Source organism: Ursus americanus, chromosome 9 (genome assembly GCF_024610735.1).
Source record: "Ursus americanus isolate L20-20 chromosome 9, mUrsAme1.1.p, whole genome shotgun sequence".
Classification (NCBI taxonomy): domain Eukaryota; kingdom Metazoa; phylum Chordata; class Mammalia; order Carnivora; family Ursidae; genus Ursus; species Ursus americanus.
This window is the reverse complement of record NC_142135.1, coordinates 41,913,567-41,985,655: the sequence shown is the minus strand read 5'-3', so window position 1 is coordinate 41,985,655 and position 72,089 is coordinate 41,913,567. Positions and strand designations below refer to the sequence as shown.

Below are 72,089 nucleotides of genomic sequence, written 5' to 3'. Positions count from 1 at the left end.
TGTAGCTTCAATTCCTGTCATCCTAAGTGGTAATATAAATTATTTTTTCTTACCTTTTATCTGGTTAATAATGCTGGATACCAGAAAAGAAAACTATAGCTGGATATCATGATTTGCTGTAGTCGTACGTTCTACAAAGTCCCTGCAAACACAGAACTAGCAAATGCTGGACCACTGCTGATAGGGCAAGATTCCTGCAATCCTCTGGTCACATTTTCATCAACCAATTAATACATAACCTTGTTTGATGTGTGTTTCTTTTAAAGACTGTACTTAATATATATTGTTGATTCATTAACTCATGCTTAAACCAAGCTTACCTAAGACACATATTTTCTTTGTAAGGCAAAACACAATCTTCTTGTGCTTAACAACGATAGAAAACACTTCAGCACTATGCTTGGGGGCTATTTTAAACAGCAACTTGTATACACTATGATGGTTGAAACAGGAAGGTAAAATGTTGCCTTGTTCCATCTTGGCTGGGGTTGTGTACAATGGGCGACTGAAAGTTTTCACTGCTCTGCACCTATCTCTGAATGACCTCAAAAGTACCATGAGTATTGACTTGGGAGTTACAAATAAATTTTAGCAAGTGGACCAGTTTGCAAATATGGAATCTGCCAATAATAATGATTGACTCTATGTTGTAAGGAGTGCACATCAATCTGAGGTTGGACTAAATTAGCCAATCGTTGGTCCATTCTCCCTTGTATGAGTCTTCTGTTTGGTAAGAGTATCTGATACTTTTGAAGCAGAGCTGTAAAGCCACTAATCACTGCTTATGCTTTCATGTCTTTTTCCCTTTAACACTTCCATTTTGATTTAAAAAAAAAAAGCAATTCTGCAAATGTGTTTGTTTACAAATTCTTTGTGTAGAATGGCTTAAATGATTATTTGGGGGCATATGTTAGAACATGTGGGAGTCAATTTATGTAAACAAGTACCTTTTGATCCCCCTCCCTTACTCCCAATTCTCCACAGCAATAGTGCCTTATCACTTATAGTTCAAAAAACTGGAGCCTTTTAGTCAAATGGTACTAACCTGAGAAATGTTTGCCTTACCAGTTCAGCCACTGCCATGACCTTTTGGAATAAAGATGAATCTGACCCGCTCTGGCTTTCATCCTGGTAAACCACTGTCATTACAATGGAAAAGTTCATTTTTTTTTTATCCTGTAGGTTATATTTCTTTTATTTTTCTACCATCTTCACTGAGAAAAATTCTGGGTTCAGTACTTACCCAAAGATGAAGGCCAAGCTACAATTACCCCTGCAGGGCCCCAGCCACTTCATCTACTTCAACTCCAACAGCTGGGTCAGTGAGAAAAGAGGACTAAATAAATGCAGAAAGGGAACAGAACCTTCCTGAAGCCCATGACAGATCCCATTTGTTAAAAAGTCCATTAGAACCATTACCTTTTAAGCCTGTTCTTAGGCTTGCTCTTTAGTGTTTTATGAAATGATCTTTCAAGCGCCAGAAATATTCCACAGCATGATTATTCTCGGGACTCTAGCAGATATTATATATATATAATATATACACACACACACACACACACACACACTTAATCATATAGAATAAATATATATTTAAATATATAAAATCAGGACCCTGAAATTTAAATCGGGCCTCTGTATGAACTTTTGGGGTTGGGCAAGTCAATCTCCTGAGCTTTATTTTCCTCGTCTGTTAAATACAGACATTTAAGAGTCACTTCAAAGGGTAAACACGAGGGTCAAATGAGATAATAAATGTAAAAGTGTTTTGTAAACAGTCAAAGGCTATAGGAAAAGGAACTTGCCTATATCATAAAGCCAATGTAAATGTAGTAACTACACAGTAATATCATTATTTCTAAAATAAGCTCTTTAAACACCGTAAAACCAGCGGCTTCTTCTGAGCTATAACTAATGATTTTGCTATTTTTCTTCTGTATCAGAAAAGAAATGTTACATACGGATGGGTTCCAGAAAGCAATAGTAGAACCCTTGCGTGTGAGATTTTGTTGAAAGTCCCACCTCTGTCTTAGAGGAACAAATCACCCCATGCATAGCCTTCTATTTCCCAGGGCCAACAAACCTTATAAATTTGCTTCAAGGTACTCAAAGCAGAAAGACTCGGGCATCACACAGTTTGTGTGAGGTTCGGGGGGTCATGACTCGGTTGAACCGAAACCCCCCCCCAGAAGTGTGAGTGCAAGTATACGCTTATGTCAATTACACAGCATGTAAACGATCAAGACAGAAAGAAAGTGCTGCCTTGGTTTACTTCCAGATTGACTCAGGTGATTAATGCTGATCAAAGTGACCAGATCATTACCAATCCTGCCCAAGTTTTAAGCTAGTTTTCTATTTTAATTGAGAAATCTGCTCCAGATTAAGGTTTGAGGGCACTTGTTTTGGATTTCTGTTTTTCTAGATGGATTGTTTCACCTTTTTCTGCAAAGTCCACTGACATCCAACACTGAAGACTTTTCATCAAGCCACACTTCAACACGTGAAATTCTTCTCAGAACAGCCAAATCAAATGAACACACTCACTTCCCACAAATTCCTTTTTAGCAATTGTTTCCCCCTATGGTATTCACTCAAGTCCATCATCCACAAACTAATTTTAAAATTTGATCAATATACACTTGCTTAGGATCTGTGTTTTTTTATGACTAATGCTTAAGCCAATTTAGCTTGTAAGCTTGGAGTGGACTCTGTCTATATTATGTTTGATACATTGTGGCTTATTCAATAAACACTTAACAGCAACCAAAGAATTGGACCAATTGACACATCAGCTTTATGGATTTAATGGATGGCTTGTACTTTAAAAAATCCTTTAAAGGTAGAGTAAATAAAGCATGAAGCATTTGAATTAACTGTCCTGACTATCCTAGGACTTCACATGTTACTATAACCAACATTCAGTGAAAGAATCAGGCCATCCATCTACATAAAGACAGACAGACTTCTGAGGCTTGGTGATTCAGAGCGTTTTCCGCACTAACCCTTACTTTAGTTACTGTTGAGGGAGCTCTCTGGGTGAGAAATGGCTTATTTTAGCACTCAGTTTGAACGAAGTTAGTGTTGCTTTTGTGTTATTTTGCCTAGAGAGCTACCTTAAAATCCTATCAATTTTACCACCTTTGAGCTTCATGTCCCAATGGGTAGACACAGCCCAGACCCATAAATGTCACCATCATTGTTTGATGAGTAGGCTCTTCATGCTCCACTGGTCATCTACAAGGAGATTAATCCCTTCCGGGGAGAAAATCAGGCTTCTTCTATAGAAGGAAGGTTTCATGCATGCAGTAGGTTTCACAAAACTCTTTAATATTCAGGGAAGAGACCTGGTTGATTCCAAAAATCATCTTTGTCCCTCCTTAATTTGGTGGCATGCTTCAATTATAATTTGTAAAATAGAAAGAGATTGTGGAAGGTCCCTTGGCAATAGCAACGTGCCTGTGCATATCTGTCCCAAAGTTCACTAAAATAGACCTGTTTCCAATTCACTGCAAAGGCCCTATGGCTTTTATAAATGTTCTGGCTACCCACCCAATGACTATGACAAGCAGTTGGCTTAACAGGACATGAGTGAGGTCACTGTGGGATTTGTGGCTTTTGTTCTTTTCTTTGGCAAACTGCGGGAAAAAAAAGCAGGGGAAAAAATCAGTATTAACACTCTAACTATTAAAACATGAACTGCCACCCTACTTTATGAATCAGGCTTATTTTCCCTTTATAATCCAGAGAATGCATCAACAAAAAATTAAGAAAGTTGATTTAGTGAGGGAAGTGATATGTGTTTTCCAAGAAAGTTAGCAACATTTTGGAAATCCAGACGTCCTATTCATCAAACCTAAGACTTGAAGCTTAAGTTGGAACTTTGACTTATTAAAAATAGTAAATAACATCACTTCAATAGTAAAAATAACATATCAAATAACCATCCGCAAATATTCCTGAGTACAGACTCCGTGCACAGTGCTATACTGAAGGCCTTCGAAGATACAGAGACGCTGAAGACATGCTCTCAATGAGTTGATGATATAATGAGGGCAATAACGTCTGCACAGAAGAAAAAATTAGGTGACTATTCAAGAAAGAAACAGCAGCACACAGGATGATGAAAATATTTGTTTTGGAAAATAAGGCCAGAGAATTTAAAATTTTCAAGTAAGACTCTCGTACTAGCAACTGCATGAGGGAGCAAGAGATCAATGCAGGAGATAAATTCAAGATGAATTCCCAGCTCTTTACAATTTCAACATTATAGGCTTTATTTTATTTCCAGATCCAGCCTGAAATCTGTTTTGAAGAATTGTTTTGTGGTCAGTGTTAAGAATGGGGTGTTTAGAGGAGGATATTTCTGACTCTTGGGGAGGCAAAAGGAGCTTTTGATATTCATGGAGCTATTTGTGGAGGACTGATAGTACATTACTCAAAGTGTCCACAGAATTTACTCTTGTCCTAAAAGGTTTATCAGGCTTCCACTAGAAAAGGGTAATCATTAACATAAACATATTTAGTTTCTAACTCTGAGGATATTCTTATTGTCATTTCTCAAGAAAAAAAAAGTTATGGATTTATGTCAAAAATCTATCGAGATTTAGGGGCGCCTGGGGGGCTCAGTCATTAAGCGTCTGCCTTCGGCTCAGGTCATGATCCCAGGGTCCTGGGATCGAGCCCCGCATTGGGCTCCCTGCTCAGCGGGAAGCCTGCTTCTCCCTCTCCCACTCCCCCTGCTGGTGTTCCCTCTCTCGTTGTGTCTCTCTGTCAAATAAATAAAAAATTTAAAAAAAAAATCGAGATTTAAATGCGGTCCTTGCCCTCCGGCTCATCCTCTTCTGTTTATTCCTTAGACATTTAAAACTCAACGAGTGCAAACTTATTTCAAAACATTCCCTTTGTGCTCTTGCTTGTCCCAAAGCTGGAAGGGGGCCACTAAAAACCCAGCCCTTTCCTTCACCACACACAAGCTGTTGGCAATATCTTCAGGCCTCCATCTGGAGTGTCTCCTGTAGAGACCACCATCTTTCTCTCACACTCATGGCTTATAGGCTGTCCTGATTTTCTGACTATTCTCCCCGCTGCCATTAGAGTTTCATTTCTAAAATGCAACATGAACACGTCACTCCTCTCCTTAAAGTCCTCTAATAACCATGCAATGTCTAAAAGATGAAGTCCAATGTGTTTAGCACGATGGTAAAAAGTCACTTGCTGTCTGGCACTCTCTTTCTCCCTCATTGTCTTCATCCACCTTGATTCTGGTCTCTGAACTACTCCAGTTCTCCAAACCTGCCGATGTACCCCTGTGTCTCTGTCTATAATGCTATTTCTACTCATCCTTTAGGACACAGCTCAAACTGTCACCTCCTCCTGACCACTGTTCTACCCAGGGGAAGTCAGCTGTTTTCTCTTCTGTCCTTTATCGTAAAATTTAGACCATGTTACCGGAATTTATCGTGCTCTCTAGATTGCGTGCTCTTCAGGAGCAGAGGCCATGAAGACCATTCATCTTTGACTATCCATCATCTAGTAGTGCTCAATAAATTTTGAGTAGATGACGAATGAATTTCTTGACTATTTTTCTTACATTGAATATGAGTTGCTCAGTCATAAATTATAATCTTATCCATCTTTGAGTTCAGGGTACAGCTTCTAAGAGAGGCCAACATTTGCTAAATGTTGAATGTTGAAAGAATAAATTAAAAATTGTTTGTCTATCTGAAGATTGACTAAGTTTATAGGGTAATAACTGGTCATAATGTTACCCCCTGGGGCAGTAAGATTTTTAATTATTTTAATATATTTTGTTTTCTAGTATAACTGTGTAATTTATTTGCAAAGATGCTAATAAATTATTCTAAATACTTTGTGCTTACAGGCTAAAGTTTCTAGATTTGTTCCTCAAATATAGTAATTTAAATCACTTTTATCATGGAAGATAAATGTAGTGAGCTAGATTAACATCAGCAAGATGGCAATATAGGAATTTCTAGTGTTGATCCTCTCTCAGAAACACCAATTGAAGCAACTATCTGTACACAAAAATACTTTCACAAGAAGTAAGCATCTCACGCGAGGGGCTACAGCACCTCGGTGGGGCACAGAAAGGAGCAAAGATGCACTGAAGGGGTAGGAAAACAGATTCACATTACCCCCATCCTTCCTCTTTCAAGCACAGGCAGTCCAGTCGAGGGAGAGACACCCTCCCCACATGAGAAGGAGAGTAAAGTGAACTCCCAACTCCACCAGGGACCCCACGACCAGGTCCATACCATCACCAGATGGCTCCTGTGAACCCAGGCTCCCACTCACCCCAGCACCAGGCCAGCTCCCAAGGACACAGATACCAGGTCAGTGCCAGTAATCTGCACTCAGCGGGGAGTCTGCTTGGGGATTCTCTCTCTCCCTTTGCCCCTCCCCCACGCTCATGCCTTTGCTTGCGTGCTTTCTCTTTCTCTCAAATAAATAAACCTTCTAAAAAAAGTACTTCACTTCTAAGCTGACTCATGTTGGCAGACCTTTGCTACATGAGCCTATCCATATGGCTGCCTCACAAGATGGCTCCTGTTTTCCCTGAAACCAGACAACCAAAGAGAAAGCAAAGAAGGGGGAGAGAGAGACCAAGTGCCTAAGAAAGAGTTGCCAAGGTAGAAGCCATAGTCTTTTTATTTGGAAAGTAACATCTGAATTTACTAAAAGAAGAAGAAGAGAAAGAAAAAGAGGAAGAAAAGAGAAAAATAAAGAAAGAAAGGAAGAAAGAAAAAGAAAGAATGGAAGGAAGGAAGGAAGGAAGGCAGGCAGGAAGGAAGGAAGGAAGGAAGGAAGGAAGGAAGGAAGGAAGGAAGGAAAACTGACTTTAAAATTGCTCTTACGTTCAAGCAATTTTGCTAAACTCATCTATTATTCCCATAATTTATCTGTAGATTCTTTGGATTTTTGACATATGTATCATTATAGTATCTATTGATAGTAATAGCCTTCTTTCTTTCTAAACCTTATACTTTTTATTTTTTAGTCATATTTAATCAGCAGGATCTCCTGTTCAGTATTGATTATCCTATTTACATTCACGCAATTACTAATATATTCTGGTCTAAATCAATTATCTATTTGCTTTTTATTTGTCAGGCCTGCTCTATGTACCTTTTCTTCCCCCGCCCTAAGGCCACCTGCTCCCCCCCACCACCACTGCTTTCTTCTGGAATTATTTGCTATTTTTAACAATTATTCCAGTTCTACCTCTATTATTTTATTTCATTTTATTTTATTATTTTATTGCGGTAAGAACAGTTAACATGAGATCTACCCCTTAACTAATTGTTAGGTGCACAACACATTCTAGCTGACTCCGGGTATAACGCAGCACGGCAGGTTTGTGCTTCGATTAGTAACTGCCGATGTTCCCCTCCCCCCAGGCCCTGGGGATCACAATGCCGTTCTTTGATTCTGCGAATTGACTAATTTCGTTGCAAATGCAAAAGGGTGTAGATGTCTCCCATAGTGTCTACGCTATTCAGCCTTAAAAAGAAGGAAATTTGACAATATGCAGTGACAAAGGTGAGGTTTGATATCGTTAGCTAAGTGACATAAGTCACAGAAAGACAAGCACTGCATTGTATGAGGTGTTCCCTTCTGTAAGCTTCTCTTGCTCTTTTACTGTTCATCCTAGAGACGACCACGTGAGCCCTAGGTTTATTCAAGCTGTCGTACAGATTACGGATTTTACCTCTGCCAACGTAATGACAATAGGACACTTGAACGCCATTGACCATTGTTTCTGTGTATCTAAATTCTCTGCGTATTTTAAACGCCATGAGACATCATTGGTATCATTTATTGAAATGAGCATTATTTTAGATTTGCCTGCATATTTACTCTGTGTTGTTGTGGATGGTGTTTGCTGCTTAACTTCTCCTAAATCTATACCTTTTCATCTGGGATTGCTTTCCTTCTGCCCGAAAAACACTTGTATTTTCCTTCAGGTCTGGTAGTGACGAGTTTGTACAGGTTTTAATATTTTTTTTTAAATTTTAGCCTTTATTTTACCTTTATGCTGGAAGAAGTTTTCACCGGCTCTAGAATGCTAAGTTGGTAGTTGTTTGTTTGCTTTTCTTTAAAGATGTTCGTGTATTTTCACCTGATTTCCACCATTACTTTTCGGAAGATAGCTGTCAGTCTAAAGCTTTCTTTCTGCTTTTGCCCTATCTTGTTTTTCCTGTTGAAGTTTAGCAGTTTTACTGAGATGCATCTGGGTGTGATTTTATTTTTTTTAATCTTTCTTGGGGTTCATGATTCTTCTTGAATATGGGGTTTGATGTTTTCTTCAGTTTGGGAAAATAATCAGCTATTATCATTTGATCACTGATCACTAATGCCCTGTTTTCTCTCATCTTTTCTAGTTCTCGAATTTTTTGTCCATTATACCTTTTCATACTGCCCTCCATGTTTCTTTCCCTCTCTTTTAAATTTCAGATTCTCTTTGCTCACCGTTGTTCATTTTGGATATTTTCTTCTGATCTAGCTTTTGATTGACTTATTGATACTTCAATTGTGTCTAATATGCTGTTGCTTTGATTGAGTTCTTGATTTCTATGTAGTTTAAAAAAAATTATTTCTGGATTTCCGGCTAACTTCTCCATAATATGTTATCTCTTAAGATACATCAAACGTAGCTATTCTGAAGTCTTTATCTGTAGTTCAGAGTGTTTCTATGGTCCATTTTCCCTTCATGTTGTCTTGTCTCTTCACGTGCCTGATTATTTTTTGATTGCTCACCGAATATTATACATGAAAAATTATGGAGATAAAGTTAACACTATGTCGATGGTAACTTTCCCTAGAGATGACTTATGAGGACTTTTTTGCAGACAGTTATGCACACTAGCAAAACAGGCACATCTTAATCTATTTTTAAGAATTCTGATCATTTAACTCGGAACTTCAATCCCTTCCAGAAACTCTGTGCTTCTGGTTCACCCTGACTCTTAAAGTCTGTACTCTAGACATCTTTGGGATTTTAACCCAAAATATGGGTGTTTTACCAGAACCAGCAGCAGCGCCTGTATTCTAGCTTTTGTCCCCTAACTCCATAGAACTTTCTGTGAGCATCAGAGGCTTCTTGGCTACTGAGCCCCACATTCTGGAACTGACAGAGGAAAAGTTGCCCCGAATGCAGCATTCTTCTCTTTGAATGTCTGTCTTCTTCAAAATCTTTTTTTTTTTAAGATTTTTAAAAAATTTATTTATTTGACAGAGAGAGACAGTGAGAGAGGGAACATAAGCAGGGGGAGTGTGAGAGGGAGAAGTGGGCATCCCGATGAGCAGGGAGCCTGATGTGGGACTCGATCCCAGGACTCTGGGATCATGACCTGAGCCCAAGGCAGACGCTTAACCGACTGAGCCACCCAGGCATCCCAGTCTTCTTTAAAATCTTGACCCTGTAATCCTACCATGCCTTACTAGCTTCCCATCCCTTTGAGCTATATGTATATCTATCATCTATCTATCTATCATCTATCTATCTATCTATCTATCTATCTATCTATCTATCATCTATCTATATCTGTCTATTATCTATCTATCATCTATCTATATCTGTCTATTATCTATCTATCTATCATCTATCTATATCTATCTATCATCTATCTATCATCTATCTATCTATCTATCTATCTATCATCATCTATCTATCTATCATCTATCTATCATCTATCTATCTATCTATCTATCTATCTATCTATCATCTATCATCTATCTATATATGTCTATCTATCTATCTATCTATCTATCTATCTATCTATCTATCATCTATCTATATCTATTATCTATCTATCTATCTATCATCTATCATCTATCTATATCTGTCTATTATCTATCTATCTATCTATCTATCATCTATCTATATCTGTCTATTATCTATCTATCTATCTATCTATCTATCTATCTATCTATCTATCATCTATCTATATCTGTCTATTATCTATCATCTATCTATATCTGTCTATTATCTATCTATCTATCTATCATCTATCTATATCTGTCTATTATCTATCTATCTATCTATCTATCTATCTATCTATCTATCTATCATCTATCATCTATCTATCATCTATCATCTATCTATATCTGTCTATTATCTATCTATCTATCTATCTATCTATCTATCTATCATCTATCTATATCTGTCTATTATCTATCTATCTATCATCTATCTATATCTGTCTATTATCTATCTATCTATCTATCTATCTATCTATCATCTATCTATATCTGTCTATTATCTATCTATCTATCTATCTATCTATCTATCTATCTATCTATCATCTATCTATCTATCATCTATCTATCTATCATCTATCATCTATCTATATCTGTCTATTATCTATCTATCTATCTATCTATCTATCATCTATCTATCATCTATCTATCTATCATCTATCATCTATCTATATCTGTCTATTATCTATCTATCTATCTATCTATCATCTATCTATATCTGTCTATTATCTATCTATCTATCTATCATCTATCTATATCTGTCTATTATCTATCTATCTATCTATCATCTATCTATATCTGTCTATTATCTATCTATCTATCATCTATCTATATCTGTCTATTATCTATCTATCTATCTATCTATCTATCTATCTATCTATCTATCATCTATCTTCTATGTGGTTTGTGCTTTCCTAGTTGTCCTCAGCAGGAGGTTATCCAGATTATCTGATTGTTCATTACCCAAAGTGAATACCAAGAGGTCCTCCTTAAACTCGGTCACATGGGCCTTTTACACAGTTATGCCAGGGTATAAACATCCAAATAAATATTTTCCTGTCATACCACCTTTGAGAGTTAGCCATGTATTCTAGCATTTTACCAGAGTGCAAAGCATTTCCGAAACTCCTTGTAGATCACTGTTTTTAGAGTGACTTTGCAAATTAGTCAAAAGTTAATTTTGGTTGCAAAGTTCCATTTTGTTACTTTGAAAGTGAAATAGCTCCTTTCGCCCCAAATGCAACACTTGGATCACAGACTTAATCATCACACACAGGTTTGTAACTTCCGGCTATTTAGAAAAATATCAAATCCCCAGTTTATACGTGGAGAGTGGCCACTCCTGAGGATGCCAATAAAATATGCACAGTTTCTGAAGGCACTTCTGAGGAAAAGCCCCAAACACTATTCGAAAAACTGGCAATTTTATTGGTGTGTGTGCAGAGTCTCCCCAATTATAACTTTGTAAAGAATGTTCAATGTTTGGATATGTCAGTGTTCTTGTATTTTCAAAGAAAATGAAACCCTTGCTATTATAGGGTCAATTTTAGAAAATTAAAAAAAAAAAAAAACCTCTCTCTTCTTTCACCTTTGATCGAATACCATAGACAGCAATCAGCAACAGTGGCATATGCATTTACTAACACCTTTATTACGAAAATATTTCGATTGTCTTTGAAACACAGCGACTGCCTTTCACCCTTGGGCCCCCGTCAATTTTGTTCCATATTCAACATAGTGCCTTGGGGTCGAGAGAGTTCTTCATCCGTAAGGCTGCAGATTGCAGCAGGCATATGGCAGTGCATAGAAGAGCATCTCTCCCACTCGGAGGAAGAGGCTTTCCTGCCCATTACCAGTAAGGCCCTCGGTGCCCCCACCGCATTAGCACGCATCCCGTTTGGATCTCTTCTCTGATCTGCCTCACATGGGTTGATTAACTTTGATGAAAGCTAAGTCTGGTCAAGTTCTACAGAACGTGGAAAATGTTCGTAGGCCTCCATAGTTTCTTAATCTCCTTAGTAGAGCTTCCTGGAAGGGAGCCCACTTTGTTTCTGGATCATGCACGGTTCCATCTGGAACGAGCCGCGGTTTCAGCAGAGAACGCACACGGGATAATCCCCCAGCGCGGTCTGCATTACTGAACCCTCGGCCTGCACCGGGGTGTGCGGTGAGGCCCGAGGCAGATGTTCCTGCGCGAAAGCATTATCCACGGGGCAGCTGTGCACACTGTATCCTCCGCAGCCCCTTTTGCACTCTAATCCCCACTTTTCCCCATCCCATAGCCCTTGGAAAATTTCAGAGTCCTTTTTAAAAAATTGAATTTAGGGGCCTTGGGATATTCACCAGCGCAGGTGCTTAAAGACAGCCAACTCTACTGTGGCTGCGATAGTTCTAGGGGTGTAGGACAGTGGGGGGGGCGGGGGGGGGGAAGGAGTTCCCCCTTCCTGAGAGAAAGCTTTTTCAGAGGGGAAATGCCTGCTTCCTTCCTGGACCTGGTTGCCCAAGGCTATGTGGGGAAAGAAAAGGTTATTTCAAGTACTTGGACACGTCCACACTTGGACTTCCCAAGAAAATAAAACACTTCTTCAAGAACTTGACAGCCTACAAGCTGGCAGATGTTCCTGTGTGGCCCTAACTGAAAACGCCTTATCTAAGTGAATTTTCATTTTCAGCTTGAATTACCTGGTTTCTCTGGCTATGGTGATCAGATTAACTGAATCCTTGCCAAATCTACACTTGATTTTTTTTTTTCTTTTGCTCCTTGAACATATTAAGCTTACACAAAGAATTAGAAGCATGTCCAATGAATACAACCACAGAGACATCGTTCTTACAAACACATCTTGCGACCCCCAAAAGCCTGTGATGATCCCGAGGTCTTGAGACCAAGTGCATCGTACGCTCAGCATTAAAGAAAATGTTCTTGGGTAGAAGAGAGCAGGAGAAGGACATGAGTGGAATTGCCCCTACGGTACAAGTCAAAATTATCCACGCACGTGTGGTCTGTAAAGGCTACGACAATTTGCAGGCGCATTTTGAAGAGGTCCACGCTGTATCTGCAAAATAAGGCAGGTGGAAGGGGACATGGGCTTCTGTGCCACCACAGCTGTTTCAAAGAGGCAGGGGCAGGGGCAGGGAGGCAGGCAGCCCCTCCAGCTTAGGTCCACCCTCCCCATTCAGCGGGCATTTTAGCTTCTCTGTTGACTGCTGCTTTTCTTTCACGCTGGCCATTTTCACGGGTTTTCATGAGTCTGTGAAGGTCACAGGGGTTAAAGAGCTCTGCAATTGTCAGGTTGGGTTAACTGCTCCAACAGCGCCCCCCGCCCCAAACCTCAATGGCTTTACATAATACAAGCAGATTTCTTGCTCACGTCATGGTCCAGTGGTGGTCAGCAGAACACTCCACTGCGGCTCCTTCTATTCCGAGCCTCCCAGACCCCAACACTGTCCCTGCAGGCAGGAGGCAGGGTGTGGAGGGCTGAGCAGGAGATTTTATTGGCCAGGCCTGGAAACTGTACACATCCCTTCTGCCCACATTGCATTGGCCGAGGTTTAATCCCACAGCTGCTCCTCGCCCCGAGAGCGAGGCTGGGACATGTGGCCTAGTTGTGTGTGCCCAGAAGGAAAAGGCAAACAGTTGGTGACTAACTAGCAGACTCTGCTATAAGCCAAAAAAAAGGGGGGGGGTGCGGGGAGGGGGTGTGGGGGGGACTTCTTCTTGACTGCACAAAACTACTAACAGGAACTTTTCCATACAGACACGCTCCTCAACTCTTTTGCAAAGGTCTCGGGAAGGGCAGCTTGTGCTTCAAAAAGAAGGCTCGGAGATTGCCGAGACCAAAAGCAAGCGGCACGCAACAGGCCCAGCAGCCGGTGTTGTGTCGGGTCCGGTGCAGAAGAAATCACACTGTCTGCGTTTAATCCCTGGCGCTCTACTGGTAGGAGGTGATTCTGTGAGCAGAAAAATAAAGAAAGCTGTGCTTTTTGTAAGAGGAAAGTCTCATTATCCTTGAGGTGAGTCAGGAAAGGAAGCGAAGGGAAAAGCGTCTATTTTTGGGTGTGCACACAGCTGAGGAGCCCGAGCCGCCTGCCAGAGAGACGCAGCTGCAAGCGCGCCGCGCGGCTGTCCACCCACCTGCACGCCGAGCCGCGCCGGGGCTCGCACCGTGCTGCTGGGCCCGCTTTCTGAACATTTCCAGAAGCAGAACCAAATAGGACGGCATTTCCTAAAGTGTTAAGTAGCCCTTCTATGATTCCAATAAATAAAATATTCCAGGCAAGAAAAGCACTCATCGACATAAAAGAAACTTTCATCCAGTTTGCCAAATTTAACTCTTATGTTAAATGCATGTTATGAGAAGCAAAATATCTTAGTCTTGCCTCTAATCCTATTTACCGAGCGGTGGTGGTCCCTTGGTCATTAGAAACCACATCCTATCTAAATGCTTTTGAGGCTTACGAGGAGGACAGTTGCCAGGTACAGTAAACACTGGATTAAAGTGATATTACCAAGCGCTATTTTATGAGCCCATTTAAAATGGTAACCTGGCAACCAGCTTGCTTTTGTCCAAATGGATTACACAGCCATAATTTGCACTCAGAATTTCCAAATAAGTTTCTTAAAAACAAAAGACACTTCCAAGTAAATATTTAAATGGGCACACACTTGGAAAATGTTCAAAGAGAATGTGCCATCCTACAAAGAACTATGTTATTCTAGAAAAACGCTTGCCAGAATGTCTCCAATTAAGCAATTCAAAATGAAACAAGGATTATGATTAATGTAATTTTATGTACTGGGGGGTTCCAAAACTTAAAAAAAAAAGAAAAAAGAAAGAAAGAAAGTAAACTGAGCTATTAGGATAAATTAGGGCATGAACAAACCAACAGGAACCTGCTATTTGGGTTACTTGGGAGAAGAAGAACGTCATACTTCTTCATACAGATCCTTTATGACCATTCATTCACTAGCAGGTAATGAGCACCTCATCTATGTCCGGCACTGGGTGGGCCCCGAAGGCCCAGGACTTGACTTCTCAAACTTAGCTTTCAGGCATTGACGATGGATGACATCTTCCCACTGGGGAATTATAGCATATTCTGGGAGTTTATATCTCCTTAGGCTGCAGCATCAGAAAAGACATTCCAGAAAAAGTGACATTCAAGCTGAATCCTGAAAGGTCAGTCAGAGTGAGATGGGAGAAAGGAGATAAGAGGGGCTGGAGTTGGGAGATAATTCTTCAAGATTCTACAGCTTGCACAGAAAGACCTAAAAGTCAGTGAGGCCATGCGACTTACAGGAATTCAAAATAGTGAGAATGTCTGGAAAAGAGTGGTCAGGGGCCAGAGTAATGAGAGAAGGGGCTGCAGAGATGGGCCGTGGGTAGATCAGAGGAGGAGCGTTGAACACTGGGACAGAAACAAAAAACACGTGCCACAGTGACAACTGTAACAACATAATATTTATTCCCCCACCCTTTTAATGGCCAAAAAAGGTCTGTCCGATTTTAATAAGAAATGCAAGGTAAAACTTTTGGACAGATTCAAAAAGCAAGTGCAACTTAAAACGAGAATCACTTTCCTAGTAAAATCCAGGAAAAGGTTTTTACTGGAGATTAGACCCTTGTCGGAAATTGCGGCTGGTCTGAACAAAACAGCTGGTACTTCCCGAGTATCTACTACATTTCTATCATCTACTGGTTAGGCAACTGGGGATAACAAAAGACATATATTTGTTGAATCAATCAATGAAAGACATTTCAGACAAAAGCATTTCTCCTTAAGGCACTTAGTTGTAGAAATAAATCCAGAAACCATGAAGCAACTGGGGATAATTGAATGTTATGCTGGGCAGTGTGATCTGAATCCAGGAAAAGGAACGATCCAGTGGACAGAACCTTCTCGGAGAAGCTGATGCTAGAATTAGGCCTTGAGGGATGGATGGGCAAGAGAAATGGAAGAGGGGTCAAGGTCATGGAGAGAGTGTGAGCAGAAGCCAGAAACCAGGCAGAGAAACCCAGGTGAATGACCATATAGGCGGAGGACTAGAGCCAATCAAAAGTCAGATGCTTACGAATACCCCGTGTGTCTTGCCAGACCAGGCAATAAGGAAGAATCAAAGCAGGAACTACCAGGTTCCCGTCTTCAAGGAGAAGGTGATCAACCTGACGTACATAAACATGCAAAAATACACAGAGAACCTTCTAAAGCAGACATATGCGAGAAGACTCTAGAGACAGCAGGTGCTTGGCAGAAAAGACTTAAAACTAAAAGTAAATTTTTAATACTACACAGTTTGAGCTTGAAAGATCCTTTGCAGTTGCTTTGGCCACAGAGGGAGAAAGGAGACTTTACAACAACCTATGTGTTTTGAGCATGTTTGAGCATGCATGTGTAATCAAACATGTCTTATACATATAAGTGTACCCATGGTTATAATGTTTTAGGTGCTAGCTTTTGCTCACTTATTTTTTTAAAGAATCCTTTTGCCTCAATCCTCTTCTATTAATTTAAGTCAGGAGTTTTTTTGTGCTAAAAGGATGGTATCTGTTCTCTGCTGCACTTGGACTAAACTCTCGATTTCATGAGATCAGATATAGGTACACTTATGCAAGGTTTTCTCTACAGTCCTAAGATACTGGCGAAAGCAAGCTTTCCTGATATCCCAGGCAATGGGAGTAACCGAGTCAATTACAGGCGATGTGTATAGTTCTTAAGAGCATGGTGCTTTAGGCAAGTCTGTCTCACAGGGCAGAGGGTTAATTAGTGTTTATTAAGTAGTTCAAAGATTTAAAAAAAAAGAAGAAGAAAGAAAGAAAAAAAGGACCGAGTAGCAGCAGGATGGGGAGGCGGAAGTTTTCCCTTTTCTGGTTCCCACTTTCCTTCTGGCATCCAGGCTCTCAGACAACCTTCTACCACCCTGTGGCTTTGGCTACATCTGGAATCCCTTAACTCCTCTGACCCCTTTCCGTCTGTTTCTAGACTTGAGTTCAGCAAAAGAGATGGAGTAGTTGGACTCTACCTTAGTCTCCTTTGAATAATAATAGTTACCTTTTGGACAGTGCCTTCATATTGCCAAGCATGTGCTAGGTACCTTCAGAGACATTATCTCATCAGATGATCAGAGCAACCCTGTGAGCCGGAGGACAGGGTCTTAAATAACTTGTCCAAGGCTACACAGCAAGGAAGTGGCAAAACCATAGTCCAGATTTAATTCTGTTTGGGTCCAATGTCCATGTTCTTTCTCCTCTTTCTGCTTGACTACTTCTAGAGATCAGACTAATAGTAAGGACCTCAGTGCAATTTATAAGCCCTTTCATGTAAGTCAATTTCAATACAATTTCAGTAGGCAAAACTTCTTTCGAAATCACTTCTAGCCAAAAATGGCCGCACAAGATTTAACCAAATAACTCACTGAAAATATTTTTATTGGACAACTTTGAGGGATTATGAACTTTCCCATCTGTCTGGGCCTTATCCAGGTCATGCAAGATCTATATGTTGATGGCTCAGGTGTTCTTCTAATGATCCAACAGGCCAGTAGGCAGAAGGACCCCATGTTTCCGATGCTTTCATTTAAGTCTGAGCTCTTCTTTTGGGTTGGTGAATCTTCCACGATGGGACCAATACCAATTGTTTCAGAGCCTGAGCTTAGTCACATTCAAACATCTATTTTGCTTCCATTCCAGAAATGTTGTAGGAATCAAGGAAGAAAATGAATATGAATGGACTTTGAATATTGCAGATTTGTAGTTTAAAGTCACTGAGCCAGAAAATTTAAGGCACTGACATCTTGAATTTATCTGTTACTAATAATTAAAACTAACTTTAATTGTTCTGCTATACATGGAAGAAAAATAAAAGCTTGAGATGAAACGTGCTCCATAAAGTGTTGAGGTTTGGGGAGTGAATTCTCTGATTTGATACGATATATCGGTATGCATACAACTCCTGGACAGAGAATAAAGATTAACCTACGAATGTCTGCTACCTGCTAACATCAGTTTTTATCTGTAGCAATATAAAATGACCTAATAAGAGTCATATTTTCTCTGTAAAAGAGGTAGTGATGAATTGATACACAAATACACTGTTTTACATGCATTGGTGATAAAGAAAAAATAAGATTGTCCAGCCAGTGACCAATATATCACTCAAGACCAAATTAACTCCCACCAAGCGTCTCTCTGTAGAGCTGGATGGCAACTTTTGTCTCTGGTAAGAAGTCTGCCAAATTTTCTTTCTCCTGATTCTCTACTTGCAGTCATTTAACAAACCTCATAAAAGCTAATATCGCAGTTTAGCAGCTCCCCCCACCTTGTGTTTCACTAAGAAAACAGATCATGCAATAAAATAAACATGAATAAGGTCTTGAGGCAAAGGTATATTCTGTATATGATTTTAATAAAAACATGTTTTCCTTTGTGAAGGAAAAAAACACCTAGTGATAGCCTAAAAATATAACACAGAACAATCTGAAGAAAGATCATCTGACTCAAACCTCAGAATCCTGGCGCTATCTCAGATTGCCACCATTTCTCCCCATCAGTTAAATTCAAGACAAGGTTTATGTCGACAGCACAGGCAGCGCACGTACCACAGGGTGGTGTGGAGGTGTTCAAACGCACTCTCAAAGCCCTATGGGAGAAGTTGTGTGGAACCATAACAGTAGGACGACATTTCTGTTGCTTTCTAGTCCACAGTAGTTACTTCATCAGCTGAGCGGGAAGGAGCTGGGGAGACATCGGTCCAGTCGAGCACAGTTTAGAGAGTCCTGCTTCGCTCAGAAGCTAGCAAGGAGCAATGATGCAGCTCAAGAGGAATTCTGGGGATGGTCCACAGTTCCCAGTCCTCTCCCCGGGCAGAGATGCCGAACTGCTGGGGAGTGATAGTGAGGAACCTCAAACGAATGGGACATTTGATCAACCTCCACTCTCATCCCCTCTTCAGGAGAATGCAGATTGGAAGCTGGTGAGACCTCTGGATTCAGAGGCAAGGTCTGAGGATGAGTTCCCCAGTTTTGCAAAATCAGAGCCATCTTCCTAGTTGAGCAGGGCTTGGAAGAGTAACGTTGGGGGGAGGGGCGCGTGAGCGTGTGTGCACATGTGCATAACGTGCCAACTATTGTACAATTAAAATCTATATAACAGTTACATGACACTAATGAAAAGCAAATCAGGTGACTCTCTCATCAATAGTTCTGTTTCGATGTAAATATTTATATGACTGCTTATAGCAGAGACACAGTAGCATAAGTGAAGACTTTCCTTGTTTCAATATCACCATCTTCAACAGCCTCCATACACGTTCTTGTCCCTTTCTGGCTCCTCATGACCACAAGCACCGCTGCCGCCATCATGCCTGCCTCCTCTAGCTTCTCACTCTACCCAAGTCCTTTATGGCACTGAAGTCAACTGGAATTCTGTACATATTTATATAGTTAATTAATATTTGCTCACTGAAAGCCGACAATAGCAGGAACTGCATGCCTCTTACTTGTTGCTGTGGTTATAACATGACTCTCATAATTCTGGTACATAGTAGGTGCTCAGTAAATATTTATCAAACAAATATGTAAGTTTATGGAAACATACAGCAGGTTTTTTGCTAACTACTATGAGGGATTTACAGATAAATTAGATAGGATTTAGAAGGAGAGATAAGATATGTACCTAGAGAACTCGATCGCAAAGCAGTATGTCATCAATATTATAGTGGAGATATAAGTACTAAGGAAGTATTGTATGCGGAGAGGGTGATTAATTCTGGCCACTAATGAAGACAGAAGGATTCTATTGTATAAACACTCATTAGCTTGAGTACAGAATGGTAGACAGTGTATAATCCACTAACTTATTGATGACTGATGCAGAATACCTGGGGGTTTTTTTGTTTTGTTTTGTTTTGTTTTGTTTTGTTTACATTTGGTATATACATCAGAGAATGGAAAGCCAACCTGAATTTTCACTTTACATTCTAGAGGAAGAAGGCATTATATAAACAACTGTACATAATGGAATAGAAGTACTCATTAGGAAAGCATGACTTCTACATCATTGTCATTTTGCTCTCCAGATCCCATTGAAGTGTAAGCATTAATTAATGAATAATATTAAGCTCCTTTAAAGTTATTTGTTGAATGTCCTTATTCACACTTGAACATTTTAAGTAAATAGAACATTTCTTATTTAAAATGGAATGGAAAGATTTAAGAGAAATTATAGTCAATGGAGATAAAGTTGTAGTAAAAACGTGCTGCAGGTAGGAGAGAAAGTTGATACGTCATTTCTTAGGAAATTAACCTTAATACGTTCATACTCTTGAACCAAAAAATTCTATTTCCATGTTGCATGTATATACGAAATATTTATAGATGAGTTGCTTACAGAAATTTTTGTCTGTAATAGTAAAGCGCTAAGAACAACCATCATTTGAAGAAATAAAGAATTGGTTAAATCGTGGAATTAAGAAGTCATGAAAACCATGATTGAAGACAGCATTTTCTCATTCTTCACCAAATGAAATCGTACGTGAAATCCTAATACGGAAAGAACACGAGAGTTAAGCGTCCCTGATTAAAGTGTCCCAGACAACCCAAAGTCTTCTGCATTCACGGCCTCACCACTGTTCATGGTACACAAACCGCTGCTCAGAGAGCATATGAACTGATGTGGGATTTTTTTTATTAGGCTGCTATAAAGTCCTACAGGGAAGATGAGAAGACAATCTCATCTGAAAATACATAACAAAATACTAACAGTGTTTGTCTCTGACCAATGAGATTACTGTTCATTTGTTTCTTCTGCTCTTTTATAGTTTGCAAGTTTTTAAAAACAAAAACGCATTAACTTTGTAAACATGGGGAAAGTTATTTTAAATAATACACGTAACTCAGTATTTTTATTTTCGAAGTGCAGCACTGCTTAAAATGGGATATTCCCACGCTTTTCCCGATGATCATTCCTGCTAAGTGCTCTTCCAGGAGCAGAGGAAAATCTCTGCGGGGCTCCTGTAGCCCTCATCCTGGGCATTTTCGTCTTCAGCTGAAATAATGTAATCCAGAGAAATGTGTGCCAATACTGGATCCTAATAGACATGATAATGATGATATGGAATTTTATTTTTGAAATTGTGAAAGAGTGCATTATGAAGGAAAATCATCCTCGAAGTGAAGCTCTCACAACAAAATTAACTCATACAAATATTTGGTTAGGCAGATGCTATCTGAGTTAGCAAGTGCCAAATGGGAGGTGTTCTTTCCCAATATCAATTGTGGTGCTTACATGTGTTTTCCTCCAGAATAAATATGTTTTTTTGAACGGGATCTCACCAATAAGCAACCCTACAATCAGTTATGCCTTTTTGGCATGTGTGGGAAGTGTTGGCTTAAGGGGAGTCTGGAAGGCTGTCCGTTGCCATCATCTGTGTATTCTTGGTCCACAATGAGGCAAAACAGAGGAGTGCCTCTTTACACTCACCCTAGAGCTTTTCCTTCGGTAGATCCTGCCAGTACCAGCCAGCTGTTGGGGGCTTGTTTGCAAGTATTATTGTAATTCTGCCTGCCTCTGTGGTCTACTCTTATTTACATAACAATTTTCATTAAATAGATGCATGTGTTTGCCAGAATGCTGTTAAAGGTATTTTTAGATCATGCCGTGCATGGAAAACGATCACGTGCCACATTTAGGTAAAATTAGAATAAAGGCATGTTACCAAATTTTAGTTAGGTGATATTATCTACTATTCCACTGCCCAGAAACGCTGTGGGCATACAGCCTTATCTCTTGGTAGAAAAAAAAGAAAAAAAAAAGCCTGGATAGTGTTATAGGGATGTTAGGGACAGAGTAGTGCCAACTAAAAATTTCCCCTAGACTTACCCAGAAATATTGAAAGAAGATTAAAAGGGACTATTTTTTGATGATGTGAGTCAATACTAGTCAAAACCAATCAAATAGCCTAGGGGCCAGCCAACAACTCCCCTCGTCCTCCCAGTAGTATTTGCCTCCTACTTTGGGAATTACTGTTCTGGAACGATGCTGTGACTACATGTCGTCCCCAGCTCTTGTCTTCTTGCCCATGTCTCTCTCCTCCCATTGTAAAGAGAAACATCCACATCTCAGGGTCTTTGCTTCAGTTCATTCGCTCAGCCCTCAGCTCAGCTCTCACGCTCAGAGGAAAGAACGGGATATGGCTCTCTCATTTTTTCTCGTGTGTCTTCGTGAGCCTTTTAATTCTTAGCTTTTCTTGAGACAAATGCTATAATCAAATTCCACCAGATGCTTTGCTTACCACTGAGCCTGGTATATTTTTGAGGCCCTAAATAAATAATAAATAATGCCAGGTCTTACTTTACTACACTTATGTGCTGACAATTTAGTATCTGCACGGGTACCAGATGATGTCATGGCTGCGTGCTTTAAGACTTTCTTTATTACAGCCATGATAGCATTATTTTTAGCACAGCAGGTGTCAAAAAGGTTTATTTTGAAAGAAAGAAAACATAAAAATGAATTATTTATGTGAGTTAAATCAAAATGTACTTGATATAAATGTTTAATCAGTTTTTCACCAACTTCTTTCCATATGCTCTGCCCTGCTCGGTGGTGCAGTTCTAATGGAATTACTAAATATATCTTAATAGCTCAGCATACAGCATTATGCAATGGTACTTACACAAGAGGAATTTTTCAACTTATATTAAACAGGTCAAATGATAAAAATTCTGTAAGATGCTCACTGTTTTTACAGAAGATTATTATTCGATTGGCTTAGAAAAATTCAGTAAGTTTGACACTTAAAATGTGCTACGTTGACCATATTTAAAGTTTCTCATTCCTTAAAAAAGATGAGAAGATTAGAAAATAACTTTAATTTTGACTGTAATTGCAAATGTTTTTTTTCCCCCTGCTTTCCTAAGTAATCAGCAGATTTGCTGTTACTCCTGGAATATAAATGTTACAGAATTAAAATAAGGATTCCAAGAAAGACTACACCGTGACTAAAAGACAATTTTTATATTATGGAAGAAACTGAAAACCTAGGACTGGACCAATATTTCGTAGTCTCTGGCAGCTTCTCAACTGACCTTCAACTAGGTGCTTCCACAGTTCTCTTCTTTAAATTACATACTTTTTGAGATCTGTAAAGTCCAACTGCTTATTTTTATTATGTGCACTTTTTTAGCAAAATCAATGTCTACAAAACGCCCATTGTTTTTATATGCAGATGCTTCACACATAGAAATCTTCCAATTTTTAAGGTTATAATCTAGGAGAGAGTCACTCAAGTAAAGGGCTCGTGTCCAAGTCAGACACTGATTTCATAAGAGGGTTCTCAAACTTCAACTGAGCTACTCTGATAGTAATGATCAATTATAATGGGTGTCAATGTTCATCGACAGCTGTCCACACGCCAGAAAAGTGTTCAACGTTCCCCACGTGCACTTCAAGATCCTCTCCACATAACCCTCTATGGTAGGTGCCAACCACAACCCTGTTTTCCAAAGAAATAGCTGAACGGTAGGAAGGGGGTAAATTCATATTCGGAAAGAGAAAGCAAGAAGATATATGAGAATTAGCAGTTGGGTGAAAGGACATGAAGATGATTTGGGGTTGAGGGTCAACAGGTAAACCCACGGCATAATTTTGGGCAAATAACTCCAGCAATAGCAGCAACATATGTGCCTGCATATGCTCTGCTCACCACACCTGAATAAAAGAAAGGACCAGCAGCAGAGACAGCCCAGGGGGAATGGCTACAAAGAAAGAGCTAGAGGCTTTCTTAAGGCAATAGACTAAAAAGATTATAGACTTTCAGTGTGGAAGGCTAAACACAAAGCAATAATATTTAAAAGAGGATTAAATGAAAACTGAATTTAATGGTAAAGAATTCTTTACCAAATTCTGGGGGACCGGCAGTAGAAGAAACTCCCCAATGTTTGAAAAAAAAAATACATTTGGGAAAAAAGAGGAAGATTTACAGTGCTAATTCATTCAATAAATAAATGTAAGGTACCGATGATTAGAAAGCACCAAAGGAAAAGCAAACAAGTTCAAAAGGGTTAGGTGGAATAATCTAGCATCCAGCTGAGTACATTTTGCAGAGGATATGGAACTATTTCCCACATTTTCTGCAGCTAACCTCGTGAAGCATCAGCATTTCCTGCCGCATAGCTGTGACAGCATTGCTAAGCCCAAGAACTAGGGAACTGGAGTCCATACAGCAGGGGAGGTTATTAGAGATGGAGACAAACCATCAGAAAGAAAGCGTCTGCTGTGTGGTTGGGTATTGATAATGCCCAACACACAGATGAGGATTCACTCCTGACTTCCTGGCACCGAGGATGTGGTAGGGGCTCCATGGATTTTTGTTGAGAGGACAGGCCACTCATCGCCCCGTGGACCCTGTTAGAGGAATCAGAGGAAGAATCTGCTTACCTGAGACTCTCCGGACAGTTTTGAGAAGGAACACCTGTTCTAAACTTCTGTTTCCCACTCTAATCCCCTCCTTCTTCTTCCTGCAGGGCAAAGTGTAGTAACAACAGTAAGTAGTGGCCAACGGTGGAAATAACTGAGGGTTTATTGCGTGCCAAACACTTTGCTAAAGTCTTTCGTACATTGCTGTGTTTTATCCACTTTATTGCCTCATTTTATTCATGTAAAGAGAACCTTTTTTTTCTAGTGACAGCACCCATAACAGACCCAGTGTTTTCCACTCCTTATGCACATGGCTCCAAGTTCCCCAGAGAGAATGGGACCCAGGCCATTGGTTGGGTGGCATTCCATTCTGGACATCATGACAGGTTCAGGGACAGACAAGTGTTCCCAGTCAATCTCAGGATAATTTGTCAGGGTATTTTCCATGGAATAATTGGAAAAAAAAAATTTTTTTTTCTATTGGGTCACTATGTGTACGGGTGAAATAAGCCTGGAACAACAGAGCTGAGAACGTGGAAGGAAAAGCATAACAATGAGAAGGAGACCAAAAGTGAGAGTGTTCAGAGTGTTCACGCCTGCGCGCCTACACAGGAGACTAGAAATGGGGGCGGGGGGTGAGGCGGCGGGGGTGGAGGCCGAGTCCCAGTTTCAGCCCCTGCATCTAGACAGGCTTGAAGTTTTCTGGGATGCCAGCCACTGAATTTTTGTTTCTGATTTCTTAAGCACTTTTGAGTTGAGTGTCTGTTATTCTCATAATCCTTACTATTAAGAGAAAAAAAACTTTATGAAAAATGTATTACTACCGTTTTACAGATGCAAAAGTGAGCCTCAGAAGGACGCACTCCAGGACTCACTATTCTACCCTGTACTGTCTGACGTCTTTATAAATCTGACTCCTACCTTTCTCAGATTTTGATTTTCAATGTTTGTATTTTTTTTAAAGATTTTATTTATTTATTTGACAGAGATAGAGACAGCCAGCGAGAGAGGGAACACAAGCAGGGGAGTGGGAGAGGAAGAAGCAGGCTCCTAGCGGAAGAGCCTGATGTGGGGCTCGATCCCAGAACGCCGGGATCACGCCCTGAGCCAAAGGCAGACGCTTAACCGCTGTGCCACCCAGGCGCCCCTCAATTTTTGTATTTGAGTCTGTTCATTCATCCTTAGTTGCATCTATAATTTTTTTCTAATTATTCTTTAATAAAGAAGTTTCAGACTATACAAGCAATAGACTGAAGTCACAGTCTCAAAATTATCTCTTAAAGATTTTCATTGTTCATTGTCCTGACTCACCTAGGCAGAAATCCACCTGAAAAATGGTTTGCATTCACAATTTCTTCAGCTCATGGTTTGCAGAACATTTGTAAATGAGATGTGAATATTTATAGACGTTTGTGACATTACTACTGCATTTAGAAGCTTTTATACCAAATTATAGATTCATGTAAAGGTTATAAATTAGAAGCTTTACAGAAAATGTCTAAATATTTATGAATTTAACTACATTTAGGAATAAATTTGCAAATTTTACATTTGCTATTTTTTCACATTTATGAGCAAATATGAGTTTTCTAATAATCTATCAAAATGAGTCGGCACTCAGAAAAGCACAAACCCCAGATGGAAATGTTGTCTTCATTTTCTCTGGGCGTCTCCCTCCCCCTCTTCCTCTGTCTCTGTCTCTTTCCTCTCCTTCTCTCTCCCCGACTCCTTTCTCCACCAGAAATAAAATATGCAAAATCCACCAAGGAGAGTTCAGTGCTTCCGACAATCCCTGGTATTTATGAGTTGTCAATCATATTATCTCTTTATTTTTAACTCTCTAATCAGTCATCCATCAACCATCAGCATCCAGGGAAAAAAAAATTACACTCTGGAACTCTTAAAACATCGTAATCTAACCCTTCAGGTTATGCTGCGTTCCAACTGAACATACTTGGCACGGACTCGGGGGAAGCCCCGGTTCTTGTTGGCCACACCCTTGGGGGAATGGGCATGAACAGAACTCAAGATGTTCTGCTTCCGCGCACTTCACCATTGGGAACTAAGGGAGGGAGAGGACCATCACAACTCCTTGTGTTTCAGGTTAGACCGCGTTTCCACCAGCTTACCACCCTATTGCCCTGCAGTACCGCCCCCCCACCCCCCGGCCCAGGCAGCTCATCAGCCAGCACTCCGGCCACCCACTACGTGACAGCTCACATCCAGGGATCTTCCCTGTTCCCCACTGGGGCCACTGGGCCGGGTCATCACGAATAGCCACATCAACACTGAAATCTCAACTGACATGCACCCTATTCTTTGAGCCCCACCTTCAAGTCCAATTACTCTTGAACATTTCTTTAGCCTCCCTGAGACTTTCCGTTCATAGAAATGACTATCTCATCACCGTCCCCAGTCTGTCATATTACCACTTTCCTCCTTACTCAGCTAAGAGTCCACAGTCCATCTTTATAATCATCTCCTACCAAACACTGCTAACTGCCTTGACTCTCTCTCCCTTTTCCATGAGGCCAAGTTTCAACCTTGGTTAAATGCAAATACCTAAGAGCTGCTGAACCTTACTGGAGCCTAGCATACCACCAGGCTGACTTTAACTTCAGAAATAAAATTGTCAAGGGAGCGCTCAGCCGTGCTGACTCACCCCACCCGCTGCAGAGCTGCCAGCCTGCCTTTGTCGCAGGGGCCAGCTGAGGGAACTCAAGCCAAAGTCACACTGAGTGTGGAAATGGCCTAATAGGACTGGTTCAGAGATGGGCATAAAATCCAATTATAGTGGATTAGACATAAGGAGAAATTTCATGTGATTTCTCACTTATTTCTGAGAGCAACTAGGACTTCACTCTCATGTTCCCCCACTCCATTTTGATGATGTAAGTTACAAGTAGAAAGCCTAGAGTTCTCCAGCCACATTCCCAACATCAAGAGAGTAAGGCTACCTCAGCGTGATGCTAACACCATGGAAGACGGAGCAGGTAAACTGTAAGAACGCAGATCCTTTGTGAGACTCATGAGTTGCTGAATCATTCAGTGCTAGGGCTCACACGGCCTCCACACCTTCCCGTTACATTAGACAATATGCCCTGTATTGTTTAAGCTGGTAGGAACTGAATTTTCTTTTACATGCTATAAATTAAGAACGCAACACTGAAAGACTTTCTTACTATGACTACTTTCTTGCTGTCCAAAACAACAACAACAACAGCAGCAACAACACCTTACTTTTATAGTCTCTTCTTTCATCAAACAGGGACTTGTGGAATCAATGCTTGCTGCACGCTGCTAAATGTCTCCTTAATAGTTCACCCCCAGGCTCCAGGGTGCTGTAGAGAGGCAATAAGGGGAGATATGTGGAAGGAGCATATGCCAAGTGCCCATAGATAGTGATTTTCATGGTGTTGGGCACACATATTTTGAAGGAGCTGCCAGCCTCAAGATTGTTCTTTTCCTACGTGGAATCAAAATGGTCCATAAAACCGTGTCCCCTTCATCTGGAAAGGGGTGATGCCATTCTTTGGTAATGGGAGGCAACTGGATGTGCCAGCAGTGTGGAGCACACCCGAGAACAGAGAGCCACATGGATTGATTGCATCAGTCTAAGGGATGAATACGTTCAGCAGACAGTAAACCCTCATCATAATACTAGCAGCTACCATTCTTTCAGCATCTATTATGTGGTAGGCAATGGCGTCGTGCAACTCCCCCAGGTACTCTGATTCTCACAAGGGTTCTACAACAGGCAATCTCCACTCTATAGATGGTGAAAACTGAGGCTGATCAATGTTAAGTGACTGCCCAAGGCCACACGGCAGCAGTGGGCTGCATGATGGCCCCACAAAGACATGTCCACATCCTAATCTCCAGGATGTATGAATGTGACCTTCTTCTCCAGAACCTATGAACATGAACAAAGACCAAAACATCTTTGCAGTTGGAATTAAGTCAAACATCTGAAGATGAGATCTTCCTGGATATGAGTCTTCGATCTGATGACAAGTGCCCTTGTAAGAGAAAGGCAGAGGAAGATATGAGTCACAGACACAGAGGAGAAGGTAATGGAAAGATGGGGGCAGGGAATGGAGTGAGGTATCTATAAGCCAAAAAATGCCAAGGGTTGTTGGTAGCCACCTGAAGCTGGGAGAGGCGTGGCGTGGATTTTCCCTCAGGGCCTCCAGAAGGAACGAACCCTGTCAATACCTTGACCTTGGGCTTCTGTCCTCCAGAACTGTGAGAGAAGAGATTTCCCTTGTTTGAAGCCGCCTGGTTTGTGGCGAGTTGTCTAGGCAGCCCTGGGGAACAAATAAAAGCTGAAACTCAAACCCACAACTGCCTGCTCTCAAGAGTTCGTGCTTTGACCAAAATACCACACTGAAGAAAAACTACTTAGAAAGTGGAGTTTTGATGACTACAGGTAAGAGAACCGAGGAGTCAGTGAGATTACCGTAGAAGCTCTACGAAGACCCCACCGTCTGAGGCACACAGATCTCTGCTAGAAGGTGCGGGGAGCCCTGCTCGGAGGGCTTTCACTAGTTAGTGAAGAGACGGTGCGACGTAGCACAGGAAAGCCCTCAGCCACATTACGAAACTAAGGAAGTATAAGCAGATACACGTACGCCTTATAACAAACTAGGAGTTTAAGCATCAGCTAACACAATGGCTCTCTTTTCAAAGTTCTGAGTGTAAACACGGACTTCTAGCAAAAGGATTTGACAGGTACTGAGTGACTCCTAGACCCGATTCTTCATCTCAATCTTTGCACCCACAAGCACAGTTCCCTTTTCCAAAAATGAGAAAGCTGGCAGGCATCCCTAGCCCCCACCGGCCCCGAAGCTGAAGCCCCAGGAAGCAAGGTAACGGCGTTCAGGTCTAAACCTTAGTAGATGTGCGTGTGTTACCTGGAATCCACTTAGTAAATGTATGCCAAGCTTTGAACCCACTTTTCTCTGACTCCAAATTCTGTATTTTCTCTACTACGTGATGATGTCTTCAAGTCGTTTCAGGTTTTACTACAAAAAGTTATCTAAACTGATCAGTGGAGGTGACAACTGCAGTTGGTATATTGGGGACAGGCCCAGGGAGGGACCTTTCGGAACAATGTACCAGAAGACAGATTCGTCTTCCCCAGGGGGCAGGACCAGCGCTACCATTTGCAGGGCCTGGTGCAAAATGCCCATGTTGGACCCTTGTTAGAAAATCATCCAGAATTTGAATAGCAGAGTGTTAAACTAAGCCCAGAGTCCTTGTAAAGTGTGGGATCCCACGGGATGGGGAAGGGAGCACACCAGCGAAACTGGACACCTGGCTTGCAGAATAACAACGGAAGGGACGTTGGCAGCGAAGGTCTCCTGCATAGGTCAGCACATGCTCCTGTGCAGCTTCTCACGCTTGTGCAAGTTCTAGCAGTACTAAGAAGAAGTTGGGTCGAGTTCTATTTTGTCAAAGCAGGGAGAATCTTTAATGCCCTGCCCTTGGTTCTTATCCAAGCAAGCTACTGCATGGCCCTGGGTGGATCTCCGTGTTACCTTAAGGTTAAGTTCAGATGCTTCAACAAAAGTATCTATTGCCATGGGCTCTTAGTGAGATAGGTAAGACCCTCTATTGACTTATGCATGTATTTGATCCAAGCTCTTATCCTCAGATAAGAAGGATAGTAGCATGGGAAGGGGGAATATCAAATTCCATTGCCCTAGGGGACAGAGCTTCTGTTTAAATATACCTTTGCATTCTGTATTTCTTTTTCTTTTTTTTATTATTATTTTCAATTACCCAACGTATAATACAGGAAAAATAAACTAAAACACACTTAAAATTAAAATAAATCAACCAACCTACCTTTGGAAGTCCCAGAAATGCTAAGACGCCAGCTACATTTGAATTGCCTTTTAGAGCAGGGTTTTCCAAAGTGTGTGCAACTACAAACTGTTTGGAAAGATGTTAAAAGGGAATTGCATAAAAATAGCTTTACGGTCAAGTCAGTTGGAGCTTTGCGCTCAGCGCTGTTTTGCTACAGGCGGCTTGCCGGGCTCCGGGCCGGAGCGGGCTCTCTCCGCGCTTCCTTCTGGCGGCCCGCGTGCTGGGACACCCACTTTATGAAGCGCTTCTTTCTGTGAAGCTGCATTGCCGGCGGCACGCCAGAGAGGGCATTTTCAAGCTCCATAAGTCCGGCACACTTGTTTAAGAGCTTGCTTACCTAGGAACTTCGGCTTCGGCCGTTCTGAGCTCATTACTTCCCCTCCCTAAGTCCCAGGTGGAGGTCGGTACACCTGTTCTCACAGTGTCCTGGCATTTGGTGCTCAGTTTCCACCCGAGGAGCAGATTATGACTGTGAAGATCGAAAAACATTCTCAGCTAATCTTAGCTGTGGGGTTAATACTGTTGCGGGGATCTTTTTGCAGTCTGTGCAGACGTGCGCGGCTCAAAGACCCATCTAACACTCCAAATGAGGCTCCCCGAGTCCCCGCCCCGGAACCCGCCGTCGCCGCCGGAGCTGGCAGCGTGCCTGGCTGTTCTGTGTGGCCCAAGGCGAGCTGCCGCGTTCACGGAGACAAGTGGCTGCTGTGCTCTTCCTAATTTTAAATACGCCCACAGAGCAGAGAGGGACTCACAGTTTGATAGATAACTATTTAGTTTGCATCAAGAGTAACCGAGTTTTCCATTCCACTACACTTGAAAAACCCACCAGGCTGTAAGAGCAGCAGTCAGTGAGCAGGCGACAACCCAGGGCACGTAAGCCGGGGCTCCGAAGCCGGGCAAGTTTCCGGGGGACCCGCGTGCGCCTAGCGCACATGTCCACGTTCCCAGGAGGCTGGCAACACGGGGCTCACTACTCAGGTATTCTCGGATGGGACTCATCACTTTTGGCACTGTGTGTGTTTGTCAGTAGAAAGGGAAATTGAAATCATAAGTGAGTGCTTATTAATAACTGGGCGATGATAAAGGAGTAATCAGAGAAATTCAACATATGAGCTTCAAACCGACTTTCCTTTCTGGGCCTCAATCAAAAATCATCGTACTCATCGTTTAAATGATTATCTCCAACTCCTTAATCCTTTCAAAGGAAAGCAGCAAAAAAATCAATCTACTTTTATTCAGGAAACATTTTCTTATTGGAAGAACCCATGATTTTTGTTGGTATTGGTTTCTTGAATATTAAGAGCCGCACTTCTGGTGATTCCTGAACAGCAGATATTGACCGCTATAAATGTTAATTAACTTGCTACTATGGCCACTGTTGAAAACACTAGAGGAATTAAATGTTTGGAGTTGAAAGATCTACATTTCTGGTTGTATTATATTATTCATTCATTCATTCATTCATTCATTCATTCAACACATATACGGAGCCTCCATTTTGTGCCAAGAACTCTGACAGACCCATGGGAATAAGGAGGGAACACAATGGATGAGGGCCCCAATCTCATGCTGCTAAATAGTTGTCTCTGGAATCGTTTGCTCCTGGGTATGACTATGGAAGGATTGTGACCAGGCCTCTTACATCTCCTGCCTCAGCGTCCCCTGGTTCTCTGCTCCCCAGATCAACCGAGCACCACGGCTTACATCCCAGTTCACAGCCTCAGACCTTCCCCAATTCCTCAGCAAATTATGACTGAGGCAGGAATATCTCACAGTTCTCAGTATTCTTCCTGCTATGGTAGAATTATTTTAGGATTTTCTGGTGCTTTCAGGGGCTCTGACGCTGGTCTTATGTGGCTGGTTGTTGCCAGTCAAACCAAGAATATAGTCATTTTTATAAATAACCCTTTGGTTCCTGGGCCAGCCCCTCTGGATCACTCTTCCTCTTCTCATGTTGACCCAACTTGCTGTATCTCTTGATCATTCTCTTTAGTTCAGATCTGCTAGGTTCCTCAGGTTAATGACTTTATACATTTTTAGGCATAGACCTTTAACCTGAATCTTCTCTTAATAGTTTGTATTTCCTAAATGCCTATTACTTACTAATGGGCTTCCAGAACTGACCACCAACTGGATTCCCTGGTGATTAGAATTCTCCTGATTCTAAACTACAAGGTGAATTATGACTTAAGTTGCTATAGATTTTATACACTTGACCACTCAAAGTCAGAGTCAAAAGCTGGAACAGAATCCCCAACCCATAGTTTCATACTTGGCTTTCATTCGGATTGTCAGGTCTCTACTCCCACCTCTTCCTTTTTTTTTTTTTTTTGAGATTTTATTTATTTGACAGAGACACAGCGAGAGAGGGAACACAAGCAGAGGGAAAGGGAGAAGCAGGCTTCCCACTGAGCAGGGAGCCTGATGCAGGGCTTGATCCGAGGACCCTGGGATCATGACCTGAGCGGAAGTCAGACGCTTAATGACTGAGCCACCCAGGCGCCCCACTCGTCTTCCTTCTTGATTGGTGCTGCCCTACATTGGCCATAACAACCGCCCCTGTAATACAGACCTGGTGGGAGATGGCGAGGGGGGCAACTCTGGAACTGGGGAGGCTCTCAATGTAGGAAGTTAATTCCAACTACAGAGAATCCATAGAATTTGTATACATCAAGCAGGCCTTAAGTTGTCACGGTATTTCATTCCTCCTAAGAAAAAAGGATGATCAAATAGGCAGAAAAAAGCTGCTTACTTGCATTTCTTTGCTGAAAAATTACAGGAGAAAAAAAAGAATGCATATGGAGGAAGAAGGCAATTCTCTATTACTGCAGGAACAGAAGCAGCTAGAAGATATTCAATAAATGATACTCCGGCTAAAGGCGGAGTAAGAAGAGCAAGGACTGAGAGCAGATGAGTCGGCTGCTACAATGGAATACCAGACTGGGTGGGTTAAAGAAGAGAAATTAATTTTCTCATGGTTCTGTAGACTAGAAAACCAAATTCAAGGTGCTGTCAGGGTTGGTTTCTGATGAGGCCTCTCCTCCTAGCTTGAAGATGGCTGCCTTTTTGCTCTGTGCTTACATGGCGTCTTCTCTGTGTAGGAATGGAGAATAAGTTCTGGTGTCTTTCCCTCTTCTTATAAGGACAACACTGCTATCTGGTTAGGCCTCCAACCCTATGACCTCATTTAACCTTAATTCCCTCCTTAAAGGCTGTCCCTCCAAATAAAATCACATTGGTAGTTAGGGCTTCAACATATGAATTGGGGGGGTGTGTGGACAGAATTCAGTTCATAATAATACCTAGTGAATGAGCAGAACATAGCCACTCTAAGCAATGTGGGGTCATTTGCCCAGTAGTTAAAAAGACAGACTCTTGATTTAAATAGGCATAACTTTGAATTCCAGTTCTCCAACTTTATGCACTTATTTTTTCACTTAATCATTGAATGAATATTTATTAAGCATATGTGTATGAAGGTCCTGTTACATAGTGTAAGCACCCTGAGGTGAATAGAGCATCTCAGCAGACGCCATCTCTGTCTTTAGATGATGACATAGTTCAGTGGGAATATTGGTTAGTCATCAAAAAAACCCCACAAACATGTAATTGCCACTGTGAGATCTCATACAAGTCACTCAAGCATTATAAGCCTCAATTTCGGGGTTCCTGGGTGCTTCTGTGGGTTAGGCATCTGCCTTCAGCTCAGGTCATGATCCCAGGGTCCTGGCATCGAGCCCCGCGTTGGGCTCCCTGCTCAGCGGAGAGTCTGTTTCTCCCTCTCCCTCTGCCACTCTCCCCTGCTTATGGTCTCTCTCATGTGTGTTCTCTCTCTCTCAAACCAATAAACAAAATCTTCACAAAATTATAAACTGAAAAAAAATTATTTAAGAAAATAAGCCTCAATGTCCTCACCTGTAAAATTTGTAGGAGATGAAATGATAAGGTGCGTATTCGACACGACACAGAGCCTGACGTGTAGGTAGTGCAAACAAACCAACAAAAGAAAACAGCAGCACAGCATCTTCTAAATCCTTAGAAGATACCCTCCCATCAAGGGGGAAAAAATGGCTTGTGGATTGGTAGAAACCAAGGAATCACTAGTCACTACAGCATTCTTCATGTGAACACGAATGGAGCATAAAGATACAGGACAATGTTGTCCTTGTCTAACCTCGTCAGGCCACGTACCACGTGTCCACATGTCCGGAGGAGTGCTCCACACTCTCGTGAAGCCACGTGGGAAAGACAGTGCTCCCCAGTTCACCTGCTTCTTCCCGACTTGTAAAGCAAACAGTCTACTCCCAGCAGATTGCTCTGTGAGTAGTTCTCCTCATCTGTAAAAATCAAGGTGCAGGAGAGAGAATTCTTAAGCCTCAGAATCCTAGGCTTTAAATAAGGTTAATGATTAAGATCAGTGGTGATCTCATGGTGATACATGGTGATCTTATTTCACGTGACATAAGGACCTTGATAATCAGATCAAAAACCAGAAGAAGAACCCATCATTTCAAGTGGACTTAATATGTGACCTTGCAACTTATAGTGACCCCAAGTATGTCTTTCCTTCTCTACACCTTCGAGTAGGTAGAGTAAGCTGATCCTTGACGATTCTGCACAGCTGTTAAATGCAGGGCTTTGGTGTCAAGCCAACTTGGTTTTGAGAGTTGGCTGGTAGGTGTGTGTCTGGTACATAGTAGACTCAATAAGTGTGTGTTTAAATAATGTTGAATCCGTAAGTACGGACTCTGCTCTTTTCTGGTTGTAAATCACTTGGCCTGTCTGTGCCTTGCTTTCTCCACTGTAAAATGGGAAGAGAAACAGTACCCGCCCCACAGACTTGTTCTGGGGCTGCTGTGGGATAATTCAGGCAGAGCCCTGCATACAGCAAGCTATTGTTGTTGCAAAGGGGATTGTCTCAATGGTTCTCTGGGTTATTTCCATTCAACAATTTTGAGTCATCCAACAACAATCTTCCAGGGTGGCAGTAAATGCAGGCCAGTGTCCTTGCTAAAAGAGAAATCTGGCCCCGATGAGAGAAGCTGTCAAATCTGAAAAGGGGATTTTGTTACCAAAACTGCCTGGCACTTCCTCCCTTCACCCCAGGGTCTACACCCTTTGTTTCTCTTTTCACCGCGTACCGTTCAGATCAGTGTTTTTGCCCGGCTTATCCTCTAAAGCACATAGCAGTAGGCTAACAGTTGAAGGTCATGGGCCTCCATCTCTCTCTACCTTGTCTGGGCCGTGGCTGGTGGAGCCAAGGCCCCAGCTGGCGTGGGGGAGGTCCCAGCGAGCACACTGTGCGCCCAGCAGATGTACAAAGCTCGGCGCAGGGATCTGGGTGCACCTGTTGGTTTGTCACCATCTGTTAGCCAAAATGTTCAAGAGCCACACCCTCGGCCGGCCAGCTGAGGAGAACTTAATCCCTTCCCCCACAGGCCTCCCAGTACAGGCTGCTGATCGCATCTTACAAAAGAAGAGAGGCAAACACAAAGAAGAAACTGTCTGAACCCCACCCTGGGGAAACCTAATCTTCTGTCATTCCTGGATTATATTTCTTAAGCTAACAAGAAAGGGGTTTTAAAATAAACCTAGATGGTTATTACCTGATAAGAAATCCTGTTATAAACTGGCTATGTTTTGTAAGGGAAGATATCGGTTTAACATGGATACTAGTATTAAGTGAATTCGGTGGTAATGGTATTTTGGATGACGACTTAGTGAGGCGGAACCATTACCAGGGACTAACATTTGCCGTCTCTGAGGGAGAGAGAAGTGGAATCTCGGGAGCAAGTTTGCTTGAGAAACCAGCCCAGGATCAACAATTTTCTAGGCGTTTAGGCCTTGGATTCTCTAAGATTAGAGAAACATTCCTCTAAGTAAACACAGAAATGTGTACGCCCTTTATCAAATCATGGGGCAGTTTTCACCCACTCGTGCCTCAGTCCCGCTGCCCTGTCCGAACGACACAGAACACAGCCTCGCATTCCTGCGGGGTCAAGGACCACACCACTGAATAGCATTCAGCCAGCGGAGCTTATTTAAGAGCCAGGGACCACTCCCTCCCAGTTGAACACCAATAAACATTTTTAACGGGAGACTGAGATTTCAAGAATCTTTCACTGATGGGCCCAAATCTTATTAAAGTTAAATATTCAGCCTGAATATGTATCCGGCAACTTTCTTGACTATACACCTAGGATAACTCAAGAGCAAATGGTAGCGAGTGTTCTTTGTTCAGGATAAATAGGGAGCAGGGAACTTGTTCCCATCTCAGGTTGTAAAATAAGGACTTTAAAAAGAATCTTAAGTTAGAAATGACTTCATTCATCTAGCTATCAAGTTTGGTCGTTTTGTTTTATTTTGTTTTGTTTTGTGGTGGTGGTGGTAGGAAGACAATTTTTTAAAACGTTGGCCAAAATCTTTTGTATGGTCTCATACTTTTCTTATTGATTCCTTACCCTTTTCTCTCTTACCAAATTATCACTCAACCTAATCCTTAAGGAATATGGAATAGAATTAACACCTTTATACCAATCCCATTAGTGTGCTGTTAAATTAATGGGTTCATTTCTGCCCTCCAGCAAAATGCGGATAATCTTGAGACAAGCTACCTTTAGGCAGTAGGCAATCACTTTAAAAACCTGAAAGCAGGCAACATATGGCACACTACACAATATAAAAGTGTTTAAGAGGTACAAGTTTCCACCCTCCATGATACATGCCCAGTTTTAAATAAAACATAGCGTCATCTGGTTCACGCTTAAACACTGAAACTGAAATTATTGGCCATACTGTCATTTTCAAAACAATAGCTAACGGTTTGCACATGTGCTGTTTACAGATCCACAGCCTGTAAACACAGTCACCAACCACAACTTTGCAAAGGTAAATGACAGCTTGAAAAATTTCAAGTCTCCAGAACTCCTGGGATTTCCTCATTTTCCCCCCTTTCATTCATTCTTTCTTCCCACCCCACCCCCAACTCTAATCATAGACACAACAGAGGCTCCTGGGCCTGCGCATGCGTAACTTCCTAACCATGTCACCGCCACCCCCCACCCCCCACGACACATTTTCCTGCTGTTGAGACCAGCTGGGATGTATTAGTCATGCTGAAGCACGTCATGTAACACAGCAAAATATCAGGCAGCCCCGTGTCATGGGAAAAGTGAATCTACTTCATTATCTACCTAGGGAAAGGAAACAGGACTACCGCTTAAAAGGGTCTGCTCTTCTCATCCGTGTTAATGTATATTCTGTTAATATCATTAAGGATATTCCAAGGTCTTGCTCTCAGTGAACGCAGTACATTGGGAAAGCAGCAGCAGTCATACTGTGGCTCGTGGGTCTTTTTCTACCTTTTTTGTTCAGGCACAAATTCTGTAGAAGTTAAAAGACTGTGATTTTACTAAATAAAGGAGAAGGCTACTGTTCTCAAACTAGGAACAGGTATGTCCACTGCTGTAAGACACTGCTTTGGAGATTTACAGGGAAAAAGAATAATGAGCTGTGTAGCACTGCTTCTCAAACTTGAATGTACATTTGAGTCAGTGGAGACCCTATTAGAATTGCTATTGCGGACTCAGGGGCCTGAGAGTCTGCATTTCTAACAAGCTTCCAGGTGTGGCTGACAGCTGCTGGCCCCGGGGCCACGCTCTGATGAGCAAGGTTGTAGAGAAAGGGCAACATTTAGGACAGTTCAAATGCAGCTGTTTAGAACTAATGTCAATGGAAAAATCTGGTTGAGTTGGAAGAGATCTAGACCTAAGTGATGGTGAAGGGAAGGGGTTTTCACGGGTCTCTGGGACATTTTTGGTGTAGTCAACAAGAGACGAGGAAGATGCTTAGGCTCATTGTTAAATTTTTATTCTGAAGGATCTAGACAGGTCTGGAAAACCCTCCAAATAATCTTGAGGAGATATATATTGGTATCTGCAAATTTTTAGTAGAGAAGTGGTGATACAAAGAAATTCTTCATAAAGTTTATCAAAAGACAGATTAAAAAATGCAACTGGAACTAGATTCAGGTTTGGCAGCAGTATCCTGAGTAACATCCCTGGGGGAAAAAGAAGAAAATGATTTTCCCAACAAAAGATGGTCAAAGAAGTTACAATAATATAAAACATTGGCTTCTCTTTGCTCCTAGAAATAATTTACATCCTGTATTTCCTCTGCCATTCTTCTCAAGTAACTAATTATGGTAGCTTGAAAATACTTAGCAGTTATACAATTATTTTATTTTTCTAACAACACAATTTTTAAGAAAGAAACATTTTCAAAAAAGTTTGAGACGTCATTAGGTGTTCTCCTTCATGACGCTAAGAAACATGACAACTTTGATGCCCCATGTGAAAACTAAACACAAATTTTGGAAATTTAAAAAAATATACATATGTATATACATATATATATGTCAAACTTTTTGTTTTTATTTCTTAAATTGTGTTATGATGTATTAATTTCCTCAGGCTGCAGTAACAAATTACCACAAACTCGGGGGCTCGCAACAACAGAAATTTATTCTCTTACAGTTTGGGGGGTTAGGACTCTGATGTTTTGAGTGTAGAACCCTCAGCCTCTTCCTTAGCTTCTGGTGGTTGCTGGCAATCCCGGGTGTTCCTTGGCTTGTAGAAGTATCATCTAATCTCTGACTCCGTTGTCACACAGTGTTCTTTCTATGAGTCTCTTCTATGTCTCTTATCTTCTTCTAAGGATACCAGATATATCGGATTAGGGCCCACCCTAATCCAGTATGACCTCATTTTAACTGGATTACATCTGCAAAGACTCTATAGTAGCCATTGTCCATGATTTCACTTTTCACAGTTTCAGTTGGTCAACTGAAGTTTGAAAGCAGATCATTAGCCTCCTTCTGATGTATCAGAAGTCAAGAGTGGCCAAACACTATGTCAAGGTCCCTACATCATTCACCTCCCTTCATCTCATCAGTGGGCATTTTATCACCTCACATCATCACGAGACAAAAAAAGAGTGCAGGAGAATAACATATTTTGAAAGAGAGAGACTACATTCACATAACTTTTTTACAGTGCATTGTTATAATTATTCTTATTATTAGTGATTGTTGTTAATCTCTTCCTATGCCTAATTTTATAAATTAAATTTATCATACGTATCCGTGTACAGGAAAAAACAGTATATCTAATGTTCTCTACTATCAGTGTTTTCAGGCATCCACTGGGGGGGTCTTGTAATGTGTCCCCGTGAATAAGGGGAAACTATTCTATTTTTAAGTAAGATTACATTCACCGGTATGGGGATTAGGACTTCAACAGATCTTTTTAGGGGACACAATTAACCCATAGCAGATATTGTGGCATAGACTCTTTGTACTTTGAAATGTGAGTTCCAAGTTGGGGGTTTTGTTTGCTTATTTATTTTGTTTTGTTTTACCATTTTGAACAGGTTCCTTTATTTATTTATAAAGCAAGATGTTGAAGTGCTATGATTATGAAGGGGGAAAAACTCAAGAAAAGTTTCACTTTTTAGTGTAAAAAATAGGAACTGATTAGACATGTAGATATTAGGCATCTTCGCTTTGTTTTAGAGCTAATGTTATTCAAAATATTTATTCTTAAGAAGATTTGTATATGTTTTTATCCGAGAGTTGTTGCTTCACTATTTAATCGCTGTAAACGGAACTCTAATAGAGTACTTTCTCACACTATACTGTTAATAGAGTGTAAGTTTCTTGAGGACAGATATTGTCCCATTATTTTTATTTCTTCTCTCTTCCTAAAAAAGCACTATCAGTGAATGTTTATTAAACATGAGTTGAATATTTTCTCATATCTAGTTATACTGAATCATTTCGAAGGCAAAATAAAACTTCTTTAATCATCATTAACATCTGATTGTTGCTGTCACCTATTGGACTTTGGGAAAAATGCTTATCGGAGGAGATGAATGACATTTCGGTAGACATTTCTTATGTATAGCCTGTTGTTAGCCCTAAAGTATACAATAAACAATCAGAAACAATAAACAGTTGGTATCCTAGGTTCATCTTCAAGTTCCCAGGTCTGTAAGCTTCATATCTTAGCCCACCGGGTGTCCGAGTTACTTGAAAGCCATGATGTTAGCTAATGTCCTGCCCAGCTTGCTCACCTAGGATATGGACTCAAACATGTCATTTGCACACTGACTCTAGTCCATGATTTATTGAAGACAGGGTGAAGAAATTTGAACTGAAACCCTTTTTGATTTAATCACATTCTCCTAGAATCCTTCCCATAATCTCTTTTCCCCACCCAACCACACACAAGCAAAAATATTCAAAGAAGAATCTTTGTGGTTAAGATTCAAAAACTCATCTTGAACTTAAAGCTAGCAAATGTCAGCAGTTTCATGCGAGTTTGTCCTAATGTTCTCAGAAATCTAAACTATGGTATCTTGCCGCATTTAAAATTCTTCCCTGCTCGCCGCAGTCCCTAATAATATCCTGGCCATGCACCTTCATCTATATTCATGAGAGTGCAGATGCAGCCAAATTAGTGGCAGCAAAGCACATTTTACAGTGTAGAAAATACAATCTGGCTTCCTTTAAACATTTTTTGACAAAAAAGTTTTATTTAAAAAAAAAAAAGAAAACCAGACAGATTTAAATTCACCACCACCCGTCGGAGGAGTCTGTTACAAATGCACAGCTGGCTTGATGATGAGTGACAAATCAAAAGTCAGAGAGAAACTTCCCGATCATCTGAGCCCTTGCCACCCGATTAGCAGAAGAAAAACAGGGCAGATGGAGGGAGACGCAGCAGTTCGGAGGGAACAGATGGCCACTACGAACTTGATATATGAAATTAATAACACTTTCTCAAATACAATTAGTAACAGGAATACATTACCTGAATTTTCATAACTGTGAGCAAGCTGACATTAAATGAGGTTTTTCAGATTAACAGTTGATGTGGCATTGATATTTGGAGGGAAATAAAAATATACAGCAATAAGAGAAACCTTTTGCTTTTTGGTGCCATTGATCAGGATGTTGTAACATATGAAAGGAGAATTACAATTCAAAGAAAGTCCACATTTAAATTTCACTAATTGGGATTTTTTTTTTCCTAATGTAGCCATTTGGGCCACATAATGCATGAAATACTTAAGAGCCTCGCAGATGTATGCAGCATCTACTACCCTGGATGAATTATTCTTTAGGAAGAAATTAACCATTATACATCTCCCTGCAGATAAACCCGGGGGAAAGGCAAACAAAAAGGGACACAGGGCAGTAAAAAAAGTCAAGATAAGACGAAATCAAGAGACTAGCTTTTGTGTTTTTCACAGCCACTCATGGTACAATAAGTAATTCTGGGGAAGTCATTAAGCTTTTTCTATTTTGATGTCCAGTCTCTAGAATGGGGGCAAAATGCTTGTGCTAGATGTCCTTGTTCAGAGCACCAACAATGAAAAAAAAACTGTTTTAATTCAAAACCCGTGATAGTGATACCTTTGGATTGTGTTAACCAGTCCTCTGGGAAGCTGGAACCTTCGTGAGATCAGTTAGGTCAGCCCGCAGTGCAGCCTGAGGCTCCTGGGGAGGCAGCCAAGACGAAGATGGAGCTTTGTTGAATGAGGCCCAAATCCAGCCCCTGCAGGAGGCCAAGGCAACATGGGGTGTGACAAGATGAAGCCACAGCAGCAGCTGCTTGGGCTTCCTGATTGCAGCCAAGGGCACACCCATACTGATGGGGGAGAGCTGCCACAGGCTCAACGCCCGTGGGACAGGCGGGCTGGAGCGTCCGTGTGGAAGTGCAGAAACTGGGTCCGACGCAGGGGCGGGGAGTAGTCATACACAAGCACACCAGCCACATGCACTTATCCAGGGTGGCAAGAGGAGTATCTTACAAGTCCCAGGAGGCAGATCATTAGTTCTGCTACAACATGAGAATGGCTGTTTCCACAGCTGGTGGCGGCAGAAATTGGCACAGAGAGAAGGTAAGGACATCTCCTCTTCCTTGAATGGAATAACCCTGGGTATTCAGGTAAACGCAGAAATCACAAAGAGAAGGCTGTTCGGTGTTAAGAAGCTAACACCCTCCTGTCTGCAAGAAGGAGAATAGAGACCAAAGAAATCAAGATAGACTTCCCTCTCCCAAACCATCCAGAAATACACTTTATCAAATAGTCAAAACAGGTACAACTGGGAAAGCCTAGAATACAGGATGACTGTAGAGCACTTAGTAGACATTAAATAATGGTAATTTTATGTCATATCTGAATTTAACTTGTGGTTTCAGCTGTGAAGCCAATTAGCAGTGGGATCTTAGCTAAATCACTGCCTAAACCTCATGCCACCTAATGAGTTTTCATGTGTAAAATAAAGGGCTTGAGTTTTATGAAAGAACTATCAGGTCTAAAAATATTATATTAACAATCTAAATGTTAACATACCTATGGATATTTTGCTAATAATTTTAGGTTGCAATAACATGTCCACTTATAACCAAGAATAAGAAAGTTACTATTACTAGGAAGGTTAATACTAAATGTTCCCAAAGGGTTCAATCTACTAAGAAGAGGGTATAGATTTTCAGGTTTGAGCATGTTTTCTCTCACACCTGAGACAAAAATAAAATCATCACATACATTTAAGTTAGGCTAGGGAATTAAAAATAAGTATGAATTGGATAGGCGTGTTTCTGAGTTTGGGTTTTCTAGAAGCAGACCTTGACCCAATAACTTGAGAATAGGTAGTTTATTGAGGAGGTGGAAGAAAACACCAGTGTGGGCAGATGTAGGGGAAAAAAGACAGCGAAGACAGCCAATAAAAGTCACATTCTCAAGCCTGTCACCATAGCAGGTGACTGCTGCTCAGTCTCACTAGGAAAACTCTGGGGTTCCACGTAAAACACACATTCCAACCTTAACTCGCTGGAGGCTGAGGGAGCTGGGGATTTAAGGCATCAGCTACTGCCAGTCATTGTTTAAGAGGTGCTCCCAGGGTTTAATTCCCCTGAACTTCTGGTCTGTGCTGGTGGACAAGCAGTTTGCTCAGGCAGAGGTCAAATACTGGCAGTTAGAAGTCGAGTTGCTGCACCTCTCAGTGTTAAGTGCAAGGGGATATGGCGGGGCACTGGCTGGATCCGCTAAACATGACACGATAAAGCTACTCTCAGCAAATTCCTCACCCAATGGCTGTTTGTTCCATCAGACTGTGTGACCCAAGCCTTTATATCTCCTCCTCCTCCCACCTTTGGGAAATGGGCAGAATCCATCCACTGGGCGTCCAGACTCCAAGCAGCTGCTCCTAGAAAATCCCCTGCTCTAAGCTTCACAAATGAATGAGAACCATCCCTTCATCCAACTCATTTGGATACATCCGGGTATTACATGAATGGCTTCCAGCCTCCTGAAAGTAAAAATCTTCATTTTCTGAATGGTCCTGACTCCACAGTTGGCTTTGCTCTCTCTGAGAATAAGAAGTGAGACAACAGAGGATGCAAGAAAGCTACTCTCATGACCTCTCCAACATTCTAGTAAGGGCAGGGGTTATTCTGACATACCACTTTTTGTTATTATTCCCCTGGCAACATAAAATTTGAGAGAAATCCAATTAGAATCACCGTTTACCTTACTTGGAATACAAAGGGAAGTTCCTCCCTCTTTATTAAAATATGCATATTGAAGAGAGCTAGTAAACAGGACTTCTAAATAGGGGGTCATCAGTAGAGTATTTGCTGATGTTTTCCATTCTCCCTTGATGTTAATGGGCAGCATGCTTTCAGAAAAAGTCTTAATAACCTGGACTTTCCTGATCCATAAGCTGTTGGGTTCGTCTGTTCTATGAAAAAAAAAAAAACCTCAGTGCATGAGGTGTTGGAGGACTTGAGTCTCACTTAAAGACTTTTCTCAAGGATTGTCCTAAACGCTGAATAGTATTATTACCTCCCATTATTTATTTTATTCTCTGAAATTTAACAATTTTAATTCTATTCCCAAGAAATTATTTTTATTTGCTCAATCATTCAACAAATATTTACTGAGTACTTCTTATATGCCAGGCACTGTACCAAATAAACGTTTTGGATAAAGATTCCGCCCCTGTGAAGTTTACATTCTCATGTCAGAGTCAGACAGTAGTGTTAAAGTTATGAAGAAAGGTATTATGCAAGAAGGCAACAAGTTCTATAAAATAAAGAAAATACATAAAGCAGAGAAGAGGACAGAGAAGTGCCGCAGTTGTCAGGGGAGACCTCACTGGGAAAGTGCCATTTAGGCAAAGATTTACAGGGGATTAGAATATAATTCTGAGTACCTGGCACATTTCTAGGGCTAGCAACACTGCAGTAAATATGACAAAATCCTTCCCTAGAGAAACTTAGAGTCTAGTGAAGGAGGTTAATCATAAACAAACAAATAAATATAGTGTAATGTCAAAAGATAATCATCAAGAAGAAAAATAAAGAAAGACCCTGGGATAGTGTAGGGCTCAGCAATCTCGTTCTGGAAAGAGCCAGATAGTAAATATTTAAAAATTTCTGGCATAGTTTCTGACACAACTACTCAATTTTACCATTGTCATATGTAAACAGTCCTAGATAATAAGTAAATGAATGGGCATGGCTGTGTTTCAATAAAACTTTATTTACAAAAATAAGCAGTGGGCACAAATTGGTCTGTGGACCATAGTTTGTTAACCCCTAGTCATGGGAATCTTTGAGAATATGATATTTTAGTAGAGAACTGAATGAATGAATAAAAGCCATGTAGTATTCTAGAGAAAGAATATCCTAAGCAGGAGGAAACACAAGTCCAAAGGCCTTGAGATGGTAGCTTGATTGACAAATGTGAGCCTTGAAGTCAAGTGAACAACAACAACAAAAAAGACACAGGCAAATGGATCAGAGTATATAATAGACTTCATTGCTGGTCACGGTCGTTTATTCCTATCTGTATACACATTCTTTGCCATGTGATATTGTAGGTCTCCTCTTAAGGGGAGTAGTGCATTTTCCTAGTCTTGACTTTGCATTTAGCCATATGAGTTGCTTTGGTCATTAGAATAAAGTGGATGTGACAATATGCCAGTTCTGAGTCTAAGGGTTAAGAGACCTTGTCTGTTTCTGCTCTTTCTCTCTCACACATCTGCCATTGCTATGACAAGAGCTCAGGCTAACCTTCTGGTCCCTCTAGGAGCGAGCCTACCCAGCCAAGCAATCCCAGTTGACTCCAGCCAGGATCAGTCAACTCTTAGCCAAGCTACAGACATAAGGGATAATCAGTACTGTTTTCAGCCACTGAGTTTTCAGATTGGTTGTTATTTAGAATAGTTATGTGATACAGAAAGGTAGCCAAGGGGGCAGATCATGGCAGCCTTGTGATTATGGTAGGAACTTCAGATTTTGTTCTGTGAGAAAGAACACCATTTGAATGTTGAGGGCAGAAGGAAGGCAAGACTTGGTTCATATTGTAGAGGGGACATCAGGGTTACTGTATGTGGAACATACGTGGAATATGGATGACCACGCAGGAGACTTTTGCAGCAGATGGGTAACAGCAGCTAAACTAAGGGGGCAGAAGTGAAGGAGAAGAGAAATGGTCAGATTTGGGGTACATGTTGAAGGCAGAACTGATGTGCTTACTTACATGGACGTGAGAGAGGGAGTAATCAAGGATGGCTCTGAAATTCTTGTCCCGAACAAATGGCTAAATATTGGTACATTTGCTGAAATTGAGGATGATCTAGAAGATGAGTTGGTTGAAACTGGAAAAGAATATAGAATGGAGATCAAGATCAACAGAGAAATATTTTGCTAATATGAAACCATTAATTTTTTTTCTTTTAATTTGCGCAAGACTTCGTAGGTATACTCTTTAAGTCACTGTATTAGCTTGGGCTGTTACAACAAGATCCCACGCTGAGTGGCATTTGTTCCCTCACAGCTCTGGAGGCTGGGAGCACAAGCTCAAGGTGCCCTCAGTGTTGATTTCTGGTGAGACCTCTCTTCCTGGCTGCGGACAGCCACCTTCTCGTGTGTCCTCACTTGGCCTTTCTGCTGTGTATGTGTGGAAAGAGTAACAGATCTCTGCTGTCTCTTTCCTTTCTTAAAAACATACCAGTCCTTTAGGACTAGGACCCCACCTTTATGTCCTCATTTAAACTTAATTACCTCCTTAAAGGTCCTTTTTCCAAATCTGGTCACACTGGGGGTTAGGGTTTCAACATATGCATTTGGGGGGGGGGACACAAGTAAGTCCATAACAACTATCTTTATTTATAACATGATTAATGGACTAAAGCAACTTGACTTGCACTTCAGTTAGCACTGACGTTTTTGTTTCCTGTACAGAAAAGTTTTTGAAAGTATTGCATATATTCTTTTTCCTCAACCTTTCCAATTAAGTTTCTTTTCAACCATTCCACTACAAAGTTTCTTGTTAGGGTCAGAACTGACTGCCATAGGCTTTAACCCAAATTTCCTTTTCTTCCCTCTTCTTTCTTGAATCCTCTTCAGATTTGACACGGTCGATCATACCCTCTTTGAGACACTCTTTCCTAGGTGATCCCTCACTCTCTGTTCCCTATCTAACTTCCCTAAGAACTCCTCACAGTCAGCTTTGCTGGTGAGTGTTGAGATGCCTCAGGACATAGGCCCAGACCCACTGTTGTTTTCTAAAGCAATCTGTCCCCAGGTGATCTCCTCCACTCTCCTGACTTTACATAAAACCTATACGGTTATTAGCTCCCACCTTTATGTATTCAATGTGACATTTCCACTTTGATCCAGACTTTTTGTACCTAACGGCACCCTTGACTTCTCCACTTAGATAGATAGTGGAAATATCAATAGTCATCTCATCAAGTCCAAAAAAGGACCCTTGACTTACCCCTAGACCAAACTAGTCCCTCTACCAGTTTTCTCCACCCGAGTAAATGGCACGATCATCAGTTCAGCTGATGAGGCCTCACACCTAGGAGTCTTCCCTATGTCCACTCTTTTCCTACCCCTCTTGTTTAATCTATTAGCAAATCCTCCCATTTACCTCCCTCCCCATTCTGCCACTTGCTAACGTTTTCATTGTAACCACCTACTAGGTATTGAAAATAAAATTTGCAGTTTAATAAAAGGGTTGCTGGCACTTTTAATGCAAATGTATGACTCCTTTGTAACTCTTTCACTGAAGCATGTGGCTAACACAAGCGAAGAAATGAAGAAGAAAAAGAACGTAGGTAGTTTAATGAGCAAGCCTTGCGAAGATTTTTTAAGAACCCAAAATGCAAGTGGAAAGAAAGTTATTTAACATCCTATGATGTTTATTGATTTGTGGAAATCTAATATCAAGCGGAAAAGAAATGCACCTAGGACAAAGAAATGCATCTAGGACATTCCTTTTGGGGGAATTTAACTGTTACCCAGCTGGATTGTAGGTTGCGATTTGAAATCCTATAGCAAATTAGCTTGTGTGGCACTCTGTCCTTTCAAGCCAAGGAAGAGGATGTTTATGCTAACGAGGGACAACTCTTCCATACAAGTCAAGTCCTTCATGGAGGAATAGTAAAATATTTGGGGGCAAACCCTAGGTTAATTTTTGGAGCCCTTTAAACCTAACTCCCTCACCTACATAGGAGATGGGCTATACCATCCTCACTGCTGTAACAAGATAAATACGAGCTAGGACAAAGAAAAAAAATGAAACAGTCAAAAGCAAGCAGCACTCTTAAAAATCCGTAAAATCATTATGCAGTTTTAACCAATTACAGGTCTGCTTTCAGTTAAAAAAGTGCCAAGAGCCAACCACAGAAATGAGTCAGAATGGAAATTTAATTGAAGACTGCCCGCCAGCATCCATTGAAAAGACTATTTTGAGAGAGCTTTTGGAGATCAGGATTGCAGCCATATTTGATTTGCTTTAGGAACTGTTAGTTCAGACCAGTGAAACCGCCCCCTCTATGCTACAGATAGCAAGCCCCCTGCACTGAATTTTCCTTCTCTTCCACCAACTGCTTAGAGTTGAAAGAAATAAAGAAACTTCAACAATCTATTAAGATTATTTAGCAGGGCTGGATAAATAATTTGTAAGATCCAATGCAAAATGAAATTTGGGGGCTCCTTGTTTAAAATAAGGAAAAATGTGTTGCTGAAAGTCCTAAAATATAACCATTTCCCTTTCTTCTGAGATCTCTTTCTTGACCTTTTGATGTTTTTCATTAACTTTTTAATGTCGCACTGACTCAGGCAGGTGATACACACAGGGTCAGTACAGACCCTCAAAGGTGACTGAGGGCTCCTCCTGAGCCACTAGTCTAACTTGGCAATCTCCCATTTGTATGCTGGCCACCCAAGCCACATGGACAGGTGACCCTGAGAGATTCCAACCTCCCTGGGGGCATACTAGGAACCTTGATCAGGAGTGGATAAAAGCTTTCCACCCCTGCTACCTCCCCCCCACACCTGGTGCAAAAAACCACCCATTAAATACCCTGTAAAGCTGGTAATCCTGGGTGAGGACAGCAACCACGATACCCTGCCCTGAGATACTGTGGGGTATAGGCATATGCGGCCCCAAACCTTTCCATGTTCATGCCCAGGCCCCACTAGGGATGGAGGGCAATGCAGAATGTGGGCCTTCCCTTGCTGACCTGTCCCTGCCCCTGGTTGAGGGTGGTGGTGGGAGTAGGGCAGGAGGTTGGAAGCGTGGTGGGCTTGAGGCCCAGAGGGTAGGGAATGGCTTGCCAAGAACCCATACCAGGGAGGTGGGAAGGCAGCAGGAGGCTTCACCACATATTAGCCCCAAGCCCCATCTCCTCATGCTCTATTGTCCCATCACACTTCACTTACAAAACACAAATTCAAGGATTATGATTATTAATAATTTCAAAACAGTGACTGTAGAGCAAGAAGCCTCCAGTCCTCTGAGCCCAAGGTCATATGTGACTGCACTTTGTCATATGTCCATGAAACTGACCCTGATGGAAAGCGAATTTGCTGGTGACATCACAGTGTCCTGATCCTGGAGAGTCTTGGAGAAGTTGTGTGCCTTTGCCACCTCTTATCCAACATATACAATCTTTATTTTTTCTTTAAGATTTTATTTATTTATTTGACAGAGAGATAGAGAGAGCCAGAGAGCACAAGCCCACGTTTGGGGCGGGGGCGGGAGGATGGCAGAGGGAGAAGGAGAAGCTGACTCCCCACTGAGAGCATGGAGCGCCATGCGGGGCTTGACCTGAGGACCCTGGGATCAGGACCTGAGCCAAAGGCAGACACTTAACTGACTGAGCCACCCAGGCACCTCAACATATACAATCTTATTTTTAAAAAAGAACTTTCTACCTTAGTAAGACAAGAAAGACATGGCATTTTAGAAATTTTAAAAACAGTATAGCTTTTATTTCATGCACTTATCACATCATACACAGCAGTACTAGGAGAACTTGCTGAAGACAAAAATGACTTAATTTGGAGTCTGTTTCTAGGCAGTGCCATTCTAATCAGAGCGTGATTAAGGCATTGCTCCAAGCAGTCTTGGCTGGCTTCAGTGAGTTTGCACAGATACGGCTCTCTGAGTCCTTTCCAGCCTGGACTGGATTAGCGCTCATCAAAGCCTCTCAGTGCTCACTGCTCCTCCTTCCTTAGGACTCCATTTCTTTATCAGTATTGCTGTTCAAACCATCTCCAGCAGACCCCAGTGTCATTTATGATGAATCACTGCACACCCTCACAATACTGTTGTGGCTGATCATTTTCATTGTGGTACATATTTGAAAAACCTAATTAAAAACTTAAATGTAACTAATAATTTTGAAGTTCTTCATAGCTCTGCACATATGGTCTCATAGTTGTAATTCCACCTCTTTTTTTTTTTGTAGTTGATATTGCTTCGTTGGGGGAATGATTAGCTTTAATCCATCATATTTAATTATTATAATTATATATACAATTATATATATAATTCTAAGTATAAATGTATTTAATTAAGATTATTTGTATGTAATATTTCTTGGATGCTTACTACCTATCAGCGATACCTAAACTCCCTTAATCTTCACAACAGCCCTATAAAGTAAGCACTCTCCTCACTGTTTACATATGAAGAAACTGACTTGCAAAGTGATTGAGTAACTTGCTCAAATACATAGAGCTGGTTGTTGGTAACGGTTATTGAGGTCTTCCTCAGAGCCAGGCACCATGCTAAGAATTGTATATGTGTTATCCTGTTTCATCCCTACCGCTATTCTTTGGGCTTGTACAACTGTTATGCTCATGTTAGAGATGAAGAAATTTGACATTGGCAAGGCTGATTTTCTCAAGGACACGCTGCTATTGCCACTTAGGAGAAGAGGCAGGAATTTACCACAGGCATTTGGATACAAGAGATGGTGTTTTCATCTATTACACTATTTGTGGAAGGTTGTAGTTTACAAAAATGGTCAGAGCAGTATTTCTACTCCAAACTCCTCTTCCAGAACCTTGAACTCCATCTTCAGGAGATGGAGTCTATTTTCCTTCCTATTGAAGCTGTGTGGGCATTACGACCACCATGGTAAGTAGCAATGTGGAGGAAGTGATGCCATGTGTCTTTTGGGGACTAAGTCAGGAGGGGCACTACAGCATCTACTCAGCTTGTTCCTGGTGCTCATCCTTGGCACTCAGCCGCTGTAGAAGACGAGTGATTCCTCAAAAATGTCCCTGTCCTAATCCCTAGAACCTGTGACTATGTTACTGTACACAGCAAAAGGGATTTGCCTGCAGATGAGATTATATTAGATGTAATCACAAGGTTCCTTAAAAATAGAAGGGGCAGAAAGTTCAGAATCAGGAGCAGTGCCTATAGAATGCTCATGGAGAGGGCGGTAGAAGCTCATCGGAGGAAGATCTGATTATGGAAGAGAGGCACAGAGAACGGCAATGTCCCTGGTTTTGAAGATGGAGGAAGGGGTTCTGGAGCAAAGGGATGTGGGCAGTCTCTACAACCTGGGAAAAGGAAACGGATTCTCCTTGAGAACCTCTGGAAAGCAGTGCAAACCTACAACACCTTGATTTTAGTCCAGTGAGCTCTCTATCAGACTTTTGGCTCATAGAACTACAAGATGATACGTTTGTGTTGTTTTAAGCCACTGAGTTTGTTTTACTTTGCTGAAGCAGTAACAGAAAACTAATACAGCCACCATGCTGTGAAGAAGTGTTTCAACTGATAACCCAAGCCAAGGACTCAGCCAACAGCCAGCAGCATTCACTAGAGAGTGAGTGAGAGAGTGAGTGAGTGAGTGAGTGAGTCTTCAGAAGATTCCAGCTTCCAGCCTTTGAGATGTCCTGCTATGCCAAGTGGAGCAGACATGAGCTGTCCCTGCTGAGGCCTGCTTACATTGTCTGAAGGGATTGCCAAAAACAAAAACAAAAAACAAAAAACAAATATAAGAAGGTCTGTGTTACTTTATTCTATGCTTTGCTCAACAAGGGAAACTTCCTAGTCCATGAAACAATTGTTGATTACGGAGTTTCATAATTTATGTATTCATAAATTACAGTAAGCATTAACCTGTGCCTAACTGCTGAGGATTTCCTATCCTGTTAAAGTATTAGACCCATGCTTACAAATAAGATTCTAGAACGGTAAGCAATAAAGAAGGAAGTTTGTCAATGGTCACCCTCACTGTTAGAAGAATCACCCATCTCCAAACCTGGGTAGCCTTTATGTCCTCTACTGGTTACAGCACTGCTGCAAGTATCATAGTCTTTGGAAAACATTCCATTTGGGTGATTCCTGAGATTCATATGAATAACCAAGAACCTCCACAATGCATAGCACGCAGAACACACAGAAAATCGTGGAGGACCATCCAACGAATACAAGTACCTATCCTAATTCAGACTTTTCCTCTTTTTTTGAAAAAAGAAAATGTCACAGAGCTACCATGGTCATGAATTTGGCATTGTTATTTTCAGCCATGCATGTTTTTTGTATTTTTGTTCCTCAAAGAAAATAATATTGTTCTGCATCTTTCCACACTTCCTGTATGGTATCAGCAACCTGAAACTTAATTTTTGGTCACTATTATATTTTTTAAGGTTTATTTTAATGGCAAATACTTTCTGTTGTTAATGGACATTTATGTTTTATTTTTCGTTTTAGCTTTTCATTTTAACTAAAAATGCCATAATCTGTGTTCTTTACACACCGCTTTGGGGACATCTAGGGTTCACTGTGCTATGTATTTAGGGATGAAGCTGATGAGTTAAAGGAGATATGCATCTTCAAATTTGCTAGATATTATTGGATTGTTCTCCAGACAAATTTTAATTTCATCGCAGTGTACAAGAGTTCCACTGTTCTATAGTCTTGCTTACATCTGCTATTATCAAACGTTTTATGTTTTGCCAAACTAAGTCTGGAATTGTATCTAATTGTGGTCTTCCCAAATTACAAGGGAAGCTAGGCAACCTTTCAGATGCTTATAGGATAATTATTTTTCCCTTTTCTGTGAATTACCTCTTTATATCCTCTGCCTATTTTTCTGTTGAGCTTTGAATTTGTGTGACATTACAAATTCTCATTTGTAAGCATCTTTAAAATTGGGGAATAATCGTTTGTTTCATTATATACTTTGCAAAAGTCCTCTGCCAATAATACGGCATGTCTGTTTACCTTGTTTATTGTGTCCTTTCTGTGCTTAAATTTTAACATAGTCAGCTTCATACTTTCTTCAATAATGTGTGCATTTGTTTCTTATTTATTGTATCTCAAGATGACACATATATTTTTAAATACTTTCTTCTAAACTTCTTATGTTTTTGATCCATCAGGAATTTACCTTTTTGTCTATAGTGGCAGGGGTTTGATTTTATTTTTTTTCCACAGAGATATTTCATTTCTCAGCAGCATTTATTGAATAGTCTTTTTATTCCCCACTAATATTTAATGGCATCTCTATTATATTGTATATATACATATATATACATATATATATGAAAGAAACTACTGTAGCTCTATGAGTTTGCATATATTATTATCTCTGTCTGCAATGTCCTTTCTCTGTTGACTTGCAAATATTCTACTCATCTATTAAGTCCTAGCTTAACTGTCACCTCGTTTATGAGCTGGCTCTCTCCTTTCTTCCTCCTTCTCTATGTTGATTACAGCCTCATTGCAACATGCATTGGACCACAGATACTTATGTGGAGAGAGTTTTCACTGCCAGATTTTTAGCTTTTTTTGAGGCTAAACACATTGTCCTGCTATTTTATACTGTCAAACACCTTGTAGATATTTAATACGATTAACTAAATGAATACATTAATGAGTGAATCTTCAAAACAGAACAGCTTGAGTGACACTTGGTAAATCTGAATAATTCATCTTCATATCTCTGGCCTCTCTTTTCCCTTGTTTTGCTGACTTTGTAGTGTGGAGACTTTAATATAGTTATTATGGATGAAATTCTTCTTTCTAAAAATTGCTTCTTATGACTATAATTTATAGAGATACCATCTTACTTGTTAGAATCTTCATTTCTGTTTTTTGTTTTTGTTTTTGTTTTTTTAATAAATGATGTCTGAGGACTAAATCGGCAACCTTACCTACATGGTAATCTGCTTTATCTAAAAATCCCCAGTGCTGTTGTGTTGAGGAAGAAGGCAAGCTTTGCATTCTAAGCAAGCTGCTGTTTGGTACATAAAGTTACCACCCAGAAAGCATACTAGAGACTGTAAACTCACCCAGTTTTACTTAATAATGTTTGGATATTCTATAGTTCCCTACAAGATGTACAGACTCCATAAATGATTATGGAATATTTGCATGATAATAAACAGATGTATCTTCACATTCCTTACTCTTGAGGTTTTTTAAGATCTAGGACCCTCACAGGTAATAAGGAGCATAACTAATTTCTGTACATTATTTCCATCAAAGTAAACATATCCAATGAAGCAAGCTAGGCATCAGCGGTGTCAGCATGACCCTGAAGTTACCATAGTCATTTGCTTCCGAGATTATTTGAAAGTCAATTTAGACCACCTATTATAGATCTTGTTTTCACTTGCAGTAAATACTCAAATGATTAGCAGTACTCCTTTACTGCTCTCAAATTTACTATTGATTAAACTCACCGTAATAAATGCTGCCATTGTCTGCAACAGTTCAAAAGAGAGAAAAACACAGTCTATTCAAGAAAGCATGGTCATCAAAATCTCCTCAGCCAGTCGTTTTTGGCTGCAAGATTTACCTTTCCTCGGGAATGTGGAATTTGGATTTCACATTGCTACAGGTCGGCAAATCATACACAGTTCGCTCTGCCTGGTCTAGGGGAGTCTGGTTATTTCCAATTCCACACTATTCCTGCACCAAGTTAAGGTGTGTCTCTGATACCTCTAATTCGCTTGAGGAAAAGAGCAACCACTTCCAAGATTTCACCCAAATTATTCTTTTAAGTTATCCTTAACAGCCTGAGTTTTTCTCTAGATCTTTCCTTTCCTTATCCCTAAAAACGCCCTTTCACAGTGGACTTTCAAGGTGGTCTGCTGATATAATTTCTAAAATTGGTCTTTTCAGTTCCTGCCCTGGTTAATCTATTAAACACTTGAGTTTTCTTTCTTTCTTAACTCTTTTCTGGTGGATTTCCTTTTTGAACACTTCTTGCCTCTACTCTCCTACACCTCCCCCTCCCCCTACACGCAAAGATTTTCCACTACCTTTCCCCCTCAGCCATACGGGTTCCAAATTTTCTCATTCTCCTCTGTTCACATCCATGTAAACAAAACAAAACAAAACACCAAAAAAACCCAACCTGTTTTATTTCAAATTAGTGCCTTAAGTCCCAAATTTACATTTAAATTACTCTTATCTCAACCTCTGCTAGACTCTTCTTCTCTTTAGAGTTCAGTTTTCTTGTCTGTGAAATGAGATGGTTGGAAGAATTCTGTAAGCTCTGTTTCAGCATAAACATGACTCTATGACTCAGTGAATCTAACAAAGTCTGTCCTCTTTGGTAACCACAAATGATAGTGGCTTATTTACCATCAAATAGGCTACTTTTCATATGCAATGTTTTGAGGAGCACTCTGGCTCTCAGCACATTCAATGTAAAACTGGATCAGGAAAAAGAACGAGCCAGTTCCGGCTTCCTAGCTGCATTCATCTTAGCCCAATGGGAAGCGACCTGGTTGGGAGGATGTGGCAAAGGCACGAGAAGCTGCTGAACGGAGACTGGATGAGGCTAGTCACTGGGAAAGATGTAAGCCCATCCCAGGGGATGGCAACCAAAGGAACTAGGCCAGTGTCAGGGCTTCAGGGAGACCTTGATAGGAAGGAGCAAACAGAAATTTAGAACTTGGTTTAGAACTTGGAAATTTACAACTCAGTTTAGAATTTAGAAATTTAGAACAGATGCTTTTTTTCTTTAGTAAAGTATTTATTTGGAAATTGAGTTTAAGGGTCCTGAGACAAAGTGAGAGGCCCTTGCAAGGCCTGCCAATAGATGCAGAATCAGAGTTAAAGGTGAGAAGTGCAGAAGGGAGTAGGAGCCCAGGGTCCTTAGTCTTTTTGTACCCATTTCCCCAAAGGGCATAATTCTGAATGCAGTGAGCAGAAATAGACTTTATTTTTAGCTAAGCTACTTGTTAGAATGCCTCTCACGAAATTCCTAATTGCACGATGCAACTACTATGCCATCTAGGTAATACAAGTCATACAATTATATTTCCTCCAGTCTGTTTGGTAAGACAGCACAACGGAAGACTGCAAATGCTCTGCTTTAGAAAGGCATCTCTTTCTGAACAAGGAGAATTCTTGAAAAGAATTGTCTGCTTCCTGAAATAAAAATCGATAAAGATTATATCTTTCAGAAGTTTGATTCATTCAGCAGTCTTTTTAATTTTTCAAAGAAACAAACATTTTCTGAATCAAGAACATGTGTGCTACAAATCCTTCTGGAAAATAGGTGTTTGGATTGAATAACTTTTAAGTTAAAAAAAATTATAGAGCCTTTCTATAGCCAAGTAAGGTAGCTGTTACTCCCAGATTCACTTTGCAGAGGAGGATATGGCGGTTCAGAATGTTCACGTACATTGAAGTTGGTTACACAGAGCAAGAAACGAAGCTAGGGTTTAAACTGAGCCCTATTGACTTGAAGCCCTATACTCCTCAGGGTTCATTCTTAGTAGCTTTCACCCAGACTGTGATGCATTTAGAAGGGTATATTCTTGCACATCTTTCAACCAGTATGTACTTAGTAAATTAACCATGAGAATTAACAGACATAATGAACAGCTCAGCAGAATCACTGGAGGACCACCTACATCTTGCCTGCCCTACATCTCCTTTCTCCATCCCCTGCTGAACATTGGGTAACAAGGACTTCCCCCCTCCCTCCCTCCCTCCCTCCCTCCCTCCCTCCCTCCCTCCCTTCCTTCCTTCCTCTCTCTCTCTCTCTCTCTCTCTCTCTCTGCTTTTCAGGGTTTGTATGGGCAGTGGTGTCACACACATTAGAGCTCCCCAAGCAGAAGAAGATCCATTCATTGACTCCTTGCTTAAATCACTCACTGAGTATTAAGTGAGTCGTCACTCCTTGCAAGTCCTTGTGTGAGGTACGTAACTGGGCGTTAGAACGTTTATGCTAAGGGATAGAACAGTCTCATCTCTTTTGCTCTGTGTAATTGGAAAAGGTTTCAGATGGTTGAGGTTTGGAGGAAATTAAGAAAATGAATCTCAGTTCCAGTAATCAAAAAGTCCTGTATGAGGAAGAAACGGAGCTGATTCTCATTCAGCTCTAAACACGTTCTCAAGTATCAGTGTGGAACGAATGCCGCAAAGGCCAAAGTCAGTGTCAGCTGGTTCAGTGCATCTCTCCCCCCATCAGAGTAAATGAGTCCAAGATTGCCTCTATTAGCCCTACCTCTCCTTCTTGTCTGTCCCTCTGCTTGGAGGAAAATGCCTGCTGATGGCACCTCCTGGCACAACAGAAACTCTGATATTTTCCGTGCACTTTGCCTCTTGGTGCCCCCTTAACTCGGTGACCTACCCGTGCTGGCCAGAGCTGCATTAACCAGGTCCGCCCGCACAGGAGAAATTCCTTTCATTCATCAGCAGATAAGGAGCTTTGACAAGCCTCTCTGGGGAGCAAAAGGGGAAAACATGCACACAAAAGATTGCCCTGTAGTACTAGGAAGCACAAAGCGAAGGAGCCAAAGAGAGACCGAAGGAAGCTTTGAGGCAACCAGGGCAGACAGGGAGTCTGCTATCAGAATTAAATGCGATGCAGTCCAGAGCCCTCTCTCTGTCTCTACCTGCTTCTTCTCAATGTCACTATCGGCCCACAGTTTGAGACAAAACAGATCCCCAGAAGTATTCCAGTAACTCCTCGGGACCACCAGGGCAAAAACAAAAACATTCAGGGCTTGACACTTACCAGGGCAGTTTGCCAAGCGTATCACATGTGAAAAGAGCTGCTCGGAGAGAATAATCTTGCTCATGTTCACAAGGCCGGGTGTTAAGTCTCTGAGAACCCAGGGCATTTTCCATCCAGGGCAGCCTACAAGGGCTGGGAAAAGCACTTTTCTACGAACTGCCAGAAAGGGCAATTATGTGTTTTATGGAAGAAAGACTGAAGGAGAACATGGAGGGTCAGCTGTGGGAGAATGGGGAGAGTTAGTCGACCTTCTTGCCTGTGGGGCCAAATACACTGAAATGACCCCACCTTGCAAGTCTATTTCACACATTCTTTACACGTAAATCTTTTCTGCAAACCTGGCCTTGAGGAATTCTGACACCCAATCCAACAGTTTCATGACGCATTTGTTTTGATGTATCACAGTCTAATCAAGATGATGAGGTGGGCATTTCCACTCCACCAAACTTTTCTTCATTGGTCCAACAAGTATGTCCAAAACTCGTACTACTGGCCAGGCAGGTTCTAAGGGCTGGCACTAAATCAAGGAACAAAACAGATAATAAAACCTCTCACTCTTGAATTTTATCCTCTGGGAGGGTTTTCCAGATACGTAGGATATAAATTATGGCAAAGAATTTGGTAAATGAGAAATAGGAGGTTCAGTTAGCTAAAATTGATTTCACAACTCTTTGTTAAATACTTAATATGTGTTGTACGGTGTTTTCTAGGGGCTGGGCTGGGGATAAAGCAGGAACCAGACAGATACACCCCCAGTCCTCCTGTGTCTTATATTCTAATGGGCTGCGCCCATCATTTCACGTTGCTCTCACATCCATTTCTTATCTTTCTCTGCTCCTCTGGGCGGGAGGGTGAAGGGGGATAATCCCTGCATGCTGTATTTCCTAGGTTCCTTCGGCAAATGGCTTTTGACCTGTTCTTCCAAGAGCAGGCACTGGCTCAACTTTGGAGGGCAGGAGGAAGTCAGCAGCCCTGCTTCTTCTTTTCCTCTCTGTCTCAGGAGATGGCTGCCTCTCCTGTGGACACCAGCTCTGCTAGCCATGATTCGAAGCCCTGAAAGACACTCCATACTTCTAGGGGGCTTAAACAACAGAAATTTTTTTCTAGAGTTCCAGAGGCCAAAAGTTCGAGATCAAGGTGTTAGAGATTTAGGGTCTTCTGAGGCCTCTCTCCTTGGCTTGTAGATGGCTGCTTTCTCTCGGTGTGCTCATATGGTGATTCTTCTGCATTCCTGTCCCCGGTATCTCTTCTTATAAGGATATCAGTCAGATTGAATTAGGACCCACCTTATCAGCCTCTTTAAAGACCCTATCTCCAAATATAGTCACATTCTAAGGTATTGAGGATTAGTACTTCAATACGTAAATTTGAGGAGACACAATTCAGTCCATAACACTGACCTCGTTGAAAGGTCAGGAAGGCCTGACTAAGAGTGACATCAACAAATAGAGTAGCAGGAAGGGCTTTGGAGCCATATACGCTTTCATTTGATTTTCATATATTTGACACACTTTAGTCAACACAGTGTGCCATCCACTAGTTATGTAGGCCTAAGATGAAGGTTCTCTCCTGCCCTTGACATTGGGTAGGGAAGAAGAGATGGGCAAGCTGTGAAACAATGCAAATATAATGTGATTCATCTCAGGCTGCATTAAATATAGGGAGTAGCTGACGTATGGAGAACGAGCATCCCACTCTGTTGAGAAGGTCAACAATGACTTCCTCGAAGTGGATACCATCTAAATTGAGTCTCCAGAAAATTCAAGTATTAGGCAAGTGAAGAAAACAATGAGAGTGGGAAGAAAATTCCAGGCACATATAAAAGCATGTCGTCTAGAGGTTAGACCTGTGAGTGAAAGGCAGCCTAACATTTTGGTCCTTCATGACATTGAAAGGACAGTTCTTTGTATTTTTATAAGAACTGAGAATACCTCTCAATATTCATTGAAGTTGTGTTCTTCATGGCTCTTTTAAAAAATATTTGTTGTTGGTCCCGAAATATCTTTGAGCTAATGTTTTGCTTTCTCCTATTTGTTTGTTTGTTTTGTTTTGTTTTAGTTTGTTTCCATCTATGACAGAAGGTCATGGTGCTCTTCCTTGATCACTGTGTCTCTAATTTTGGTGTGGCTGTCATCCCTTTGACACCCGCGATCCTGGGGGCCCAGGATGGTGCAACTCCCAGGAAGCTGCTGGGAGTGTTTATCAGAGCAATGGGAAGGACAGGGCAGGCTTTAAAAATTCTGCTTTGTAACTTTTTTGCTTCTACATTTTTAATGAGGATGTTCCTTCCCTTCTTAGCCATATCTCTGTGGTTAATGAAGTATTCCACAGCATTGGGCACACATGGTTGGCCCCAAACCAATGTCAATAATAAAATTAAAAAATAAAGCTTTTGTCTTGTTGCTCTTTTTCAGCTACTTTAGTAATCTCTTTTCTTACTGCCTGAGAGTGTCATCCAAGAAAGTTCAAATCTACAAGAACTTATGTAGATTTCTGGCTTACAGAATAAATAATATGTCCAATGACATTGTTTAAGAAGGAGAGTAACTGAAAAATGTTTATAACATTATAAAGACCTATGGGCATTTGAAGATTTTGCATTTATTCATATATACCACAGATAAAAGGCTTACAGAAGTCCCCAAAAAGAGTCATTAAAATCTTTAGATGGGGCCTTTTTCTTCGGAAAAACTCTGGTTTAGTAATTCTAAAGAAGTTTTCTGCACATATTTTTCCTATTCAGAGCAAAAGGACACTTGAGTATTCACTTTCCGCTTATCGTAGATTTAGAACTAGATGTCTTCCTTTGTCACTGGGACTAAAGTGCGTGCTATTGACATGAAATAAGAATACCATGTGCATCTTACCACCATTAGGATTGAGAACACTTGACTTATGGATTTTCTGCGTTATTAGATTGCTTTATATTTCCACTTTTGCGGAAGAAATAGATTCTACATTGTAACAAGAGCGCATGGAGTTAGATGTAAAGAAGAACTTTGTGTGTCAGGCTGATTAAACACTGGAGCAAATTAGCAGGGGAGCTTATGGAATCACCATCTGTAGAGATATTTTAAAAATAGAATTGACAATTTTCTTCTTTGGATGATTTAGGAAATGCCCCTACTGGCAAGGAGATGGACCAAATGGGCTCTTGAAATCGTTTTTGGTTTTCTGCTCCTAAGAGTCTTTCTGTACAGTTCTTGGAAGTATTTATTTCCTAAGTATAATGTAGAACAGAATGCCTTTAGCAAAGGTGGCGTGTGTGTGTGTGTGTGTGTGTGTGTGTGTGTGTGTGTGTATCCATGTTATTAGGTAGAAGGATGGGAAGGGTTACTTATAAACCAAATTATCATTTCCTAACCAGTCGTTTTTACCTATGTGAAATAAATGGGACTTCCTCAGACTTTCTAGAAGCTTGCCACTTTCCTGACCATTCCTTCTCTTTTCTATGCCCACACTTCAAATGTAGGCCTGATCCAGTGCCTACTCTCAGCTCTCTTTTCCACTTATATCCTGTCTCTCCTGAGGCAACTTTATGTTCTCCTGAGCCTTCTGCTCTTGGATGACTTGAAAAATCTGCTTCCACAGCCATGAATGTTTCTCTGGGTTATAGACCTGCATTCCAACTATATGCTAGATATATTTACCTGAGAAGACCTCTCAGCAAATCCAATTCAGCATGTCCCAGACTGAAGAGACAGCAGAACAGAAAAGGTGCTTTCAGACCCTTAATCTCCATCTTTCCCTTCTACAGTTCTTCCTGTGACCTCTTCATCCCTGGCCCGTGCCCGCCTCAGTCCTTCTTCTCATGTTCTCCATCTGGATCCTCTCATCAAGTCAGCCTCATCTTGCCCAGTGACAGTCCCATGACTTTAATGAAAATCATACTTGACCATCTCTGGTACCATGCCATTCTCACAGCTTATGGCTCCGTGAGCTCACTTGCCTTTCTCAAGCTGCTCATTCCTCTTTACCTTTAGCATTTCTTCTGCTTTGAGTAATCTTCTTCCCTTGACTGTGGAATCCTACCTTTACAATGTGACACATGGTTCTCATGTCAGCATATCTTCTTAGGAACTCTTATTGAATCCCCCTTGATGTGCATTAATCAACCTGTGTTCACAGACCCTCAGTACATTCTTGATATGACTATGGAAAAGGTGTATAGCAATAAGGGGTGGACCACTTCAATCTGGGGCTGGATTGTCTACACCACATTCCAGTTATGAGACCATGACAAGTGACTTAATCTCTGTTTCCCTAGCTCTAAAAATGGCGTTAAAAAATACTACTACCCTCTAGGAGTGAGGATGAAAATACTCACCTGGGTACTGGAGGGAATAAAAAGGTGAATATTTTGTACACCTGAAACTAATGTAATACTGTATGTTAACTACATTCAAATTAAAAAAAAAGTTTTAAAAAATGTGAATGGTCCCTGCATTCAGGAAACTTATAGTTAAACAACTGTAATAATACACGCAATGATATCCAAATAACTAACAAGTTGTGAAAGTGACATCATCATCATCATCATCACAACTAATCTTCCTGTCCACCACTTTCTAACCTGAATGAATCATTCAGTGGATACATACTAGTAAAAATTTTCATAACAATCAGGGAAAGCAAGGTCATTTAGATTTGTTGACCTTTTTTCCTGCTAGGGCAGGATAATTCCCCATAGCATATTCTTAAGTGTTTAACGAGTCTATTTAAATGGCTGATCTATTTGGTTCCTACAGCATCCCATAAAAGATGATGCTACAACGTACAGGACAGAAGTTCGAGATTTCCTTTTCTGAGATTTACTTTTCCTCCAATCATTTCAACAAACCCTCAAATCCCATAATTTCATTATAAAGAAGTACTGTCATTGTGCAGTAATTATGCTTAGTATTTGTAGTTCGTTATCGCATTGCATCTAAGGTTTTTTCTCCCCTTAAGATGCCTTACCACGTACATTTAGTCCTTTAGTCTTCTAAAACGTTAGTCCTAAGCAATCAAATCATAGTTATGTTTGACTCTATTTGTATCCTCTAATTGTTTCCCATTTATTTGTTCTGTGGCAAACTCTCAAAATCTTAAATATCACTTTACTCAGTGTAATGATGATGGTAATAAAAATAATAAAAATTACAGGAAGTAAAGGAAGACTATAAAAATAATGATGGCTTGCAACAGTTTACAAAACACTTTTTGTACAAAAAAATCTACGAAACACTTTTCACATCAATGACAGTGGAATTTTATCTTACATGGAGATTGGGCCCTCAAACCAATATGTAAGGTGAAGATTGTCTACAGTTAAGTTACCCTTAAAAATCCCTTAGAAAGTGCCACATTCAATTTCAACATCCCATTTCTCAATAAGTCCAAAGATTTCTTTTTTTTCTTCCGCCATTGGAACAGATCTCTGTTTCTTTGGTTGAGCTCCAGATGAAGCAGTTGGCTTGCGTTTAGGGACCATGTTGCATGAAAAATAAGTATCTTTAAACACTAGAATCACACTCCTGCACCATCAGGTGCTCACGTTATGAGAAGCAGCCGCAGGGAGACAGAAGCCTGAGCAGAGACAGCCTCCCCTGTCACTCTCATCCTCAGGCATGTGCTCAGGAACTGGAGGGCCGGGTGGATGGCCGGTGCTACTTCTTATCTCCCTCTTGGCCTCTCTGTCTCTGTCTCTCTCTCTGACTCTGAATCTTTTTCTGTTTGTGAGCTATGAGGGGATAGGCATAGAGCTGAACATGTTGAAGTCAAAAAAGCCTCATGTTATGCTATCATTGTGCCCCATTTGAGTATCTTAACCATGTGATGAGGTAGCGAGGGGTTTTTATCTTATTTTTTCAAGTGAAAGCATACTAAAGCTTAGAGTAGTCTTGGCAGACTTAAAAATAAAAATACAGGAGGCTCAGTTAAACCACAATACCAGATAAATTATCAATCACCTCAAAGGATAAGCATGTCCCGTGCAACATTTGGTCATACTTGTATTAAAAATATTTTTTGTTTGCCTGAAATTCAAATTTAACTGGATACCCTGTATTTTATCTCAAAACTCTAGCTCAGAAACATTCCTTGGCCTTAAGTCTTCTAGTTTCTAGACTCTTACATTAGCTCTATGATGCTCCTCAGATTTTGTCTACATTTGAAACAACTTTTGATTACTATTGAAATTACTTACAATTTCGATTTTGACTGTAATATTACTTAATTAAGAAAAACAAGCAACATACACAAATATATTTTCTTCTTAAAGCAGTCCACAAATTTGAGCTGTCTTAGTCCACTCTTGACAAGGAACTGAGTATCTCCTTGGGTTTTACTTTCAAGATAAAACACCCACTGAATGTGATTTTAGGGAACGATGTGAAACCCAGAGAAAAACTGTGAATATAGTAAAGGCCTTTGCTACTCAGATGGAATGGAAAATGTTTAAGCCAAAAGAAAGAAAAAAGGTCATGTTCACGAGTCTAACGTGTTGAGCTTGTACTCATTATGACATCATTAATAGCTGATGAGAAAGTTCTCTTGGTATTCAGCCTTCTGACTCCATTTCACAATAATTGGTATCGATAGCATTTTATTGTGCTATATATTTTGCCAGTACCAAGGCCAATGGATTCCGATCCAGAATATAAGTGATGCTTTAACCAGGCAAGCACAACGTTATGTTATTTTTACTATGCCGTGTTACCTGGCAGGCAATTACAGTTCTGGACTTTAACATTGTTTTCCAAGAATAACAATCATCTAATGTTTAGTTTGGCTAAAGCAGGGTTTGTTATTGGCCACCTGTTAGAAGAAAAACAAGGCCTTCCTATAAATGGAAGATCTGAGGGAGATCACGAAAGGTTTTAAGAAAGGGGGTAGCGTGTTCTGTTGGCTACACTAGAAATCGTCGGAGGTGAGGGAGATTAGATAATAGACAAGGGTCTGAGCATTACACGCCTTTTGATTATCCCTCAAACACCCCCAAAATGCTATCATCCGTGGGCAGGGGGAGAAGGCTCTGACATTTGTGACATTTCACTGGAATAGCTCTGACACTGTATCTTAAACTGGTGGTCAGATTCCCTGAAGAGGATTAGGCAAGCAGCCCCAGGGGGTTACTGGTCAGAATAGCGGACTTGAAAGCTATTGAATCATGAAGCCAAAGCAAAGCTGTCTAGCGTTTTTGAGGTGGTGCCCTGAGAACAAGCATACCTGGGGTAACTAGGAGTCCGGCTACTTGCTACCTCTATGACCCTGGGAACGTTCTCTGCTCTAAGCCTTGGCTTCCTCATCTGTAAAACGGGAATAAAGATGCTCTCAGGGTTGTTTTGAAGGAATTAACAGACCTAAGAGTAAAGTGCTTATTGTATAATAAATACCAATAAATGAAGCTGTGCTTAACTATCAGATATAGGAGTAAGGAGCATAAGACTCTTTTTGTTTGCTTGTTTGTCATCTCTTATTCAGCATGCATGTAGTGAGTGTTGTGTGAAACTATTTTAGATGCTGGAGGATAAGACCTTTCAACTCCAGGCTGGAGCTGGCGTTCTGTCCCTGGAACTTTCCCACACCACTTCAGCCCAATTTGTTACTCCCATGCCAAGAAGAAGGATACGTAAGATTACTAAGTAAGCAGTAGTATGAAATAACATTCCTTGGGCCCATAACTATATGCCTCATCTAATATTATTTAATACTTATATTATCTATGTGGGGTAAGTGTCCTATTGCCTAGGAGAGATGAGGGAACCGAGGCAGATAGAGTCTTAATAGCATTATCCAGGTTAGTGCACGGCAGAACTGGGTTTGGACCTAAGTCTGCATGACTGCAAAGTGCACCACCTTAACTACTTACAGTCTGAAGAAAATGCCTGAGAGCCTCTAAATAGATGATTCACCATCCTGATGTTAAAAAAAAAAAATGGAAAGGCCAAAACTTTCATCATTTCTGTGGTCACTAAAAATTGTCTTGCGTTCGGTATAAAAACCGAAAGCTAATTCTTGTATCAAAGTGCCCTTGTATTAATTCCCTAGTTCTCTTCCGTGAATGTGCATTCATTAACATTTCTGTAACTAGTCCCTCTTCTTGCTGATGTGATCAAAATCAAACGGTTAATGAACTAAACCACCCTTGCTAAAAATAATCTCTGCAAAGACCACATGTGGTAATTCTAATGAGCTATTTTACAGTAAATGTACTTGCGAAGAGCGTGAAGGAAACAAAGAAACAGTTCTCGAAGTCAAATTAAAAACCAGTATTAAAAAAGCCAACCTTAACAACAACAACAACAAAAAGCAAAGCTGAGGCCACCATACTACATTTTAATCCTACACTATTTTTTCCCAAAGATAGCATAGCGATTTATCAATAAATAGCCATTCTAAAACATCTACACAGCAATTACGTTTAAACTTCCCTAAAGAGAAACTGAGTCACCAGATAATTAGCAATTTCTCTAATCTTCAAAAGGCAACTCTAAATCAATAACCCCTACATGTTTCTGAAGACTTCAAACAGAGGTTATTCATTTCTTCACTTGTTAACATTGGAATATTGGGGGTATGTTATTTTGAAATACCCCAATATTCATATACTATTTTTTTCATAATTATAATCATATACTTGTAGTATATGGGGAAATAAGACATACAGTGTTCAAATGCAAAATGGAACATACGAGATTCCAAATGAAATAAGAAATCTTTCAGCTCAGGAGAAATCTGTGTTCCGGTCAACCACAGCCTGGATCTTACAATTAGTCCTTCTGTGTGGGAGACAGCATTTTTGAAGACATTGGACATATTGCTTACGACAAACTTAGAGGAGTGCCCTGTCACTATACTTCTCTAAAGATTATTTACAGAAATAAAAAGCAATGAAGAAATGGGAGAGCTACATGTTCACATTATTCCCACTGAGGCTTATTATCAGGAGTGGTTAGTTAAACGCCTTTCCCAGTGCCCCTGCACCCAAAACGAGACGCCATGTATACACTCAACAAAATAGAGAGAAAGGAAACCATTCACTTGCCACAGTAAAGATGAGCTCACCATGAAGAGAACGTTCATGTCTATGGAGAAGTTTCCCGTTGATAATAGACCCCTAGGTGGTCATTTTTTTTACCCTCAACTCTCTCTGGGTCACTCTTGTTGCTGTCACGCACCGTCATTCTGTTCTCTGTCTTGTGAATGATTCTCACAAAGTGCCTCGCCTCTGGTCCTCAGAGGTCCATTTACCGCCCTCATTACCATGTCATGACCTCATAACATTTTTTCCTGTTTTATTGTTTCAGCTCCCCATCTGTTTTCACCATTCCTAGTCCACACACTCCCAAATTTTCAAAATGTTCTAGAACCCGCAGGAAGCATATACATTTTCCCCCTCACTCTGGTATGTGCTGGAGAGGCCACAGAATAGTTGAATGGCCTTTTAAAAGCTGTTGGTAGTCCTGAAGAAGGGGGATAGCAGCATGAGACATGGCGTCTTAAGACACTTTGAACACTGAAATGCCCTCTGTCCAAGAGATAGCTATCCTTACTTCGCAGCACCTGATGAGTTTCAATTCAGAATTTAGTAGTAGGTGGCAACTGGAAATGGGCCTTTGTGTTGATTTGGTCCCATGAGCAAGTCCATTCCCTTCTCTGTGCCTCAGTATCTTCAACAATGAGATGAAATGAAGGTCTGGGCATTCTGAAGTAGGAGGACAGGTGCTAAAAAGGAAAAGAAAGAAAGAGGGGAGAATTAATTCTCTGCTTCAAGCAGGACCTGCCCTATCATGAAGAAACCAAGCGTGCGAGGAGGCTCCGTAACCATTTTTAGCTTTGGTTTGGGGCAGACCATTTGGGTCACATGTCCACGTCCCTCGGTTAACTCTGTGTGCTTCGCCTGATTTCTCTTCTCTAGTGAGCACTGACAGGCAGTTTACCGATGCCAGGGGCTTAAATCTCACCTTGTTTCAAAATGAGAGGATGCTGACTGAGCAATGCTCTGGGAGCTACAGAAGCGTTTTGAGAGCCCACTAATGTTCTCAAGCTGATGAAACAGGCGAACCCAACTGCACTGCCTTCTTCAGCAGCCCAGATGGAACACAGAGTCTGACCGCAGCGACTGACAATCCCTGAGGAAGCAGGCCAAGGGAGGGGTGAGGGGAGGGGGGATAGAAGGGAGAAGAAGATTGAAGAAAGAGAAAACAAACAAACAAACAAAAAAATACATTACCATAAAACGTTAAAATATCAAAGGAAACTATTTAGGAAGAAACACAGGCACAGCTCTCATCCATCAGCCACACCTTTGGTCCCAGCTCTTCCTTGGGGCTTTGCCAGTGGGCACTACTGTGTGGAATTACTTTAGAATTCTCCGTATTGTTTAACATTGACCAATAGCTTCTGGGAAGGCTTAGAACACTTCAGGAATCTTCTGAGGAGGCGGCATTTAGGAATATTTTAATCTACCTGAAGGTAAAGAAAGCCAACAGAGAATGAACTGAATTTTGGAGATTAGTAAATACACATTAAAATTAATATCAAGTGATAACAGCATAGCTTCAAAGAAGATGCCGTTTTGCATTGGGAAAAAGGTTCACTCGATCAGTGTCTGGAAGGGCATATTATCTAACAGTATATTATCATTTGGTTGAGCTTCACTTGCAAGCGGAGAAATTTCCCCCTCCCCGTGAAGGGCTGCTATGGAGAGAAGAATTTTCAAGTCGGTCTTCGTAAGGATCATCCGTGCACAATCTGCTATTCCCAGTCAGCGGTTCCTAGCAATGTTATAACACAAGAAAGTATTCCGGGGGCCCAGCACATAGTATCCCTAACTGAAGAATCGTCACGCAGAGAAACTTCTTTCTCTTCCGGGTGGGAGTGCAGAAATACACCAGCACTTGAATGTTCAGAATGATTTAAAGAGGAAGGGAACTTTTCAAATAAAAGTCAATTTACGGGATTTAAAAAACATTCTTCTTATCTTTAAAAAAGGCAACCAGTGATATGTGTCCACGTTGAGGCAGAATGTCACAGCTACAGATGAATGTCTGAACTGGTTTTTCATTGACTTTTGTGAAGCCAGGTGGGCCTCAAACTATTCTTGATGTTGTGTGTCTTCCATGAAGCCAGAAGATGTATAAGCGACATTCATCATGTGTAGGCCACATCTATCACTGTCTCTCAGAAATATTTTTAAGAATACTAAACTATATAAATATATCTATATCTATACTTAAACAAAACTATATTCTTAAAAGTGAAATAATTTTTGAAGAATACTGTGCCTCAGTGTATCATCAATGGACTTATAAATATTGCAGTAATGTGTCAGAGGTAGAAGTTGAGTTACCTCCTATGCTGTCAATATAGACAATGGCATTAAGTTACAATAATACATTCTGAATGGATCTGCAGAAATCCTTGGTTTTGTGGCTCAGAGTTGTTCATTAGCCATGCTTTGATAATAACTGATTTCATGGCTAAAGGTATGAATTAATTGCATTGAATGACATCATAATGCAATGAAAGCCCAGAATTTGGAGTTAGAAGTTCTAAATTCAAGACCTAGAAGCACCAATAACTGGTTCTGTATACTCTTAATAGTACTGAGCCTTGCGGTTTTTTTTTTGGGAGGTAGGGTTTTTTTTTTAAATAATTGGGATGTTATTGGCAACTGATGAATCACAAAATACCACCTCTGAAACTAATAATATACTATATGTTAATTAAATTGAATTTAAATAAAAATTCTTAAAAAGTACTTCTATAACATGAACACACTGAGAGAATAACTATTTAAATTACGAGCAATAAGCAATTATTTTATTTAAGAAAAGTTGTTCAAAGAATCTCTCTACCTTCCACCCTGTTGCCAAAATTCTTCATATTGATGTCACGATCCTTGTACAGAGAATAAAGAATCTAAGGAAAATTTCAAGCAACAGTTACTTGTTAATTTTTTTCTTTATAGAGATATTAAATTAGTTAAGATGGTGAAGCATTTAAAATTTATTTTCTCTCCAAAAAAGAGAAAATATTTAAAGAAAACATGTAAACAACTTTCCTTAAAAAGAAGCATAAAATGTAAATGAAATAGCATGATCACATACATCAATTATTATTTTGAAAGACAGTGCAACTCAACACAGAGCTTCTCAGACTTCGAGAGCAGTCTTGGTCACTGTGATGTTTTGAGGCTTCCTGATATATTAAGAGAATATGAGTTCCAAAATGGGGTTATAAAAATTGTAGTGTATTTTAGCTGTTTGTATTTAGCCAAGTAATACTTCAAGAAACACACAAAAAATACAGTGACTTTGTGCATACATCCTGACCAAGCATCCTGACCATAGCGCCCCTACCTGACCGAGAGGTACAGGGTAAATGATTCTCCTGCCCTCTTCCAAACATCTCCCTCCCCTGCAGTCCCCCCACATAAAGCACACTATTTTCATGAGATAGCAGCCAGATTTGAGTACGGAATATGTATTGGGTAGCCGCAACTCTGCTCCTTAGAATGGATCACTATCCAGAGAGTCTTATCCAGCAAGAATTACCTAGGTTCAGTGGAAAAATTCAGTGTATGTGAGTAGCATCTTCGATGCGCCTCTATTTTTACCAGCCTCTGCCAGGATGAATATATTCCTTTTATTTCAAAGAGAGTGAACACTGAGTCACTTCTCTCATATATATTTTAAAGCGAAGAATAAACTAAGGGCAGCCTGTGAATTTGCCTTCCATGCACAGATGGAATAACTTCTACATGGCCTTTTAATTATGTGACCCCAAACTAATATTCTTTGAAAAAGTAATTTTCTCTCCGTCGAGTTACTTCTGTAAGTTAGCAGAGGATGGGGGGGGGCTGTAAACACGAATATTGCCATCCATCCTAAGCACCAACCATGCCAAGAAATGCTCTGAATATTTTAATGGACCTCCCACATTCTCGATAGGATGTTTTCCGTGCATGGTGATCCACAAATATTATCATTCCATGACAATGCAGTTTCATCAAGGTACGTCTCAATCCATGGGATGCGAGTCCCACACAACAGACGGAGAATTTGGCTCAGCCCAGCGCACGCTGCGTGTGTTACTTACTGGTTATCTTGCAGTGGTCACACTGAGTCCCGTATGGCGCAGTATTAACGAATGGCATGCAAGCACCTTCTGTTGAAACATCTGCGACAGGGAAATTTCAGGCATTTTTCCAGATAATTTTTGTGCTCTGGACCAAATTTTCATTAGGACTATAAAACCTGGCAAGCAGTATTGTTGTGTATGATTTTTTAATAAACTGGGACATGCCTTTGTTACAGGAGTGAGGAAAAGGGCTCTTCAGAGACTCTTTTCTATTATAAAAAGTTCAGGAAACATATGACAGCTCACAAAATAACATCTCCCAACTTTTTTTTTTTTAAGTGCAAGGTTCCAGGCTTTCGTAGACATATAAATAAAATTCACAGTTTTGGATGCAAAAGGCAAAAATGCAGATTTTCACAACTTGGAGTCCATGATTCCAACAGTGGCTTGCCTTAAACATGTGTTTGTTAAGAATGCACACGACCAACAGAGATGGTTTTTATGTATTTAATTTTTGATGCTTATTGCCAAAAAAAATCTGCGCAAGAGGTTTTACTTGCTTTAAGAGACGCAGTGTCTCAGGATGAGAAAGGATGTCAGGAGTTTGGGCACGTGCCTTTTTGTACCCACAAACAACGCGAACGTAACAACTGGCATTGTTCTTTTTTTTTTTCACCAGTTCAAATATGGGTGTTTCCATTTCTTTCTTCACTGCCAATAACCACCCTACTACAGTAATGGAGGCTAGACAAACTCCCTTTTGTAATTCTTTAATTCCCGGTGCCCTGCTACAAACACTAATGCAAAACAAACATGCTTGGCAGTAAATACGTGTATTATCATTATGTAAATAGGCATGTTATCATTATCCTTTGATGATGCTGTTCTTTGTAAAGGCTTTTTTTTTTTCTTTCTAAATATATTATCCAATTTAAGTTATAATGCATATTATACCACTGGGGCTATATAAACACTCTAGATCAAGGAGAATTAGTAGTCGGTCTATAATATAACAAAATGTTTACCACCTATGCATATGGCGTGTGATGCAAACAAACAGACCAACGCTGTTGCACATTATACAATCCCACCCCAGCCGTGCACAGAAACCTCTGAGATTAATATCCATCTTGCTGTTCAAATTGAGTACCACATTATGACATTTTATATTGACAACATTATAAGCTGAGATGATACATTTTAAACTCGATGAGATGAATGATCTAGTAGGAGCAGAAAATAGGCTGCATATCTGAACCTTATATGAACTAGGAACAACTCATGTCACAGTCTGTTTGGAAATGTTACAATGTTTGCATAAATCCATTGCTTATGCATAAGCACCAGGGAACTGGAATCCTGAGGCAGGCAGTAATCTGTAAAGTTCTTGTGGCGCTTGATAAGCGTGCAAGACGCATCTCACATTCTCCTTGGTGAATTGCAAATGTTTATGTAAGAAAAAGCAGATAGCTGCAGATTGTATGAAAAGATCAAGGCCGATTTCTGCAGTAGGGATTGGAAGGGAGCTGGAGAGGACGGGCCCAGGGAAAGGAAGGGATGAAGACCCCTTCCAGTTTACT

General features: G+C 40.7%; 1 protein-coding gene across 6 annotated transcripts; it reads right to left on the bottom strand.

Annotated features, from left to right (window-relative positions):
- Nucleotides 1–13,476: 13,476 nt before the first annotated feature.
- Nucleotides 13,477–66,656, bottom strand: LOC123797679 (uncharacterized). 6 transcript variants are annotated; one of them, XM_087864747.1, is made up of 4 exons: nucleotides 57,442–57,697; nucleotides 45,681–45,798; nucleotides 24,216–24,295; nucleotides 13,477–13,731 (listed from the first exon to the last, which is right to left on the bottom strand). In XM_087864747.1, exons 1-4 carry the CDS (start codon nucleotides 57,545–57,547, stop codon nucleotides 13,589–13,591), a joined length of 447 nt encoding a protein of 148 aa, XP_087720873.1. In that variant the 5' UTR covers nucleotides 57,548–57,697; the 3' UTR covers nucleotides 13,477–13,588. The 6 variants fall into 6 exon arrangements, 2 of the variants coding, with proteins under 2 accessions (XP_087720873.1, XP_087720874.1); XM_087864748.1 differs by lacking the exon at nucleotides 13,477–13,731 and adding an exon at nucleotides 18,175–20,317; XR_015725797.1 differs by lacking the exons at nucleotides 13,477–13,731; nucleotides 57,442–57,697 and adding an exon at nucleotides 66,490–66,656 and having other exon boundaries at nucleotides 18,175–24,295.
- Nucleotides 66,657–72,089: the final 5,433 nt, after the last annotated feature.

Excerpts from the sequence above, each read along its gene's own strand:
- LOC123797679 (XM_087864747.1), bottom strand. The coding sequence starts at position 57,547 with ATGCCCTGGGTTCTCAGAGACTTAACACCCGGCCTTGTGAACATGAGC. Across the intron at positions 45,799-57,441 it reads ACGCTTGGCAAACTGCCCTG|TTTCAACCAACTCATCTTCT; the intron begins GTAAGTGTCAAG and ends ATTCTTTTCCAG. Across the intron at positions 24,296-45,680 it reads ACTCCCTCTCTCACGTCCAT|GAAGAAGAAGGAGGGGATTA; the intron begins GTAAGTAAGCAC and ends TTTGCCCTGCAG.